Source organism: Lepus europaeus, chromosome 10, assembly GCF_033115175.1.
Source record: "Lepus europaeus isolate LE1 chromosome 10, mLepTim1.pri, whole genome shotgun sequence".
Taxonomy (NCBI): domain Eukaryota; kingdom Metazoa; phylum Chordata; class Mammalia; order Lagomorpha; family Leporidae; genus Lepus; species Lepus europaeus.
This window is the reverse complement of record NC_084836.1, coordinates 49,525,822-49,597,910: the sequence shown is the minus strand read 5'-3', so window position 1 is coordinate 49,597,910 and position 72,089 is coordinate 49,525,822. Positions and strand designations below refer to the sequence as shown.

The window sequence follows — 72,089 nt, the reverse complement described above, 5'->3', positions numbered from 1 at the left end:
GTGGTAGAGGTTTTTATTAGGAAAACATAATAAAATTCAAATATTACAAATATTACAAAATTCGAAGTTCTACTGACCACAAATTTGTTGTTCCTTAAAATATTTTCACAATATTTAAGCAATTTAATTATAAATTTTAACTATTTCATGTAAATAGTAAAGTAATAATTTTCCATTTATTTTTATACATAAAGTACTTTAAAGAATATTTTATTGCCTAGATACTTAAAATAAGTACTTCCCATTTATCTTTGGTACACTGATTAGCCAGATTCTAAAAGTAATAGCAAATAATTCCATTGGTCTTCTAAGAATAATATGGCATCACTTTCTCTATTTAAAAAAAAAAAAGCTTCCATTGATTCCAAAAACATCTTTCTTTTGCCTTTTCCAGCTCTCCAAAGCTATGACTACTCAGAAAATGCTAGTTAAAACAGTAAAGTTCAGTACATCATTGTAAGTGAACTTATTCTTTTAGTGAAATCCTTAAAATATTAAGAATTATGAGGACCACACACATCCATCAAAAACCATGGTGGTTTGTGGGTTGTCTTAAGCACTCCTGAAGAAAAAAGAAGAAAACAAAATTCTGCTGCATTTGTGACCTCTAGAGGCCAACATGAACGTGATGTATTTTATTCATTCAACAGCGCCCTCGTACAATCTTCATGAGTTTAAGATTTATAGGCACTAAAAAGCTGAGCAAATTCAAGAGAATAAGGTTCCATTTTAGGTAGATATGTTACCTTGAACTAACAACCACAAACCACAAATTGAAGTTTTAAATAATAGTTTGAAAAGGACTCAGACATTTGGAAAACCATTATGGAGAATGAAAACCTACCTACTTCACTGTGGACTATCCAGACTAATTACTTGTTGTTAATAATCATCATACTGGGGATGAACATAGTGAAAAACACTCACTGGACCCCAGAGTCAAAACTCGATTTCCATATTGGCTAGTTACATGTGTCCTGGAAAAACGATTCACCAGGCTGAACCTCAATGTCTGTATCTTTAAACTGGTAGATTAAGTGAGATAATATATTTTCTAAATGTATCTTCAAAATTTCCAAGTACAAAAAAGTGAAAAATTTCATCATGGCTGTATAACTATTATTCAGATAGTTTGCTTTTATCTCTAAACTACATACTTTTTTATAACCACACCAATAAAAACAAAATATTGATCTAATAAGGTTCCTTCAAGCTAAAATATAAATTTTTTAAGTAGGAACTCTCCCTATAATGTGCCACTGTACAATAGCCCTAGTAACACTGGGCAAAAATAAGCATGGAACAATGGTGAACGCGCTGTCCCATTATATTTATGACTCTTTGTCTTAAAAAAAGCAATTATGGGCCGGCGCTGCGGTTCACTAGGCTAATCCTCTGCCTTGCGGCGCCGGCACACCGGGTTCTAGTCCCGGTCGGGGCACCGATCCTGTCCCGGTTGCCCCTCTTCCAGGCCAGCTCTCTGCTGTGGCCAGGGAGTGCAGTGCAGGATGGTCCAGGTCCTTGGGCCCTGCACCCCATGGGAGACCAGGAGGCACCTGGCTCCTGCCATCGGATCAGCGCGGTGCGCCGGCCACAGCGCGCCTACCGCGGCGGCCATTGGAGGGTGAACCAACGGCAAAGGAAGACTTTTCTCTCTCTCTCTCTCACTGTCCACTCTGTCAAAAAAAAAAAAAAAAAAGCAATTATGATATAAACTTTGAAACATTAGGTCAACTCTTTACTTAACTTGTTCTGAAGTAATACCTATCCATCTTCCCTCACACTCAGTCATTGTGTTCAGGATCTTTCTCAAGAATAAAACCCCGGACCAGCGCTGTGGTGTAATGTAAAAATACCACCTGCAGTGCCTGCACCCCAAATGGGTACCATTTCCAGTACTGGCTGCTGCCCTTCCAATCCAGCTCCCTGCTATGGCCTGGGAAAGCAATAGAAGATGCCCAAGTCCTTGGGCTCCTGCAGCTATGTGGGAGACCTGGAAGAAGCTCCTGGCTCCTGGCTCCTGGCTTCAGCACAGCCTCAGCCATTGTGGCCATCAGGGGGGTAAACCAGAGGATGGAAGACTCTCTGCCTCTGTAACTCTGCCTTTCAAATAAATAAATATTTTTTTAAAAAGAGGATAAAACTTTCCAAATTAGCTTCCTTTACAGGGAAGTTAAAGACTGTAATATTGCAAGTTGGCACATCCATCTAGTCCATATACCATAAGGAAAAAGTCTAATAGAAGATGGCTGAAGTGTTGCCACTAAGTCTCCTTGTCCCTTTATTCCCATAAAGCAAAAGTCTAAACATAGAATGCCTCCACTGTGAACTTCTTGTATCAGATAGAACACCATAAGTTGTCTTCACTTGGCCATTATACCACTCCTAAACCTTTTGTTCTGAGTTCCTTCTGTTGTACCTTCAAGTAGCTTTTGATAAGTCTTCACTATCCATCTCAAATATGCTCTACTAAAATGTATTCTGTTATTCTTAATTAATAACTCTACTTTTATTTTACAGAGAAAATAATTGCCATTTGATGGGAACTCTAAATTTCCTACTATCTACTTACCATTACATGTGTATCCATAAACATTTTCCATTCTTCATTCCTGCTTCAATATAAATTATCTTCTGCCTGAACTGAGTCTAAATTATCACCATTTTGGATGTGTTAACATCTATCCATGCCGTAGTCAAAATTTTGATTGCAAGTAAAAGAACAAAATGATAGTAATGTAAACAAGACAAAAATTTCTTTCTTTGTAAAACTGAGATCCTATATAATTAAATCAGGTCACATATAACAATGCCACAATTATCAGAAACATGGCTCCTTCTGATTTGTGCCTCCACTGTTCTCAATATAGCTTCCACCTACCTCATTGATCAGAACCTAATAACAAGGCATACCCACCTGTATGGGAAGAAAGAAAATAAATCTTTATTGTGGAAAAGCCTAAGCCCAACTAAATAATAGAGGAAGGAATAGAAAGATGGATACTAGGGGAGAAGTAACAGTTTCTTTTCATATTATTCATTTGGTTCACATTTTTTCTCTCACATATTTTCTGACTCTACCTATCAGATCTTTCCCTTAAGGGTTCAATGTGTCTGTAGTGTGTGTAGTGTCTGTAGGTGGTGCTCTATTCGTTCTTATTTACTACTGAGGCTTTTGAAGATTTTACCTCCTTGTCTTCACCTCCTTGTTGCATTCATTTCTCAGCCTATTTCAATCTGATTATGCCCTGTTGACTGCTGAATTGTGTTCCCATAGAAACATTTACTGAAATCTTAACTCCCTGTATCTGTGAATGTGACCTAATTCAAAAATAGTGTCTTTGGTCGGCGCCGTAGCTTAACAGGCTAATCCTCCGCCTTGCGGCACTGGCACACAGGGTTCTAGTCCCAGTCGGGGCGCCAGATTCTGTCCCGGTTGCCCCTCTTCCAGGCCAGCTCTCTGCTATGGCCCGGGAAGGCAGTGGAGGATGGCCCAAGTGCTTGGGCCCTGCACCCACATGGGAGACCAGGAGAAGCACCTGGCTCCTGGCTTCAGATCAGCGAGATGCGCCGGCCGCAGCGGCCATTGAAGGGTGAACCAGCGGCAAAAAGGAAGACCTTTCTCTCTGTCTCTCTCTCTCTCTCACACACTGTCCACTCTGCCTGTCAAAAAAAAAAAATAGTGTCTTTGTAGATGTAATAAAGTGAAGATACAATCATACTGCATAAGAGTGGGCTTTAGGGTCCAGTGTTGTGGCATAGTTATGTGGGCACCAATTTGAGTCCTGGCTGCTCCACTTCCCATCCAGCTCCATGCTGGTAGTCTGGGAGAGCAGTAGAGGATGGGTGTTCCACCTAGGTGATTAGAGCCCCAGAGCCTGTGATATTAAGTGGTTAGGGGCACCTCACAGTCCTGTGTGGGTACCCAGCCACCTGCCAAACCTCCCAGCCAGATTTTTTCCCTCTGCTAGAATCTCTGGATCACACACTTGCAGGAGAGCCACCGGCCAAATGTTGCCTTCTCTCTGCTGGTTGCTGGGTGCACACCCCCGAGCTGCTGCCTGCAGTACTGCTGACAAGAGGATGTCTTATCCCAGCTAGGTGCTGGACAGCACACAACAGCTTCTGCAGCTGCTGTTTAAGCCCAAAATGGTGCCCACCCTCTCTCAGTCAGTTGCCAGGTACTGTTTTGGGGCAGATTGGGGGATAGAAAGGGTTTCCTTTTTTTTTTTTCTGCTGTGTCAGCAGGTATCCTATTCCCCCCTCAGGGCTCCAGGCCAGACTCAACGCCAAGCTCTCCCTCTGGCCATACCACCAGTGGCATGGGCTGGTGCAGTCTGATCTCACCCCACTCCCAAAAGCTGGCATTTCCTCTTGGCTACTGGGGTCGTGTGTTGTATCCATGTTCATGCTGCGCATCCACACCTCCCACACTGATCCATAGTATTCCTCTTCCTTCCACAGAATTTCTACTGTAGTTTTTTCTCTAACTCTCCCCTGAGCGTGTACTTCCTACATTTTTTTTCTACTATTTACCCCTAGCCTAGAGCTGTTTGCCCTTCCTTATTCCACCATCTTGGAATCTCTCTGATAAATTACATTGGATATGGCTTAAATGCAGCACAATTCTAAACCATTTTTATTAACAGTGTGGTACTTCATACTGAATAGCTCATATTACGCCAATAAACTACTCTGGTTTGATAGTGATGCAGGAAGGCTTCAGTACTCATCAGCATCCTAACTGATCATGTCCTTGAATTTAAGAACCACTGCCAACATGCATGTCACAGAATACCAATGCAACTGGGTGCTCTAAAACAAGCTGATATTCTGTAATTTCAGGAAACTCTATAATAAATAATCCTGAAAGAGTTTTTCCCATCTATATCTCCTTGTTCCTCTGTGCAAGACTTCCTCAGGGAAACATGCCCAGCTATAGAACTGCTGGATATGTAAGTTTGCAACATGCAATTTCTCTCAATACTCCCAAAAAATGGCCTCCAGGATGTCTGTACCAGCTTGTACCCCATCTACCAATAATGCAGGATGTCTGATTCCATAGCATTAGTAGTGCTTGATACTATCCAACCTTTTAAATATTGCTATTCTCATGTGTAAAGTTTTAATTTGCAATTATCCTAGTTATTCTTCATTTTCTACGTTTTTCAGTCATTGCAGTTTTCCCCTTCTTTGAATTGTCTCTTTATTGTCTTTCCTCATGTGATGACCATCTGGAACAGTGGTTAAGACACCTTCATCCCATATGAGAGCACTTGGCTTCAGTTCTGGCTTTATTTTGAATTCTAGCTCTGCCAAGATGCAAATGGTTCAAGTAGTTAGTTCCCCTGTCACTCACATGTAAGAGAGATGGAGTTACCAGCTCACGGCTTCAACTTGGTCCAGCCCTGCCTACTGCAGGTATTAGGGAGTGAACCAGTAAATGGAGGATTTCTGTCTCTGTCTTTGTGTATGTGTGTGTGTGTGAGTGTGCATACACATGTCCCTTTGCCCTTCAAGTAAAAATAAAATTTTAAAAATATATATTCCTTGATCCTTCTTCTATTAAAGCACCTGGTTTTTAAATTTGTGGTTTGTGGGGTTTGCTTATATTTTAATCCTTTATTAGCTATTTATATTCCAACTATATTCTCCTACTTTGTGGACAGTATCTTACACAAAGCAGAAATCCATAATTTTGATGTTCTCACTTTCACTATTTTTTTATTTATGGTCTGTGCTTTTTTTTCTACCTTCCTTATAAATCTTTTCTCATACCGTTGTTTATGAAAAGACATTCTCCTGGGTGGTGAATAGCCTAGAGGCTAAAAAACCTACATTCGACATCAGAATAGCAGAGTTCAATACCCATCTCTAGCACATGATTCTAGTTTCCTGCTAATACAGACCCTAGGATAATTCGATAATTTCTAATTTTTTTTTTTACAGGCAGAGTGGATAGTGAGAGAGACAGAGAGAAAGGTCTTCCTTTTGGCCGTTGGTTCACCCTCCAATGGCCACCGCTGACAGCACATCGCACTGATCTGAAGCCAGGAGCCAGGTGCTTCTCCTGGTCTCCCATGTGGGTGCAGGGCCCAAGGACTTGAGCCATCCTCCACTGCCTTCCCGGGCCATAGCAGAGAGCTGGCCTGGAAGAGGGGCAACCGGGATAGAATCCGGCGCCCCGACCGGGACTAGAACCCGATGTGCCGGCGCCACAAGGTGGAGGACTAGCCTGTTGAGCCATGGCGCCAGCTGATAATTTCTAATTTTATACACACACACACAAACACACACACACACATAGCAGTGATGACAGTTCAAGTAATGGGGTTCCTGCTACCCACATGGAAGACCTAGATTGCACTCAGCTCCCTCCCTGCTCCCAACTCTGGCCTAAACCAGTTCTGATCACTGTGGGTCTTTGAGGGGTAAGTCAGCAGAAGGCCACTCTGCATCTATAGCTTCCTCTTGCCACTCCACATCTCAATCTCTCTATACTTCTGCCTATCAAAGAAATATTATTTAAATTTTTAAGGTAAAAAAGGTACTCTTTCATATTTTTATAATACCTTTAGCTTTACTTTTTGTTTTTAGATCTTTATTCCTATGGTGGGTTATTTTTGTATGTGGTGCGCTTGTCTTTTTTCCTCCAAATATTTTGCCAATTTTCACAGTAATGTTAGTTAAAATAATCTACCATTCCCTCAATGACCTACAGTTCACCAAGTTCCTATATACACATGGAGTTGCTTTAGATTTTATCCCAACATCTATGTGGCAATTTTAGTATCAATATCACAATGAATTACTATCAGAAACATATCTTAGTATCTGGGAAATGTTTTCTTTCTTTACCCTTGATTTCGAGACTTGTAGCTATTTTTTAATTTGTTGTGCCCAATTCACTTCTGTTCATTTATATATTTTAATTACAGCCTCAGGAACGACTTTCACTGCCATTGCAAGAAACCTTGCCTTGTCCTACCTACCAGCCGGCTTCAAGGGCAGTTTGCCGACAGAGGGCATAAGAAAAACTCAGAAAGGTAACTTGACCCCAGCCATCTCACTCTGGGCCCCCAGAGCCCAAACTTGAAGCCGGTCCATCCTGAGGCCCATGCACATGGCGCAGTGAGAAATGCAAAGCCCAGACCCAGTACCTCCCATTGTCCATCTCCCATCGGGATCCCAGTCCTAGGAAGAGACCGACACTGGCTCAGGGGCCAACCCCTGCGAACTACATTTCCAGTGCTCCTCAGTCCCTGGCTGCATTCAGATACGGCCGCCGGCGGGAGAGCGCACAGCGGAGGAGGCAGAGATGGTGTATCTCCCCATCTCCCTCTCTACTTCTGTCATTATAAACAGCACCAACAAGATGCAGGACCCACCTAGAGTGCCTGAGCGAAGAGTTGATGGAGGAACCTGGGCTCTGGGGGCTTGGCGGAGAGGTTGGGACACTACCCTGAGGGATGTCCGTTTTCCAAAACCATCCATCGCCAGTCGCCAGCGCATGGTGTTTTCACATGTCCCCCACCGGGCAGGTGGAACACTCACACCACTTACCAGCAGGACAGGAAGCGGCGGTCACACCAGGCAAACCTGTGACCCCCGTCCAGGCTCAGGCCCGCCCTCACCGCCACCTTCCCGGGCCTCGCCTGTCCGGAAATCACCTTTCGGAGCGGTGGCCCACCCGGCCCCAGCGGAAGTCCACGCCCACCGAGTAGCAGACGTAGAGCCGTGGCCGGAAGCGGGGGCGGAAGGCGAGGCCCAGGAAACCCCGCTCGTCCCGTGCCAGTGGGAGCAGGCGCGGGAAGCAGCAGCCCTGGCAGAGCCCCGGGCAGCGTCCGCAGCGGCATGGACTGGTCCTCGGCGTCGCACGGCCTCAGTCTGCAGAGCTGTACCGTGGGGCCGGAGCCCGCGTGGTCTCAACCACGGCCCAACCCTTGGCCTCCGGTCTTCTCGCTTCTTCCTTGCCCCGGCCTTCATGCTTCTGCGGCAGTAACTAGCCACAGCTCACGGTGGCAGCGGCGGCGGCCACGATGCCAGAAGGGGAGGAGGCCCTGGTTGCAGCCTCTGCCCTCCGTCTGCACGTTTCCTCCCTCACTTTACCCTCGGGCCTGCTCGCCGGTCCCCTCAGAACTTCCGCAACTCCCAAACCACAACACTCAAGGTTACCCGCTACGAAAATAAAACGCATTAATTTAAAATAAATTTACCTTGAATGTATGTTTGAAGTTAGAAAGAATGTTTATCTTTCTAGTGTTAAATCTTCCATCAATAAGACCCTAATCAGGTCTTTTTTGTTGTTGTTGCCCTTCAATAACATACTCAAATCATCTGTACAGTAAGTTTGGCATTTTTGCATCAATTCATAGATGCTTTGTGGATTTGCTTTTGCTACGATAAATACTTTGAATTGGATATTGATGTAAAAAATTATATTGATTTTTGTTCACTGATTTGTGCTCACCAAGCATTGTAAACTTGCTTTTTAACTTGCATGGTTTGTTGATTCTCTTACATTTACTATGTAGGCAATTAAATCATCTGTACACACAGACAGCTTTGCCTCTTCCTTTTAGTCTTAGCCCTTATTTCTTTCAGTTCTCGTATTTCACTTGTCAGGACATTCAGTCCTTTGTCAAACAGAGAAGGTCAAAACAGGCCTCCCTGTTTGTTGATGACATTAAAGGGAAGGCTTCTAACCTTTCTGAACTTTTACCAGATCTGTCACTTAGGCAATACAGTGTCAAATCATGTGCTTATTAATAAAGAAATTGTAAACTTTACTTTGAGAAGGCATAATTTCTTGCCAATATAACACTAAGATCCAAACTAAACTAAAAGTCTGAACACATTTTCCAAATTAAAGTGGTTTTAATTGTGTTTTTACCTCCTAGGTTTTCTCATTTCAATCTGCCAAATTTTAACCAGGGGAACAGACAATAATGGTATTTGTAGCCATGTGAGAAATAGATTAAAATAATTTATGATTTGAGCTGTAGATACTCAAGTTCTGTACCAATGCATATGTTATATAACTAATGGTACTAGTTTTACTAATATTATATTACTATTATGTATTATATGTATTTTACATACAATATGTAAATACCATATGTTAGTTTTCAAATCCTGTCTCTACCCAGGAACTAATTAGTATGTGATTTTTGGCAAATTATTTAACTCATTAAATTTATTTTATCATTTATCATAAAATGTGCATTGTACACATACACTCTGATGCATATGTATGTGTATTTGTATATTGGCTCATAAGGTTGATGTAATGAGAATAAAAATAATGCTTACCTTGTGAGGCTTTTGTGAGAATTATATGAACTAGTGATTATAATACTTAAAATAATCCTAGCATAAGCTGTTCTGTTATTATTTTATGAACTTTTAATTTGAGTTTCATGAAAACTCTGAGGCAGCCAAAACCTGGATGAGCATGTATTTTTTTATCACTGTATAGAAGAAGAAAGTGAAATTAAATCTGAGGCAAAGCAAATATTCAGTTGATGTACATTGCACATCCTTATGAGATCTTCATATGTTGAAATAACTTCTGGTCAGGGCAATAAATAGTCACTTCCCAAGCACCTCTGGAGTCCATGGACCTTGCCAGGATCCAGCAACTACACAGTGAATACTAAATAGCAAAAGGGCTTCAAGACAGGTTGATGATCATAAGTTCCAGGTTATTAAGTATTTTAAATATCATAATTTTAAGATACAAGATTCAAACTCAAGTCTTTATAACACGAAGTCTTTTTTTTTCATTTTAACATTTACTTTCTTTTTTTTATTAAACTTTTATTTAATGAATATAAATTTCCAAAGTACAGCTTATGGGTTACAATGGCTTCCCCCTCCCAAAACTTCCCTCCCACCCACAACCCTCCCCTTTCCCGCTCCCTCTCCCCTTCCAATCACATCATGATTCATTTTCAATTCTGTTTATATACAAAAGATCAGTTTAGTATATATTAGGTAACGATTTCAACAGTTTGCCCCCATATAGCAACACAAAGTGAAAAAAATACTGTTGGGGTACTAGTTATAGCATTAAATAAGAGTGTACAGCACATTAAAGGCAGAGATCCTACATAATATTTTTTTAAAAATTTATTAATTTTCTATGCCAATTCCAATTTAACACCAGGTTTTTTTTTTTTCATTTCCAATTATCTTTATATACAGAAGATCGATTCAGTATATAATTAGTAAAGATCTCATCAGTTTGTACCCACGCAGAAACACAAAGTGTAAAAATACTGTTTCAGTACTAGTTATAGCATCACTGCACATTAGACAACACATTAAGGACAGATCCCACATGGGATGTAAGTACACAGTGACTCCTGTTGCTGACTTAACAATTTGACACTCCTGCAATTTATACATTCAATGCAATACCAATCAAGATACCGAAGACATTCTTCTCAGATCTGGAAAAAATAATGCTGAAATTCATATGGAGACACAGAAGACCTCGAATAGCCAAAGCAATCTTGTACAACAAAAACAAAGCAGGAGGCATCACAATACCAGATTTCAGGGCATACTACAGGGCAGTTGTTATCAAAACAGCATGGTACTGGTACAGAAACAGATGGATAGACCAATGGAACAGAATAGAAACACCAGAAATCAATCCAAACATCTACAGCCAACTTAGATTTGATCAAAGATCCAAAACTAATCCCTGGAATAAGGACAGCCTATTCAATAAATGGTGCTGGGAAAATTGGATTTCCATGTGCGGAAGCTTGAAGCAAGACCCCTACCTTTCACCTTACACAAAAATTCACTCAACGTGGATTAAAGACTTAAATCTACGACCCGAAACCATCAAATTATTAGAGAGCATTGGAGAAACCCTGCAAGATATAGGCACAGGCAAAGACTTCTTGGAAAAGACCCCAGGAGCACAGGCAGTCAAAACCAAAATTAACATTTGGGATTGCATCAAATTGAGAAGTTTCTGTACTTCAAAAGAAACAGTCAGGAAAGTGAAGAGGCAACCGACAGAATGGGAAAAAATATTTGCAAACTATACTACACATAAAGGGTTGATAACCAGAATCTACAAAGAAATCAAGAAAATCCACAACAACAGAACAAACAACCCACTGAAGAGATGGACCAAGGACCTCAATAGACATTTTTCAAAAGAGGAAATCCAAATGGCCAACAGACACATGAAAAAATGTTCAAGATCACTAGCAATCAGAGAAATGCAAATCAAAACCACAATGAGGTTTCACCTCACCCCGGTGAGAATGGCTCACATCCAGAAATCTACCAACAATAGATGCTGGAGAGGATGTGGGGAAAAAGGGACACTAACCCACTGTTGGTGGGAATGCAAACTGGTTAAGCCACTATGGAAGTCAGTCTGGAGATTCCTCAGAAACCTGAACATAACCCTACCATACAACCCAGCCATCCCACTCCTTGGAATTTACCCAAAGGAAATTAATTTGGCTAATAAAAAAGCCATCTGCACATTAATGTTTATTGCAGCTCAATTCACAATAGCTAAGACCTGGAACCAACCCAAATGCCCATCAACAACACGAAGTCTTAATGTACATGGACTAAATAAGGAGAAGAGTGTAAGCTTCTCTTCCTATTGATAGAATTCAATGAGCCAAATAAAAATTTTAGAAGTCAAATATAGTACATGCTGAATGGTAATTAAAATATGCATATTCCATAATTGTTATAAAGTTATTTTGTATCTTATAGCAAAATCTAATGTCTTACTATAAAATATGAAGTTGTTATTGCTTTTATGGTTGCTGTTATTTATATAAAATCTTAAAAAAATCTTGCAAAGGTAGTCAGGATCACAGTAACAACTCCCTATTTAGTTCACTAATCATTAAATTTGAAAAGTGTTGCACCTTTGACATGAAATTTACAAGAAATTCTGGAATAAAAACAGATAAAAATATCACCATGTTTTAAACTTAAAATGTTAAGGACAGCCATTTGGCCTTGTGATTAAAACACTAGTTTATTTTTTTTAAGTTTCATTTATTTATTTGAAGGCAGAATTATAGGGAGAGACAGGGAGAGAATCTTCCATCCACTGGTTCATTCCCCAAATGGCCACAGCTGCCAGAGCTGGGCTGATCCAAAGCCAGGAGCCAAAAGCTTCTTCCAGGTCTCCCACATGGGCCATTATCCACTGCTTTTCCAGGCCATTATCAGGGAGCTGGATCGGAGTGAAGCAGCTGGGATTCAAATCACAGCTTTACCAGCTACACCACGGTGCCAGTCCCTAAAACACTAGTTTAAAACACCTGTGTCCCACATCGAGTGCCTTGTTCAATGCCCAACTTTGGATCCTGACTCCTGCTTCCTCCTAATGCAAACCCTGGAAGGCAACAGTGATGACTCCCTGCCATCCACGTGGAAGGCTAAGATGGAGAGTCTGGCTCATGACGTTGACCCCATCCCAAGCTGTTGGAAGCATCTGGGAAGTGAACCAACATATAGGAGGTCTCGGTATCTATCTTTCTGCCTCTCAAATAAAAAAGAAAATTTAGGAACTTCCAATGTTAAAAAGTTTTGTAATAAAAATTACTGGTAGGATAAATTACTTAGATCTAACTCTAAGATCTCAGTTACTACAAAACAACTGGCAGCATTGTCAGACTTTTCATAGATTTCATGCCAGTTTCACTCACTAGAAACTATAGTCTGCATTGTAGAAACAGAATTTTAAGGGGACAAAATTCTCGTTATATTTAAAATTACATCATTTTCAAGGATTTTACAATAGGAAAACAAGCAAAAATAAACCAATATTCACAGGTGGACTTGAGCTTATCCTGTTTTGGATTCTAGGAGTTATAAACTGGTAACTTGGTATTCAGAATTTATTTCCTCATTCCAATAATTTTTCTGCTTAATCTTCTGATTCCTTGCACACACAGCATCTCCACTTGAAATTATAAATCTTTTGAAATCAAGGGATCATATTCTTTATGCTTCCTCAGAGGAACTGGTATACTTTTCTATCAATGGCAGATAGCAGTTGAAAAATAAATTCATAGATAAGTTAATTAATAGACAAATTGGGAAAAAAAGAAATTGATTAATGATAAGACTTCTAGGCCAGCTCAGTTAAAGTCCCCAAATAAATGCAATAAATATTCATACTCTGGACCAGGCAGATAAACCTTATAAAAATACAAGACCTACAACATAATACTAGTTAATCAGAATTTCTAGTGGGTTTTTTCTGATGCATTTTTAGTTCCCAAATATTTGGAGTAGAAAAACATACCTTGTTACTAATTCCTTATTTGATAATTAATATTTGCATTAAAGAAAACACTTTTCCACATCTCCTCAAAAAAAAATTAGTTTTAATCATAAAGTATTCAAAAACAGGGGACATAGCTCTTAGAGGGAATTTAATGCCCTCTTTGATTAGCCCCCAAAATCAGTTTAAGAAACAATCATTGGCCAATCAACTAAACCAGGAATTTTAACTAAGATCTTAACGTCATGTGATCAGCCATCTAAAATCCTGCTGACAAACCCTCCATTAGAACAGTTAACACTGCTGTCATTAATAAGTCATCAATCAGTCTGCTGAGAGACATTTTCTGTATAATTTCCCCTCTGAAGGCATGGAGGTTGCACAGCACCATTGTATTAAACAACCCTGGGAAATCTGAAAAATATTTAAGCTGGAGGATATGGCATGATGTATTATTTCCACTTTGTAAGATATTTCAAGTTTCATACTATCAGAATAGTGCACATGGTATTCTCATCATTAGCATCAAAATTCCATAAAAGTATAAGTAAAACAAGGTTCTATGGCTGTTATTTGCTTACAGTCATATCAGAAAGAAATTTCATGGCAATTCTCTAGTTCCAGAAGTCATTTTTTCTCATTAAAAAACCAAATCCAACAAACAAATACAAGATTTGAGCAAAGCTCACAATCACTGTTTGGGAGTAACTGAGAACTGAGGCATCACTTGCTTGACTATTAGTGAATATTTGGATGGAAATTAGCAACTCTAGCTTATTCAAATACATCTTTTGAGTTTATTCCAGTTATAGTCTTAATTTTTAAGTGATATTTAAAGAGAAACTCTGTACTCTCTCTAAAAGTTGAAAGATGTCTACACATGTGGCCTGATGGTTTGTGTGGAATTATAAGACTTTTCAAAAACCTCTGTTTGATGCTGTATGGATTTGAGATGTTTTTCTTGGGTCTCTAGTTCTATAATCTGTTTCCTGTGACGCTTACTCTAGCCAATTTTCTTATGAGAGAGGCTCAGATTCATGAACTAGCAAAGCCCAAACCAGCAAATTTAAATCCAAAATAAGCAGTCATCATAAAAGAACATTGATTAATAGGTCCTTGGTCATTTTAAAATTATTAGTAATACAATTTGTTGACCACTTTAGTAATAGCTACCAGTTCACTGCCTGTGTTCCTGGAAAATATTATTAATGCAACTGTTCATAAACTTTTTAAGAACCATAGAAATTGTTTTCATGTTAAAATAGAGTAAATGTAAAATAATTGAGTATACTTTAAAACGGTCATTGAAATGCAGATAATCTTTTTTAAAAATCTTATTTATTTTTATTTTATTTAAAAGGCAAAGAAAGAAAAACAGACAGGCAGGGAGAGATCTCCCACACACTGATTTAGTCCTGAAATGCCCACAACATCAGGGCTGGGCCAGGCCAAACCAGGAACTCAGGACTCAGTACAGGTCTCTCACATAGGAGGCAGGGACCCAAGTACTTGAGCCATCACCTGCTGCTTCTCAGGGTGCACCTCATCAGGAAGATGGAATTGAAAACAGGGCTGAGACTCAAACCCAGGGACTCTGGTATGGGATGTGGGCATCCCAAGCGGAGTCTTTTTTTTTTTTTTTAAGATTTATTTATTATTTGAAAGTCAGAGCTACACAGAGAGAGGAGAGGCAGAGAGAGAGAGAGAGAGAGAGAGGTGTCTTTCATCTGCTGGTTCACTCTGCAAATGGCCATGATGGCTGGAGCTGAGCCGATCTGAAGCCAGGAATCAGGAGCTTCTTCTGGGTCTCCCATGTGCGTGCAGGGGCCCAAGGACTTGGGCCATCTTCTACTTCTTTCCCAGGCCATAGCAGAGAGTTGGATCGGAAGTGGAGCAGCCAGGTCTTGAACTGGTGTCTATATGGGATGCTGGCGCTTCAGGCCAGGGCGTTAACCCACTGTGCCAAAGCGCCGGCCCCCCCATGCAGAGTCTTAACCACTGTGCATCCACCCCATGAATTATCTTTTTTTTTTTTTTAATTTTTTGACAGGCAGAGTGGACAGTGAGAGAGAGAGAGAGAGAGAGAGACAGACAGACAGACAGACAGAAAGAAAGGTCTTCCTTCCGTTGGTTCACCCTCCAATGGCCGCCACGGCCGGCACGCTGCGGCTGGTGCACCGCGGCCGGCGCACCGCGCTGATCCAAAGGCAGGAGCCAGGTGCTTCTCCTGGTCTCCCATGGGGTGTAGGGCCCAAGGACTTGGGCCATCCTCCACTGCACTCCCGGGCCATAGCAGAGAGCTGGCCTGGAAAAGGGGCAACCGGGATAGAATCCGGCTCCCCGACGGGGACTAGAACCCGGTGTGCCGGCGCCGCAAGGCGGAGGATTAGCCTACTGAGCCACGGCGCCGGCCGAATTATCTTTTTTTTTTTTTTTTTTTTTTTTGACAGGCAGAGTGGATAGTGAGAGAGAGAGACAGACCGAATTATCTTTTAATTCCAGTTTTTCACAAGTTTTTTGAAGTACCCAAGTATTTAATATTATCATGTTACATAGACTTCTAAATAGCTTTCAGGATAGCATATGCTATTGATTCTCCTCCTACTTCCCCAACTGCTTCTTCTAAGTCTGTTTTGCTGATTCTTCCTCAGCTTCCTTATATCTTTTTTTTTTATTAAACTTTTATTTAATGAATATAAATTTCCAAAGTATAGCTTGTGGGTTACAATGGCTTCCCCCCTCCCATAACTTCCCTCCCACCCGCAACCCTCCCCTTTCCCGCTCCCTCGCCCCTTCCATTCATGTAAAGATTCATTTTCAATTCTCTTTATATACAGAAGATCAGTTTAGTATATATTAGGTAAAGATTTCAACATTTTGCCCACATAGCAGCGTAAAGTGAATAAACTACCATTGGATTACTAATTATAGCATTAAATAGCAATGTACAGCACATTAAAGGCAGAGATCCTACATAATATTTTTTTAAAAATTTATTAATTTTCTATGCCATTTCCATTTTAACACCAGGTTGTTTTTTTTTTTCATTTCCAATTATCTTTATATACAGAAGATCGATTCAGTATATAATTAGTAAAGACCTCATCAGTTTGTAGCCACACAGAAACACAAAGTGTAAAAATACTGTTTCAGTACTAGTTATAGCATCACTGCACATTAGACAACACATTAAGGACAGATCCCACATGGGATGTAAGTACACAGTGACTCCTGTTGCTGATTTAACAATTTGACACTCCTGTTCATGGCGTCAGTAATCTCCCTAGGCTCTAGTCATGAGTTGCCAGGGCTATGGAAGCCTTTAGGGTTCGCTGACTTTGATCTTATTCCGATAGGGTCATAGTCAAAGTGGAGGCTCTCTCCTCCCTTCGGAGAAGGGCACCTCCTTCTTTGATGGCCCCGTTCTTTCCACTGGGATCTCACTCACAGAGATCTTTCATTTAGGTCTTTTTTTTTTTTTTTTCCATGATATCTTGGCTTTCCATGCCTGCTATACTCTCATGGGTTCTTCCGCCAGATCCGAATGCCTTGAGGGCTGATTCTGAGGCCAGAGTGTTGTTTAGGACATCTGCCATTCTATGAGTCTGCTGTGTATCCCACTTCCCATGTTGGATCTTTCTCTCCCTTTTTGATTCTATCAGTTAGTATTAGCAGTTACTTGTCTTGTTTGTGTGATCTCTTTGACTCTTAGACCTATCAGAGCTATCAATTGTGAGCTGATATTGATCACTTGGACTAGTGCGATGGCATTGGTACATGCCACCTGGGTGGGATTGTGTGGGAATCCCCTGGCACCTTTCTGACTACACCATTTGTGGCCAGTCCGATTGAGCATGTTCCAAATTGTTCATCTCCTCCCTCTCTTTTTCCACTCTTAGATTTAACAGGGATCACTTTTCTGTTAAAATTTAAACTCCTAAGGATAATTGTGCGTTAATTACTGAGTTCAACCAATAGTACTAGAACAACAACAACAACAACAAATACTAAAAAGGATAAAGTATTACATTGTACATCTAAAGTCAGGACAGGAGCTGATCAGTTCATTGTTGCTTATAGTGTCCATTTCACTTAACAGGTTTCCCCTTTGGCGCTCAGTTGTCACCGATCAGGGAAAACATATGATATTTGTCTCTTTGGGACTGGCTTAATTCACTCAGCATGATGTCTTCTAGATTGCTCCATCTTGTTGCAAATGACTGGGTTTCGTTGTTTCTTACTGCTGTATAGTATTCTATGGAGTACATGTCCCATAATTTCTTTATCCAGTCTACTGTTGATGGACATTTAGGTTGATTCCAGGTCTTTGCTATTGTGAATTGAGCTGCAATAAACATTAGTGTGCAGATGGCTTTTTTATTTGCCAAATTAATTTCCTTTGGGTAAATTCCAAGGAGTGGGATGGCTGGGTTGTATGGTAGGGTTATGTTCAGGTTTCTGAGGAATCTCCAGATAGACTTCCATAGTGGCTTAACCAGTTTGCATTCCCACCAACAGTGGGTTAGTGTCCCTTTTTCCCCACATCCTCTCCAGCATCTGTTGTTGGTAGATTTCTGAAGAATCAATATCATCAAAATGTCTATTCTCCCAAAAGCAATTTATACATTCAATGCAATACCCATCAAGATCCCGAAGACATTCTTCTCAGATCTGGAAAAAATGATACTGAAATTCATATGGAGACACAGAAGACCTCGAATAGCCAAAGCAATCCTGTACAACAAAAACAAAGCCGGAGGCATCACAATACCTGATTTCAGGACATACTACAGGGCAGTTGTTATCAAAACAGCATGGTACTGGTACAGAAACAGATGGATAGACCAATGGAACAGAATAGAAACACCAGAAATCAATCCAAACATCTACAGCCAACTTATATTTGACCAAAGATCCAAATCTAATCCCTGGAATAAGGACAGCCTATTCAATAAATGGTGCTGGGAAAATTGGATTTCCACATGCAGAAGCTTGAAGCAAGACCCATACCTATCACCTTACACAAAAATTCACTCAACATGGATTAAAGACTTAAATCTACGACCCAAAACCATCAAATTATTAGAGAGCATTGGAGAAACCCTGCAAGATATAGGCACAGGCAAAGACTTCCTGGAAAATACTCCAACAGCACAGGCAGTCAAAACCAAAATTAACATTTGGGATTGCATCAAATTGAGAAGTTTCTGCACTTCAAAAGAAACAGTCAGGAAAGTGAAGAGGCAACCAACAGAATGGGAAAAAATATTCGCAAACTATACTACAGATAAAGGGTTGATAACCAGAATCTACAAAGAAATCAAGAAAATCCACAACAACAAAACAAACAACCCACTTAAGAGATGGGCCAAGGACCTCAATAGACATTTTTCGAAAGAAGAAATCCAAATGGCCAACAGACACATGAAAAAATGTTCAAGATCACTAGCAATCAGAGAAATGCAAATCAAAACCACAATGAGGTTCCATCTCACCCCGGCGAGAATGGCTCACATTCAGAAAGCTTCCTTATATCTTAACACTCACTTGGACAGTTGCTGGGCTCTACCTTCAGGTTCTCTAAATACCTTGATCACTTCAACTTTCATGAATTTAAATATCATCACATTACTAACAATGCCCCAATTTAATTTGAACATTCATAAACACCAAACTCATTTACTCAATCTCTTACTCCATGTTTTTACTTGTATATCTAATACACATCTAAAGAATCACATGTGCACAATTAAGGACCTTATATTCTAACCTCCCTCACTCTCCCACGACCTATTCCTCACACAGATTTCCCCATCTCAATTAATGCCAACTTCTAGTTATTCAGGACAAAAACTTTGGAGTCATCTTTTAATTATTTTCTTCCTCTCACATCTTTCATGCAATCCATTGTAAACTCTTTTCACTCCTTAAAATATAGGCAATGGTGGGGCAAGCACTTGACACATGACATGCCACATCCTATATCAGAGTGCCTACAATAGCATCCCTCCTCCAATTCCAATCCAGCTTCTTCTTTTTTTTTTTTTTTATTTGACAGGTAGAGTTATAGACAGCGTGAGAGAGAGACAGAGAGAAAGGTCTTCCTTCCGTTGGTTAACTCCCCAAATGGCCGCTACAGCCGGTGCTGCGCCAATCCGAAGCCAAGGAGCCAGGTGCTTCTTCCTGTTCTCCCATGTGGGTGCAGGGGCCCAAGCACCTGGGCCATCCCCATCCTCCACTGCCCTCCCAGGCCACAGCAGAGAGCTGGACTGGAAGACGAACAACCGGGACTAGAACCCGGTGCCCATATGGGATGCCATCGCCACATGCGGATGATTAGCCAAGTGAGCCACAGCGCCAACCCCCCAATCCAGCTTCTTGCTAATGCATCTAAGAGACAGCAGATGATGGCCCAAGTAACTCAGTCCCTAACATCCATGTGGGAGACACAGATTGAAGTTGAAGCTCCTAGATTTGGCCTGTCCCAGTTTTGGCTGTTTTTGGCAATTCTGTAGTGAAGGAGTTGGAAGATCTCTCTGCCTCGTCTCTCAGTCTGTATGTATGTGTGTGTATTGTGTGTACCTTTCAATTAAAATGAAAGCTAAATTCTAATATAAAAATACAGGCAATGGAACAGTACACACACACACTCACAGAAGAATGTGCCAAAAATATTATGTAGAGCCTAAGAAGCCAGACACAAAAGTATATGCAGGGTAATTCTATATGTGAAGTTCAAGAATTGGACAATCTAATCTATGGTGATAGAGATCAGGGACTTATCAACTGAGGGTATTGAATGACAATGCACAAAGGAAGGTTGGGGAAATTGAAATATTCTGTAGTTTAATCTGAGTAGTGACTACCAGGGTGCATACACATGTTAAAATCCATAAAACTGTTCACTTAAAATTTATTGTATATAAACAACCTCAAATAATTATTTATATATAGAATACATATTGTTAGTGCCTTGGAAAAATCAAATAATTAGAATATTTAATCACACAAAAGAATATTTGAGGGGTAGATGCTGTGGCACAGCTGGTTAAAGGCCCAACCTACAGCATTGGTATCCTATATGGGTACCTGCTCGAGTTCCAGCTGCTGCACTTCTGATCCAGCTTCCTGCTAATGCACCTGGGAAAGCAGTGGAAGATGGCCAAACTTTTTGGGCTCCTGCACCCACATTTGAGACCCAGAGGAAGCTCCTGGCTTCAATCTGGCCCAGCCCTGGTCATTGCAGCCCTTTGGGGAGTGAACCAGCAGATGGAAGACCTCTCTCTCTGTCTTTACCTCTCTGTGTAACTCTGCCTTTCAAATAAATAAAATAAATCTTTTTAAAAAAAATAATATTTGAAAAGATTAAACTGTGACTCATGTGTCGCCCAGCCATTTAAGCAAAAGCCAAAAATAAGAAATAGATTATTTGTGTTTTCATAAATATGGGAAGTGTATTGTTATTGTTGTCTAACAGAGTAAATCTCAAGACATGTACAAGAGACCCAGATTCTTGAGAATTTTATACCAGCAGAATGGGTTTAAAATGAAAGAGATGGAAAGAGGATGAATAAAAGAAAGGTACAGACTCCTCCTCTACAGGCAGAAAACAGACTGGCAAATCTACTTAGCTGCAAGCACATGGTCACCAACCCTCATAGAAAAGTAAGTATGACCTTGAAGGTGGAGCCACAGAGCAGAGGGTGGAGCCAAAACCACAATGGATTCTTCTCAGTACTGAAAAACACAACGCTGTTTACGCACCTGGATTTCAAAATTGCTTGGAATTGAAGATCCCTTTTTCCTTAAGTTTTCTCTTTTTTATTTGTTTAATTCCAAAGGCAGACAGACAGACATATCCACCCCCCAAATGCCCACAGCAATCACAACTGGGCCAGGCCAAAGCCAGGAGGTGAGAACACAATCTGTCTCCAATGCAGGTGTCAGGAATCCAACCACTTGAGCCCTTGCTACTGCCTCCCAGGGTGTGTAGTAGCAGGAACCTGGAATCAGGCATACAGCCAAGACCAGAAACCAGGCACTACAATTTGGGATGCATGCATCCCAAGCAGTGTCCTAACTGCTATGCCAAATATCCACCTCCATTTTCTCTTTGTTGAATACAGGACCTCTATCCTTAATGAATTGTACTGAGTGAATTAACTATAAAACTTGTTCCCAGTTTTTTATTGTGTGTGTGTGCACGTGCGTGAATTGTTGAAATCTTTACTTAGTATAGACTTAGAACGTAGTTACAGAGACAGAGAAGGAGAGGGAGAGAATCTTCCATCCACTGGTTCACTCCCCAATTGGCCACAATGGGCGGAGCTGTGCCGATCCAAAGCCAGGAGCCAGGAGCTTCCTCTGGGTCTCCCAGGCTGGTTCAGGAGACCAAGGATTCGGGCCATCCTCTACTGCTTTCCCAAGCCATAGTAGGGAGCTGAATCAGAAGTGGAGCAGCTGGTTCTCGAACTGGTGCCCATATGGGATGCCAGTACTGCAGGCGGTGGCTTTACCAACTACATCACAGCACCAGCCGCATATAACTTTTAACTTATACCTCTCCTATGATTGTATTTTGGGAGCAGCTAATTTGTTTCTTGAGTTTCACAGGTTCACACAGATAAACTGTGCCATGTAACGGATTATACACAGTGTCTCACTCCTAGCTCATAGATTGAGATTTGGAGATTTAGCATTGAGAAGGTGTCAATAAGATTATTTGAATTTATAGTTCCTGCTGACTTAGATTCAAACTTCTGGGGATGTTAAAATCAGGTGAATGTATTTCATATTTAGGACAAATGTGAATCCTTGGGTGTCAGTGAGTAGACCACATTAAGTCAAAATAATGCCTACCAAAGGTGTTCACTTCCTAATTCTTGACACCTATGAATATGGTAAATGACATAGTAAAAGGGACTTTGCAGATGTAATTAAGGAACTTGTATTGTAATTGTTTATAACAATAACAGGAAAATAACAAGGGCATCCACAGTTTATTTTCTTTTTATTTGCCCAAAGAAATCTTTTATTTAATCAGTACAAATTTCATAAGTACAACTTTAGTGATATAGTGATTCTTCCCATCATACCCACCCTCCCACCCCACCTCCTCATCCCTCTCCCATTCCCAGTCCCATTCTCTATTAAGATTTCTTTTCAATTAACTTTATATACAGAAGACCAAGTCTATACTAAGTGAAGATTTCAACAATTCATGCATGCACACACACACACACACGCGCACTAAAAAACTGGGAACAAGTTTTATAATTAATTCTCTCAGTACAATTCTTAAGGATAGAGATCCTGCATGGGAAGTAAGTGCACAGTGACTCCTATTGTTAATTTAACAAATAACACTCATATATGATGTCAGTGATCACTGGAGGCTCTTGACATGAACTTCCAAGGTTATGGAAGCCTTTTGAATCCACAAACTCCATCAGTATTTAGACAAGGCCATAAGCAAAGTGAAAGTTCTCTCCTCCGTTCAGAGAAAAGTACATCCTTCTTTGATGGCCCCTTCTTTCCACTGGGGTGTCACTCACAGAGATCCTTCATGTAGGGTATTTTTTTTCCAGAGTGTCTTATCTTTCCATACATGAAATGCTCTCGTGGGCTTTTCAGCCAGACCAGAATGCCTTAAGGGCTGATTCTGAGGTCACAGTGCTATTTAGAGTGATTATCATTCTATGAGTCAGGCCACAGCTTATTTTCAATCAGGTAGCTAGAGTGATGCTATTTAAAACATAACTTGAGGCTGATGCTGTGTAGTAGCGGGTAAAGCTGCCACCTCTGGCACCCCATTTGGGTGCCAATTCAGGTCCCTGATGCTCCACTTCTGCTCCAGCTCCCTACTAATGCACCTGAAAAGCAATGGGAAATGGCCCAAGTACTTGTGCTTTTGCACACACATGGAAGACCTAGAAGAAGCTCTTGGCTTCAGATGAGCCCAGTTCTGGCCACTGCAGCCATTTGGGGAGTAAACCAGGGATGGAAGATCCCCCCCCCCTCTCTAACTCTGCTGTTTGAATAAAGAAATAAATCCTTTAAACATACAGACACAACTCAGCTGTACATTTTAGGTTCCTTCCTTCCTATAGACCCTTGTCCTTCATATTCTATCTGCCAGAATTATTCTTCCCCTAGATATTTCCATGTGTCTCTCAATACCTTCAGGACTTTGCCTGTATGTTACCTTGTAAGATTTCTCCTTGCCTTCTTATTTTGAACTCGCCTTTCCTTACCCCAGCCCCTAGCTTCTCTAGTCTCCTTTCCAGTTTTAGTATTTTATGTCATGTCGTGACACCCATCATCTTCCAACATGATACATTTTTCTTTTTGTGTTCATTGTCCCTCTCCTTCCATGAGAAATAATGCCCTCTCAGAATGAAATCACCATCTGGAGCACAGCAAGTACTCAAAAAAATTATTTTGAGATAAGTAATATTCACAAATTACCTTTTTTGAAAGATTTATTTATTTGAAAGGCAGAGTTAGAGAGAGAAAGAGAAAATCTTCCATCCTCTGGTTCACTACCCAAATGGCCACAACAGTCAGAGCTGGGCTGGTCCAAATCCAGGATCCAGGAGCTTCTTCCAGGTCTCCTGCATGGGTGCAGGGTCCCAAACTCTTGAGCTACCTTCTGCTGCTTCCCCATGCCATTAACAGGGAGCAGATAGAAAGCAGAGTAGCCATTACTTGAACTGGCACCCATGTGGGATACTAGAGCCACAGGCAGCAGGTTTACCCACTATGTTACAGTGCTGAACCCCATAAATTACCTTTAACAACAATGACACAATGTAGGAACATTAACTAAGCTCCTTGAGGGCAGAAATCATATTTTATATTTCTTATGGAAATTTCTCTTCCCCTCAGCTCAGGACTAAACATTGGGCAGGCAATAAATATGTGCTTATAGCATTTTTAATGTTTTTATTATAGTAAAATATACATAAAATTTAATATCTTAACCATTTTTAACCATACAATTTATTGGCATAAAGTATATTCACATTGTTGTGTAACCACCACCAATATCCATCTCCAGAACTTTCTCATTGTTTTTTCCCTTTTTTCTAGTTACAGAGAGAGAAGGAAAGACAGAACAAAAGAGAGAGTGAGGGAGAGAGAGAGATTGATCTTCCATCTGCTGGTTCACTCTCCAGATGGCCACAATGGCTGGGGCTAGCCAGGTCAGCGCCAGGATCCGGGAGCTCTTCTGGATTTCCCACATGGGTATAGAGGCCTAAGTACTTGGGCCATCTTCCACTGCTTTCCCAGGCACATCAGTAGGAAGCTGGATTGGAAGTGGAGCATCCGGGTCTCAAACCAGCACCCACATGGGATGCCAGCATCACAAGTAGCCACTTAACTTACCACGCCACAATGTTGGCCCCTGAACTTTCTCATCTTTATCAAATGAAACCCTATGCTATCAATACTAACTCCATTTCATTCCTTCCCCAACCTTCAGCTCCTGGCAGTCATCATTATACTTATTCTATAAGTATTCTCTAAAAATTTGACTAACCTAGGTACCTCATACAAATCAAATAAAATATTATTTATCTTTTTTCTGACTGGTTTATTTCACTTAACATAATGTCTTTGGGAATCATTGATATTGTATCATGTGTTAGAATTTTTAAGGCTAAATAATATTCTGATGCATATATATAGCACAATGGAGTGAAAAGTCAACCCAAGGAATGAGAGAAAATATTTGCAAATTCTATGTCTAATAAGGGTTTGATGTCCAGAAAATGTGAAGAAGCCCTAAAACTCAGCAACAATAAAAAGCTGATTAAAAATTTAACTCTGCTCCAAAGAAGATACTAAAATGGTCTAAACACATGCTCACTCAGACTTACTCCTAATGGTAGAGTTAGAAACGTGCCAGGGGATTCCAATTCAATCCCATCAAGGTGGCATGTACCAATGCCATCTCACTAGTCAAAGTGATCAGTTTCAGTTCAGAATTGACCATAATGATAGGATTAAGTGTCAAAGGGATCACATAAACAAGACTAATGTCTGCTAATACTAACTGATAGAATTAAAAAGGAGAGAATTATACAACATGGGAAGTGGGATACACAGCAGACTCATAGAATGACAGATGTCCTAAACAGCACTCTGGCCTCAGAATCAGCCCTTAAGGTATTCATATCTGGCTAAAAAGCCCATGAGAGTATTTCAGGCATGGAAAGCCAAGACACTCTGGCAAAAAAAAAAAAAAAGTGACCTAAAGGAAAGATCTCTGTGAGTGTGATCCCAGCGGAAAGAACAGACAATTAAAGAAGGAAGTACCTTTCTCTGAAGGGAGGAGAGAACTTCCACTTTGACTATGGCCTTGTCTAAATAAGATCTGAGTTGGAAAACTCAAAAGGCTTCCATAGACTTCGCAGCTCATGACAAGAGCCTCAGGTGGTTACTGACACCATAAACAAGAGTGTCAATTGTTAAATCAACAACAGGAGTCACTGTGCACTTGCTCCCCATGTAGGATCTCTGTCCTTAATGTGTTGTATTATGTAAATTAATGGTATAACTAGTACTCAAACAGTACTTTATACTTTGTGTGTCTGTGTGGGTGCAAACTGTTGAAATCTTTACTTAGTATATACTAAATCAATCTTCTGTATATAAAGATAATTGAAAATGAATCTTGATGAAGAATGGGATGGGAGAGGGAGTGGGAGGTGGGATGGTTGTGGATGGGAGGGAGGTTATGGGGGGTAAGAGCCACTATAATCCAAAAGTTGTACTTTGGAAATTTATATTTATTAAATAAAAGTTTTAAAAAAATGGCCTAAAAGCACATGAAAGTATGTTAAATATCACTAACCATTAGAGAAATGCAATCCCAAGCCACAATGAGAGGGAAATTCTAGATGGCAGAACAGGGAGGGAGCTTACTGATATAGTCTAGGGGAAGATAGTTTAAAAAAAAAAAGTGGAGAGAGAGCAATCTCAGGGAAGAGGTAGGGAGAAAACTTGGGATGAAATGTTCTGTAACTATCAATTAGATCCATTTGATCCACAGTGTAAATTAGGTCTGTTGTTTCTTAGTTGATATTTTGCCTGACCTGTCCAGTGATGAAAGTGGGATATTAAAATCTCTGATTATTATTTTTTGGAGCATATGTCTCCCTTTGTGTCCATTAACATTTGTCTTAAATAATCATGTGCCCTAGCATTAAGTGCATACACATTTACTGTAATCACATCTTCTTTTGAATTGATCCTTTAATCATTACATAATGACCTTCTTTGTATCTTTTAAAAGTTTTTGTCCTTCTGGGGCTGGCACCATGACTCACTTGGTTAATCCTCCGCCTTCGGCACCAGCATTCCATATGGGCACCAGGTTCTAGTCCCGGTTGCTTTTCTTCCAGTCCAGCTATCTGCTGTGGCCCGGGAAGACAATGGAGGATGGGGATGGCCCAGGTGCTTGGGCCCCTGCACCCACATGGGAGACCGGGAGGAAGTGCCTGGCTCCTGGCTTCAGATCAGCAGAGCGCGCCGGCTGTAGCGGCCATTTGGGGAGTGAACCAACGGAAGGAAGACCTTTCTCTCTGTCTCTCTCTCTCTCACTGGCTAACTCTGCCTGTCAAAGAAAAAAAAGTTTTTGTCCTTCAGTCTATTTTGTCCAATATTAAGATAACAATTCCTGCTCCTTTTTGCTTTCTGTTAGCATGGAATATTTTCCATCTTTTCACTTTCAGTCTGTGTGTATCTCGTAGGTATGTTTCTTTTTTTTTTAAAGCTTTTATCTAATGAATATAAATTTCCAAAGTACATATTATGGATTACAATGGCTGCCCCCCCCCCGATAAGTTCCCTCCCACCCGCAACCCTCTCCTTTCCCGCTCTCTCTCCCCTTCCATTCACATCAAGATTTATTTTCAATTCTCTTTTTATACAGAAAATCAGTTTAGTATATATAAAGTAAAGATTTCAACAGTTTGCCCTCACATAGCAACACAAAGTGAAAAATACTGTTGGAGTACTAGTTATAGCATTAAATCACAATATACAGCACATTAATGACAGAGATCCTACATGATTTTTTTTTAAAAGTTGATTAATTTTCTATGTAATTTCCAATTTAACACCAAAGTGTTTTTTTTTTCATTTTCAATTATCTTTATATACAGGAGATCGATTCAGTATATACTAAGTAAAGATTTCATCAGTTTGCACCCACACAGAAACACAAAGTGTAAAAATACTGTTTCAGTACTAGTTATAGCATTACTTCAAACTGGACAACCCATTAAGGACAGATCCCATATGGGACGTAAGTACACAGTGACTCTTGATGTTGATTTAACAATTTAACACTCTTGTTTATGGTGTCAGTAATCTCCTTAGGCTCTAGTCATGAGTTGCCAAGGCTATGGAAGCCTTTAGGGTTCGCCGACTTCAATCTTATTCCGACAGGGTCATAGTCAAAGTGGAAGTTCTCTCCTCCCTTCAGAGAAAGGTACCTCCTACTTTCTTTTTTTTTTTTTTTTTTTTAATTTTTGACAGGCAGAGTGGACAGTAGAGGGAGACAGAGAGAAAGGTCTTCCTTTTTGCCGTTGGTTCACCCTCCAATGGCCGCCGCGGTAGGTGCGCTGCGGCCGGCGCACCGCGCCATTCCGATGGCAAGAGCCAGGTGCTTATCCTGGTCTCCCATGGGGTGCAGGGCCCAAGAACTTGGGCCATCCTCCACTGCACTCCCTGGCCACAGCAGAGAGCTGGCCTGGAAGAGGGGCAACCGGGACAGGATCAGTGCCCGACCGGGACTAGAACCCGGCGTGCCGGCGCCGCAAGGCAGAGGATTAGCCTGTTAAGCCACGGTGCCGGCGGTACCTCCTACTTTGATGGCCCCATTCTTTCCACTGGGATCTCACTCACTGAGATCTTTCATTTAGGTCTTCTTCTTTTTTTTTTTTTTTCCAGAGTGTCTTGGCTTTCCATGCCTAAAATACTCTCATAGGCTCTTCAGCCAGATCCGAATGCCTTAAGGGCTGATTCTGAGGCCAGAGTGCTATTTAGGACATCTGTCATTCTATGAGTCTGCTGTGTCTCCCCTTTCCCATGTTGGATCCTTCTCTCCCTTTTTGGTTTTATCAGTTAGTATTAGCAGACATTAGTCTTGTTTGTGTGATCCCTTTGACTCTTAGATCTATCAGTGTGATCAATTGTGAACTGAAATTGATCACATGGACTAGCAAGATGGCATTGGTACATGCCACCTTGATGGGATTGTATTGGAATCCCCTGGCACATTTCTAACTCCATCATTTGGGGCAAGTCCGATTAAGCATGTCCCCAATTGTACATCTCCTCCCTCTCTTTTTCTCATTCTTATATTTAACTGGAATCACTTTTCAGTTAAAATTTAAACACCTAAGAATAATTGTGTGTTAATTACAGAGTTCAACCACTAGTACTAGAACAAAAAAATACTAAAGTGGTTAAAGTATTACATTGTACATCTAGAGTCAGGACAAGAGCTGATCAGTTAATTGTTTCATATAGTGTCCATTTCACTTCAACAGGTTTCCCCTTTGGTGCTCAGTTGTCGCTGATCAGGGAAAACAAATGATATTTGTCTCTTTGGGACTGGCTTAATTCACTCAGCATGATGTTTTCCAGATTCCTCCATCTTGTTGCAAATGACCAGATTTCATTGTTTTTGACTGCTGTATAGTATTCTATAGAGTACATGCCCCATAATTTCTTTATCCAGTCTACTGTTGATGGGCATTTGGGTTGGTTCCAGGTCTTAGCTATTGTGAACTGAGCTGCAATAAACATTAATGTGGGTATGTTTCTTGTAGCATATAAATGGGCCTTGTTTTGTAATCCATTCAGCCAGTCTATCTTTCTATTTCCAATGGAAACATTCATTTAGAATATAAATATGCAAACAGAATGCTTTTTATAGAGACACTTGCCTTACATAGGTAGGATCACTGAAGATTTGGATCTATATAAAATTTATTAGATGTGTTGTTCCTTACAACTCACTTACAGTAGCTTTTATCTTATTTCCTTTGTATTTTTATTGATATAAGGAGAATAGATTTCATGTATTTTAGATACAGTTCTTTTTTTAAGATTTATTTATTTATTTATTTGAAAGTCAGAGTTACACAGAGAGAGGAGAGGCAGAGAAAGAGAGAGGTCTTCCATCCAATAGTTCATTTCCCCCTATGGCCGCAATGGCCAGAGCTGCGCCGATCTGAAGCCAGGAGCCAGGAGCTTCTTCCAGGTCTCCCACGTGGGTGCAGGGGCCCAAGTACCTGGGCCATCTTCTACTGCCTTCCCAGGCCATATCAGAGAGCTGGATTGGAAGAGGAGCAGCCAGGACTCGAACCGGTGCCCATATGGGATGCCGGCGCTTCAGGCCAGGGTGTTAACCCGCTGTGCCACAGTGCCAGCCCCAGGTATAGTTCTAAAAAAGATGACCATACTTTCTTCCCTTCCTTTTCCCTCCCTACATACCCCTAAGTCACACATATTAGGTCATATGATAGTATTTCATACATCTCAAACACTATCTTCAGATTTTCTAATTTCTTTATTTTTTTGTCTGAGATATTTCCAAAGATTTGTCACCTAGCTTGGATATTCTTTCTTCTGCCTCACAAAGTCTGTTGTTAAGCTTTCCCACTGTATTTTTATTTGACATACTGAATTCTTCATTTCTAATATTTCAGTTTGATTTCTGTTCAATATCTCTACCTCCATGCTGTGTATATATTTCATTAATTCATGTATTTACTTCTCAGTGTTTTTGAGTAACCTTATGATCAATTTCATCCATCTCTTCATCTTCACAGTCTAATAATGAAGTATTGTTTTGTTCGTTTTAGGGCCATATTGTCTTCCTTGTTCATGTTTCTTGTATTTCTATATTTTTAGGCATTTGTGAAAATACTTATTGGTTTCTTCCTCTAATAGTTTTTATCTTTAAAATAAGCCTCTGTGTCTTAGTGAAGTGTCTGCTCCTTCATTGGGTATCCAGAGGCATGTGCCGGGTGGGAGTTCTACTCAGTGTTGAAGGTTGGGGCAAGAGTCCAGTGTGTCACCCAACTTGGGCAGTCTCCTTTATTGTCAGTAGCAGGTATGGTATGATCATGTTAGCTGGCATGATCACAGCCTCACTTCCTCTCTTCCAAGGTGATCAATGCCCAGGGTGAGCCTATAATGGCTACACGCCCAACCCACGCGGGTGCATGAACCACACAAAGGATCTGTACTCCTCAGTGTGAGCACAGAACTCTGCAATGACCCACCCAAGCTACTCATGGACCTCTGAGCCTCTGAAGCCGGACAGAGTAATTGCCCAGAGACCCAGTTACACTCCACACAGTATCATGCAATCATAGAACTCCCACAGTCATAGTGCACAGGGCTTCCACAGTCACAGAGAACATGGAATCCACTTTAAGCCTCACAAATCTGCCCCATCCTCAGAGAGAACTGAGGCATTCCCAGAGCCTGCTGCCTGTTGGTTCTCTGCCCTGGAATTTTGAGTCCAGGTACCCATGACAGAATGAGGGGAGGGGAGTGCCTCACAGGCCTAAGTGGGCACACTACCCCCTGCCTATTCTCCAGGCCAGACTCAAAGTCAATGGGGACTGTAGATTTATCTCTCCGATAAAATCCCCTAGTTGCGTCCATGAGCTGCAGCAGCCTCTACTCGCCCTATTAAGATGGCACTTCCTCCCTGCTAGTCACCAGGCACCTTGTGGGTTGTTGGGAAGAAAGCAATGTACTCTCCATTCACAGGGTTAGGTGGGCACCTTGCCCCCAACTAGTGCTCCAGATTGGACTCAATGTCAATACAGTCCACAAGGTTCTCCCTCAGGCAATACCACCAGTGGTGTGGGCTACCAAAGACTCCTCTCAGCTCATTCCAAGAAGATGGCATCTCTTCCAGCCCCTGGCTGCAGGAGTCACTGGTGGTGTCCCCACTCACTGCTGCATGTTTTTATTGCCCACACTGCCCCATGGTATCTCTCTTCTTTCTGCAGAATTTCCATTGCAAACTTTTCTTCAACTCTCCCTTGGGAATGCAGTTATTCCACTTTTCATCTGTTATCTTCCTGTGGTCAAAATCAGCACATCTTTTCCCTCTTCAGCCAACTCGGATCTTTCCAGTCTGTCTCTTTCTTTGCACACTTTAGCCCATTTACATTCCAGGTTATTATTGATAAGTAATGACTTGGTCCTGCCATTTTCCTGTAAATATTCTTTTTGTTTATTTTGGGTCTTCTTTGTGCTATTACATGATTCTTTCATGATGCTGATTATCTTTCTCTGTTTCTATATGTAGTATGTCCTTAAGTATCATTTTGACAAATGATGACAAATTCTTTCAATTTTAGTTTTTTCTTGGAAGATCTTTATTCCACTTTCATTTATGTGTTTATTTGAAAGCAGAGTTACAGAGAGGTAGAGGCAGAGAGAGAATCTTCCACCTGCTGATTCACTCCCCAAATGGCTGCAACAGCCAGAGCTGGGATGACCCAAAGCCAGGAGCCAGGAGCTTCATCCGGGTCTCCCACACGGGTGCAGGGGCCCAAGCACTTCAGCCATCTTCCACTGTCTTCCCAGGCCATAGCATAGAGCTGGATCACAAGTGGAGCAACTGGGTCTCAAACCTGCACCCAAATGGGATACCAACACTGCAGGCAGTGGCTTTACGTTCTATGCCACAGCACTGGCCGGCACCACCTTCATTTATAAATGAGAGCTTTGCAGCCAACATTATTCTGGATTGACAGTTTTTCTTTTTTCTTTAAGGACTTGGACTACTGGTTTCTGATGACAAATATTCCCTCACTGCACTCAGATAAGTGGTCACCCTTTTCCTACCTACGCTCCAGGCCAGACTCAAAATCAGTGGCAACCACAGAATTCTTCCTCAGGCACCATCCACTAGTGGCTTGTGGGCTGCTGCAGCCTCCTGTGGCATTGCACTGTGGAGGTGATGCTTCACCTGCTGGCTGCCAGGTGACTGGTGAGGGGAAGGGGAGGGAAACAACATGGTCTCCCTCACCCCACCTCCAGCTCTCCGAGCTGGACTCAAAGTCTGTGGAAACTAAGAGGTTCTCCCTCACACCAGGTCTCCAGCAGTGCATGGGCAGCTGCAGCCTCCTCTCCCCTTGCTCTGATAAGATGGAGTCTCCTTTCCAGCCACCAGTCACGGAAGTGACTGGTAGTGTCCTTCCAGCTGCTGCATTTGTATGCTTTCTTTGCTGTTCTACTGAGTCTCTCCTCTTTTCTGTACATTTTCTACTGAAAAATTCTCTCCAGCTATCCCCTGGGAGTGCAGTCCCTCTCTTATTTTTCTGGTGTCTTCCCATGATCTAAATCTGTGTGTCTTTTCCCTATTTAGTCATCCTGTATGCCAAGTATATAATTTATTTTATTTTTTTTATTTGACAGAGTTACAGAGAGAGGTAGAGACAGAGAGAGAGGTCCTCCATCCACTGGTTCACTCCCCAGATGGCCACAGCGGCCAGAGCTGAGCCAATCCGAAGACAGGAGCCAGGAGCTTCTTCCAGGTCTCCCATGTGGGTGCAGGGGCCCAAGCACTTGGGCCATCTTCCTTTGCTTTACCAGGCCATAGTAGAGAGCTGGATCAGAAGAATAGCTCCAGGACTAGAACCGGTGCCCCATATGGGATGCTGGCACTTCAGGCCAGGGCTTTAACTGCCAGCCCCTATAATTTATTTAGGTTATCATTAGCATAAATATCTGAGACTATTCTTCCTCTAGAAGGACTCAGTTGCAAAGCTGAGTGGAGAATGATTGCTCTCTGGCCTGCCCGTGGGGAACTTTCACATCTCTACACCTAAAATGCACCAATAGGGCAAGAATATTGGGGGGGGGGGGTGCCACTGTGGCACAGTGGGCTAAGCTTCCACATATGGTGTCGGCATCCCATATGGGCACTGCTGGTTCGTGTGCCAGCTGTTCTTGTTCCAATCCAGCTCTCTGCTATGGCCTGGGATAGCAGCAGAAGATGACCCAAGTCCTTGGGCCTCTGCACCCATGTGGGAGACCCGGAGGAAGCTCCTGGCTCCTGGCTTCAGATCGGCCAAGGTCCAATAGTTGTGACCATGTGGAGATTGAACCAGCAGATGAAAGACTCTGTCTCTTCCTCTATCTGTAACTACCTCTCAAATAAATAAATAAAATCTTTCTAAAAAAGAACAATTGGGAACCTATAAATGAAATTAAATCTGTTATCTATCTTTGTAATTCTTATTTATAATTTGTCTAGATTAATTTTACCTATGAATATTAATCAACTTTATAAAGTAGCATTTTAACTACCAATATGAGAAGACTTCAAAACATTTATGTAAAACATTACTATTTTGGTAGAAAGAAATTTTGAAATCTATGCATAATTTTTTCATAATACACATTTTTCCATGAAATTTTGAAGGCTCCCCCTCTTACATGTTGGAAACTTTTGAGAAAAAAATCTGTTTTTAGAAATCATACCAGCTGGTATTAGCATGGACAAATGTCAAATTATAGAAAAACAATATCAGTCACTCCTATAATTTTTTCTAATTGCTAAATGATTAGGATAACTCAAGAGCAAGATAACAGGAAGTAATAAAAATAATAATAATTCGATTTAACTGAATTTAGAACTTGGGCTTTTACTTGCAATAGATGAGACAATGAAGAATTGGATACCTTTAGCATAGCTGGAAAGATTACCCTCAGGATAGTTTTCTTGGGTGAATAAGGAAAGGCCCTAAATGGAAGAGGAAGCCCATATCGAGGTTTGGGAGACAATTCCAATGTGGAAGCCATCTTGAGACAGCAACAGAACTCTCAAATGCCCCTAGGAGTAAATGTCTGCAAGCTTCAGCAGTCGTCAGTCAACCTTCTTGTCTCAGACCATAAAACATGGCACCGACTGAAAACTTAAACCTAGAGAAAGCAGTTATGCATCCTAAAAGATGTTGCCTGCAAAGTGTCCTCTAGTGGCCAAAAACTATCACTGCATGTTAGAAATAGAAACATTTTCTCTTCATAAAATGCAAGAATCGTTCTCTAACACAGCCTGACACTTGGTAGTGTCAACTATTGGTGATTATCATTTTTCAAGTTTCTTCATAGCTTTCCACTTGTCTTTATAACAAGATATAATTAAAGCATCCTTAGAGCCTGGCAGTTACAGACGTGGGCTGGAGTCAGACACCCATGGGGAAGAAGCATTGCTGTCTCACTCAGTGACTTGTGATGTGGGCAAATGAACTCATCTTTCTTCTTCTCAGATGACACATGTGTAAACTGCAGGTAATGACCTTATTACCTCACAGGATAAACGTCATAATAATCAAATAGTATTAACCATAACTGGAGCTACCTTAACTTGGAATTTTTTTTTCTTTTGTTACAGTAAGCATTTTCCTCATTTTAAAGTCATTTTCGGCAGGTGCCGCGGATCACTAGGCTAATCCTCCACCTGCGGCTCCGGCACCCCAGGTTCTAGTCCCAGTTGGGGCGCTGGATTCTGTCCTGGTTGCTCCTCTTTCAGTCCAGCTCTCTGCTGTGGCCTGGGAGGGCAGTGGAGGATGGCCCAGGTCCTTGGGCCCTGCACCCACATGGGAGACCAGGAGGAAGCACCTGGCTCCTGGCTTCAGATCGGCACAGCGCGCCGGCCGTAGCAACCATTTGGGGGGTGAACCAATGGAAAAAAGAAGACCTTTCTCTCTGTCTCTCTCTCTCTCACACTAACTCTGCCTGTCAAAAATAAATAAATAAAATAAATAAATAAATCATTCTCTATATTAACATAAAACTATAAAAATCATTTAAAAAGTCATTTTCAGTGTGTGTTTTCTACTATTATCTGCAACTATTACCATCTAACTGGCTAATATAAATGAGTATTCTAAATTAGTGTGTCCACAAGCTGGATTTGAGTGTTCTAAAGATTATTCTCCTATACACATTACCCGAGTTACTAATTGCACAAATGAGAAAACCAAAGCCCTCATAAATCAAATGAATCCTGGATACACAGCTGCTGAGCTGAGACTGCCTAAAACTCAATATGCTGACTTTTATCACATAGTTCATGTCATTCCTCTTCTCGTCCATAAAAGTCACCACAAACCATACTCCAACAACAAGGGAGCAGAAAAACCAGCTGCTTCCTTGACATGTTTTCCCAGTCATGACAACAATTAACCACTTTTTGAAGGCAGATCATGGGTTAATCTGACTGCTAAGATTATAATGAAAAGAGATTATAATTTTGAAATTAAAATTTTGCAAGTTTAATACATGGTTGAATCACCATTAACCAGACCTGGAATTATGAAAAATACAGAGAAATGAAAGACCCATTTGAATATGCCTAATCCCTAACCAGCCAATGAGGCTACTTCTGCCTACTTCTCTGCCCTCAGTCCAGTGCTATGGTTATGCTTGCTAAACAAGTTCTTTAGCTATTATTCTGCCTTCCCTCTAGCATAGCTTCTGCTGTCTTTCCTTCCTGAATCTGGAGAATATAACTTAACAAAACTACAGTTTACCCTACTGCTTACAGCCAAAACTTGAGTCTCTTCACCTTTTTTTCATACTCCACACCCAAACCATTAACAAATTCTAGTGGATTCACTTTGAAAATATATTCCAAATCTGATCACTTTTTATCAACCATTAACTACTACTTTGATCCAATCCTTCATAAACCTTGCTAACTACAGCTGCCTCATAACCAATACTCTATTTCCACTCGTCTATTCTAGCCAGAACCATGTTAAATCATGTCACTTCTGTGGTTACATTCTCCAATGGCTTTTATGGCATTCAAAATAAAATCTAGGGACAGGTGTTGTTGTGCAATGGGTTAAGCCATGGCTTGGGACACCCACATACCATATCAAGAGTTCCTGGGTTCATGAGAGCATTTTAGGCATGGAAAGCCAAGACACTCTGGCAAAAAAAAAAAAAAAAAAGATGCCCTACTTGAAGGATCTCTGTGAGTGACACCCAGTGGAAAGAAGGAGCCATCAAAGAAGGATGTACTTTTCTCTGAAGGGAGGAGAGAACTTCCACTTTGTTTATGGCTTTGCCTAAATACTGACTGAGACTGTGGCCTCAAAAGGCCATGTCAAGAGTCTCCAGTGATCACTGATGTCATACATAAGAGTGTTAATTGTTAAATTAACAACAAGAGTCACTGTGTTCTTACTACCCATGCAGGACCTCTTGCCTCAATGAGTTGTACTGTGAGAATTAACTGTAAAACTTGTTTTCAGGGTTTTTTTTTTAATATTGTGTGTGTGTGCAAATTGTAGAAATCTTTACTTAGTATAGAGCTGGTCTTCTGTGTTTAAAGTTAATTGAAAAGTAATCTTAATGGAGAATGGGACTGGGAATGGGAAAGGGATGAGGAGGTGGGGTGGGAGCTGGGGTGGGAGGGCAGATTATACTTAGGAAATTTGTACTCATTAAATAAAAGATTTCTTAAAAGAAAAAAAAAAGAGTTCCTGGGTTCAAGTCCAAACTCCATTTCCAATCCAGTTTCTTGACAATACAAACCCTAGGAGGCAGCAGGTGATGGCTCAAGTACTTAGGTCCCTGCTACCCACAAAGCAGACCCAGATGACTCCTGGCTTTGGCATGGCCCAGCCCTGCTTATTACATGTATTGGGAAGCAAACCAGCATGTAGAAGATTCATTCTCTCTCTCTCTCTCTCTCTCTCTCTCTCTCTCTCTCTCTCTCTCTCTCTCTTTCTCTCTCTGCCTTTTAAATAAATAAACTTTAATAAAATAAACCCAAACTTCTCAATTTGTTTTATAAGTTCATCTTAATACTATCTTTGGTTTTCTTTCCAATTCCATCTCCTTGCTCATTCCATTCTATGCTATCCTCCCTACTGCTACTTGAAAATTTCATCTTTGCTCCCAGTTGGAGGTTTTTGCCTCTGCAGTTTCTTTCCCTAAACAGCTTTTTTCTCCAGGTATTCTAAGATGGCTCCTACACTTCACTCTGGCCTCTGCTCAAATGTCACGTGTCAGAGAAGCAGTCTCTATTTCATCTAAATTAGAACACCTATCATTCTAGCCCCTTATCCTGCTTTTTTTCCAGAAGTGTTTATCATTACATCACATTACATATTTGTTACCTTTCTGTGCATCAGCTGCACTAGTATAAAAGCTTTATGGTGACACAAACTTGTTTGGCTTATTGAGATTTCTCTAAACAATAGAATAGGGCTGAACACTTATTAAGTACTAAATAAATGTTAAAGAAATTAATTAATACCTCCATATTTCACCACTAAAGTCTGTTCAATGACCAGTGTTTTCCAGTTTGGAAACATAATCCATGCACTGATTAACTATTCTTATATACCTCATCACAATTTGGGTTTCCACCTCTTTCACTTTAAATACTGAAGGATACAGCTCACTTGTTAGAAGTTATATTGTTCTAATGGTGGAAACTGCCTCTCAACCATCTCTAATAACACTAAAACTACTGAAATACTGTAGCAATCCTTTATAAAATCATTTCAGTTTTCACAGCTTGCCATTACCACATTTGAAATAACCTTATGGATTAGAGCAGTGGCTAAGATGCTGAAGGTGGGTGAATCTCTAGGATGTTCTAACAGGATCTACCATGTTCTCATGATCAGCTTTTCTTGCTAGTCACTGTTACATATGGCACATAGGAGATACTGAAGAAATTATTTTATTGTAGGTCTAACATTCAGAGTTATCTAACAGAGTGGTATGAGTGTCGCACCATAACGTAAAATAAAGGCCTCTGGGCATCACAATACAATCCAACAATCACTAGCATATGTTCAGATGGGGATAACATTGCAGGTGTACAGAAAACAATTTAGTTCTCTACCATTGAACTCTATCATGTAAACTCTCACATGTCACACTCATGGCTCCACTTATATTTTCTTCCAGGAGTCATTGCTTTGACAGCTGCCAGCACATCTAACGCAAGGCCATAAAATAATGAATCCTGTATAAAACATAATGAGATGATAATTTTTAAATACACTACATTTTGAAGTCTGGAGTCATGATAAAGTACCATTTTATTTCCACCTCACCTGTTTTGAAACTGTTTATTTAGAGTTGTTATTTAATAGAGGAAATTGGCAATGGTTGAGCCATCATTGTGTGCCAGACATCTTATACAAGTTATTTCATTCAGTTGAACAGGACATGGCTCGCCAACCTCACACAGACACTTAATCCCCAAAGTCTTATGTTAATGGTTAATGGACAAATGGCTGATGGATTAAGGGTGGAGGCTTGATCCAATGATGGTGTCTGTGAGGTAAGCCTAGCAGGAGGTTGTTAGGTCATTCGGGTCTTGTCTTGCAAAGGAAGTTCTCACAAAATGTTTGGTTATATAAGCCAAGCAAGCTCCCTGTCTCTATGCTTCCTGATTGTCCTTGAAAGACTTGTTCTCCCTACAGTCTTTTCCATCGCCAGTCTCCATCAGATGCCAGACAAATGGGGCTGCCTAATTTTGTGCTGTGAACCTCCATAGCATGAACCAGAATAAACCTTTATCCCTCCTAAGTGGCTCCTCTCAGGTTATTTTGGTTAAAGTAACATGAAGCTGACTAATGCAGTTAATTCTTAAAACAATCCTATAGGCTATCTATTATCACTGCCATCTTACCACTGGAAAATAGAGCTTGAGGCCTTCTTTCCAAAATTCTGTATCTTCCAGTCTTTCCCAACTCAGCCAATGTCACCACCACTCTAGCAGTTGCTCAATCTAAAAATCTGTGTGTCATCCTTGACATTTATACTTGTCTTCAGCTCTACCAGACCCACCAGTCCAAACAATCATCACTATTCTTGGATTACTGCAAGACCTCCTAATTCATCTCTGTTTCCATACTTGCCCACTTCATTCTCTAACCCAGAAGCCAGAGTAATCTTTGTAAAATGTAAATCATAAAACAAAGTAGCTCAGACATTCCGATGATTCCCACATCATATTTAAAACATCCAAATTATTTACCCTGCACACAGAACCCTGGGTGATCTGCCAAGAACTCTCACTTCATGCTCTTCTCTTCATGTTCTCTTTCCATCGTCAGAACCTATTTCTGCTGCTGGAACATTCCAAGTTTGTTCCAACTTTGGGCTTCTTGCTCTTGGAATTGTCTTCACATGGATCTTCATAGAGAAAGCTCACTGCCATTCAGTCCTCACTGAAATCACCTCCTTGGAAGGGTCTTTAATCCTGACAAACTTAGTGGCTCACCTTAATCAATCCCTTCACATCATTTAGTTTTATTCTGTTATACTACTGATTACTCTGTTTTTTTTCACTAATTTTTTATTTACTTATTTCTATCTCCTCCCACTAAAATGCACGCTATTAGATATCCTGCCTGTCACATACAGTATTACAACTACAGTCCATGATAAGTACTCAATAAATGTTAGTTGAGGGTTGGCTAATGTTACTAGTTCCAGAGTCAAACTAAAATTCAAGTATTCACATATAACTTTGTTTTTACTATATTCTGACTTCTTATGACTTTATCTTAGAATATTATAAATGATAAAATTTACTGTTCACAGTACAAATAATGAGCTCTATCTATCACCTCCTTTGAAGTAAAATTATACTTATCATGGCAGGTGTTTGGCCTAGCAGTTAAGATGCCCACCCCCATACCAGAGTACCTGGGTTTGATACTCTTCTCCAGTTCCTGACTCCAGCTTCCTGTTAAAGCAGGCCCTGGGAGACAGTGATGATGGCTCAAGTAATTGGTTTCCTGCTACCCACATGGGAGACTTGGATTGAGTTCTCAATTCCCAGCTTCAGTCTTGCTCAACCACTACCCATTGTGGGCACCTTGCAAATGAACCACTGGATGGGAGCTTGCTCTCTCTCTCTCTCCCCCTCTTCCCCAGATAAATAAATAATTTTTAATACTATGCTTTTCCTTCGAGGCTGGTAATTCTTTTTTTCATACCCCACTCAAACTTTATCACTTCTTTCTTAACATTATTATAACATATTTATATTTCATTTTGAAATGTACATTACCTTGATGTTTTATCTCACTCCCAACCTATACTACAAGTTTCCCAAAGGTAGATATCACATCTATTTTTGTGTGTGTGTCACACAATATATATCAGATTTCCTTGAACATAAAGATAATTCAATAAATTCTTACTGAATTACTTTGTTTTGTTCTTTATACAAAGATCTTGCTGATTTCCAGAAATACACAGCTGTCATAGTACAATGAAAAAAAATCACTCAGAGGCAAAACAATCTGTTTATTGACAATAATGATATTTCCAGGGAATTTATTGGAACAACTAAGATTCCCAGCAATATTCCACATGTTCTAGAATAAATTCCATGGATAATAAATTGCATCTCACTGACTCAGAACCTATAAATATTTTTCAAGTAATATCGACCAGGATGTTGAATTCCAAACAACTTTTGAAAACCACTAATCATTCACATTCCTCCCCAAATGTCACACAGTGTAAAACTGATGGATCTTTTGTGACCTGATGACATTTGTCTCCATTCCTGAAGATATTATAATGGAAATGTGGTCTTCTATCCTCCTGCTACAGTTGGTAGAAATCCACTAGATACTTTTTAAAAATATTTTGGGAACACACAGTCATGCAAACCAATGTCTGCCTGTCCCAGCAGGGGATAGTAAAAGACTTTACAAACACCAGATGGGATTTAACAGTGTTAGTAAAACATAAAATGCTCCAAGAGTGCTAAGTCACTTTGCGAACAACTCAAAGCAAATATATTTGATTTCCATTATACATATTTTTCTTTCTTAAGAAATTCTAAAATTTTCCAATAAAAGTTGTGTCACCATTCTCTGACATTTAATTTCCTTTAGTATTAAACCATAGGAACCCTACAGCCAGTGCGATGCTGATGCCCAAGAAGAGTCGATTGCCATTTATGAACTCCTCTTTAAGAAGGAGGTGATGGCAGCCAAAAAGGATGTCCACATGCCTAAGCACCCAGAGCTGGCAGACAAGAATGTGCCCAACCTCCATGTCATGAAGGCTGTGCAGTCGCTCCAGCCTTGAGGCTACATGAAGGAACAGTTCACCTGGAGACACTTTTACCGGTACCTTACCAACGAGGGCATCCAGTATCTCTGGGACTACCTCCACTTGCCCCCCAGAGATCGTGCCTGCCACCCTGCGCCATAGCCGACCTAAGATTCGCAGGCCTTAGCCCAAGGTCTGGAGGGGGAGTGGCCAACAGAGATACTTATAGACTGTGCTGTACCCCTGGTGCCGACAAGAAAGCCGAGGCTGGAGCTGGGTCAGCAATTGGATTCCAGTTTAGAGGCAGATTTGGTCATGAATGTGGTCAGTCACCCCAGTAAAGTTGAAAGGGATTATTTAGTGTTAAGTAAGCTTGTAGACAGAAAAACGTAGATTATTATTTGTAACTATCTGATCAACTTCCTAATTTTACCACAAGTCTAGGACATATCAAATTCTAAATAAGCATTCATGTGAATTTCAAGCTGCTTTACCAGAAATTGAAAGCAGAAATATTTCTATCAATATGACTTTATTTTTATCACAATTAACTTTAATCTTGCAACTATGCAGGTGTTAACATTTTGATAAACATTTTATACAACAGTAATTGATAATCAATAAAATGTGAACTTGAAATACATTAATATTCAATTTTAAAAGTTGATTTTCTTGGCTGTCGCCATGGCTCACTTGGCTAATCCTCCGCCTGCGATGCCGGCACCTCAGGTTCTAGTCCTGGCTGCTCCTTTTCCAGTCCTGCTCTCTGCTGGGGCCCAGGAAGGCAGTGGAGGATGGCCCAAGTGCTTGGGCCCTGCACCCGCATGGAAGACCAGGAGGAAGCACCTGGCTCCTGGCTTCAGATCGGCGCAGCGCACTGGCCGTAGTAACCATTTAGGGGGTGAACCAATGGAAAAGGAAGACCTTTCTCTCTGTCTCTCTCTCACACACTGTCTAACTCTGCCTGTCAAAAAAAAAAAAAAAAGTTGATTTTCTTGTGATCTTTTGGGAATGTAAGATTGTGATCAAAAAACAAATTCAATTTTCTATTCAAGTTGAGAAGAAACACAGATACACCTTCCCTCAAAAATATGTCATGCAGCTAGATTTCATTGTATGTTTCATTCAAGTAACAAACTCTCAGGTTTGGGGGAAAAAAGGGAAAAGGTATCTACAATTTTTTTTATTATTGTTTACTTAGATTAACATTGGAAAATACTTTGCTTTGCCAGAATACATGCCAAATCTCAGTCAATGATTGCAATACAGAAGACAGCCTTTGAATGTCAACTGAGATGAAATTTTAGTGGCATTTAATGTATTAAGGACATAATCCTCGAACAGTAAGACAAATGAACAAAAAATGTATTTGTGTGTTTCATTCATGTCCATGAGCAGAGATGTGCCTATTCCATTCTTTGAACCAAATCATTCATCTCAGACAAGGGTACAATTTAGAGCAAGAGGCTATAACAGAAATTCAAGCAGCAGGGAGCAAATATCGGTTAGCTTACATGATGACAGGCCCAAAACCAGAGAAGTCAAGGTCATGGGTTTGCTCAAATGTAGAATCAAGAAATAGTGTCCTTCATAGTATCTTTAATATCAAAGAGAGTGCACGTTACAAGAATCAATTCTAATTATGTCACTCTCCCACTTAAACTCTTCCATGGTTCCCCTCTGACCTCAGGAGAAAGTCCAAACTCCCTGGAAAGTCATGCAAAATCCTTCAAAAGCTTAACTTGCTGCATTCTCTATCTCATCCCCCTCTCTCTTCACAGCTATTCAGCAGTAGGCAATTCCCCAGGAACATACTACTCCTTCAACTTGGAACACTATTCCATCACTTCCTCCTGACTTACTCTCACCTGTAACCCAAGCTTCCAATAATAGGTAGGTCCTCCAGGAAATCCTGCATTCCCAAAGTTCTGAGAGAACAGAAGGTATTCATGTGACCTGATCCCAGTACCCAACAGCACATCTCATTGTGGTTACTATATTCAGCATAGTTTGCCTCTGCTACCAGCCTTTTATTTAATTTTCTCAAAACCCAATGAAGTAGGCCTCATACTATTTTACAGATTAAGGAACCAAGACGCAGAAAAAAGATTTACATGAGGCCATACAGTAAATTAGTGGTAGAAGAAGAAATAAACCCTTTTACCTTTCTGTATATTTCACACTATGCAGCCATCTAGACTGGAGGAATTAATCCTAACCGTTATGAACTGATATTATATCAAATGAGATTACACACATACACACCCTTATCACAGGACCTATGCCAATTACCATATGCTCAATAAATATTAACCATCAACATCATCATTATTAGCATTAGCACTAACATCCTTACAGCTTGGTCAGACTTCATCTCTTTCAAGACCAAACTCCAGGAAGCATGCCAAACACAAAACCTTTCTGAACAAGGAAATCAATGACAGGTGATAGTTTTAGCAAACTATTTCCCCTCCTCTTTTCCCGGAAATATTTAATACCAACTTTTATTAAGTTTCCAAAACAGACAAGATGAGATTACTCCCAAATTCCTCTTCACTTCCATCCTTGATTATTGAGGGCTCCACTAGAAAATCTTCAAACAGTGTACATGCTTTGCATCTTTGACATCATTATTCTATCACTGTTTTACCATGATATCCACCTAATCCTTTTTGGCTTAATGTAGGTCCATTTTATGTGAGGTCGAGGTAGAGTGGATTTTTTACAGAACTCTTTATTTCTTTAGGGATGTGTAACTGAATATTATCTGGATGGCAACAGCTCTATTTAAAGACAATCTGCTTTGGTAGGAACTTAAATGTAAAACAATAAAAACCAGAACTGCCCACTATTAAATGTTTTCTGAAACCCAAGCTTAGTAAATTGAGTCTCTGGATTTGTTGTTGTTCAGCCTCGGGGAGCCCTGCTTAAATCAACAGGATGCTGTGCATGCAGATCAATACCCGGATTTTAAGTTTTGCAGATAAAAAAAATTCCCTAGAGAAAGAATCAACTAGTGCATGGCAAGTACAGATTCTTAATTGCAAATACACTTAGAGCTCTGAAGAACTGTGTTCGCCCATTGAGTCTGTTTAAAAACTTTAAAAACTGTGTGCACAATTCAACATACTTGGCATTTTCTTCTCACAGGCCTTCTAAACTTTGAAATGCCTCCTACATTACAGATCCAAATAGCCTCCACGAAATAATAAAATAAAATCCTTGGTTATCATCTTATTCATAGTAGCAGATTGGAGTTGCAGTTTATAACTTTCAATTCCTCCAAGAGAAAATTTTAATATTTTTAACCATAAAATATTCCAATTTATAAATGTTCATACAACTTTTTTAATTATCTCCCATATTGGACATTCAACTTCTTGATTCAGAATTTAGAATTCTATTTTAAACTCTTGGGAGAAGCAGCAAAGAGATAAAACTTGGCCACATCTGTAGAGTATAACACTGGACACAAAATCGAACTTGAGTTTCTAGGTATATGAAGAGTAGGAGTCAATATCATAAATACAGGACTGGAAATGTGGAGACAACTTATAAAAGTTCTACCCACAATATTTTGACTCTATGATAGTGACAAAGTGATATGCATTCAGTAACAATCATACTTCAAATTTCGATCTTTTCCCACGCTAGTGATAAGCAGTATGCTGCTGCCTGCTGATAATGAACAGCAGCAGTTAGCATTAGCCTCCAGTCAGTCACGAAATCATGTGGATGAACAACTGACATTCTGTGGAGTGCTGAGTTGCTAAGCTATGATGTTCAGTAGGTTAGGTGTATTAAATGCATCTTCTATTGTGAATATATTCAGGACTTAACCCCATCCTAAGTCAAACAGCATTTGCACGAGAAGTAGAGAATTCTCCACCAATAAGGAATGAACATCAAAGCAGTAGCATTTTCTACCTGCTCTATCCCTAGTCTCAGAGCTACAAGATCTGGAAGGAAATTCTGGACTAGTCACAGAAAGCACAAATGGACCCACAGAGCTCTCCTCCGTATTATCGTCCTCATCCATTCCAGTCCAGCTGGAGGAAGGCTATCACATTCTCTCACCCTCCTAGTTCAGAAAGACCAAGTCTTTCCTAGACATGCCCAGTGGGCTCACAGCTCATCTCAAGAATCTTTACATAGGTGGGAGCCTACTGTTCCCTAAGTATATTGTTCTTTAAATAGTATATTTTGTCTCTGTTGTTCAGATCTTAAAATTCACACACCCTTCCCTAAATTCTATGATATAATCTTTAAAGAAAAAAAAAAAAACATGGAGTGGGGGACGAATTGATGATTTTAATGATGCCACCATTGTGATTGCTACACATTTTCCCACATTTCCTAGGAAGAATGGAAGCAAAACATTTTTTAAGTAAAACCAAGGAATTTCAAAATTCTTAAAGGTGAAGCTACCCAAAGAACATTTTGTGTCTAATTCAGTGTTGGATTTTTCTTTTCATTCTTTTTATAGGCATGGAGACAGGGAGAAAATAAAAGGATTTTCCATTTACTGGTTCTCTCCCCAAATACCCACAATAGGTAAGAGTAGGCCAGGCTTAAGCCAGGTGCCAAGAACTCAACCTGAGTTTCCCATGTGGGTGGCAGGGACCCAGGTACTTGAACCATCTTCCACTGTTTCCCAGGTCATGAATTAACAGGAAGCTGAAACTGGGAGCAGAGCCAAGACGGAAACCAGGTACTCTAATTGGGGATATAGGAATCCCAAGCCATGACAACTGCCACACCAAATGCTCCCCCATGGTACACTACTATTTGTCACTGGATCCATGGACTCCAAATGCCACAAAATTTTGGCAGAATTAAGCACCTTGCTCCTGAAGATAGAGATGTAGATGCAACCTTCTGTTTATGTAGACAGGGATGTGACAGCAATCAATTTGAATGTCTATTTTTTAATGTCTATTCTTTTACCCTTCTTACCCTCAGTTGATAAAGTACCTATCTCTCTGCCAGGAACTGCCTCTGTACCTACTGACTTAACCAGAAATCTGAGATGAAATAATGTGGATTCACAACAATAGCCAGTAGTTACTGAGAATTCCCTATATATACAGCTGGCATTGTGGGAAGCACTCTATTTTATTTCCACAATAATTTATTAGATTAACAACTACTATTATTTCTATTTTACATATGATATTTAAAAAATTAAGCCTTTTCCAGAGTGATGCCAACAAATCCTCTCCAAAAAGCATCAATCTGAATAATTAGCCCATACAAAAATACCTTCACAAGAGCTAGGGATTCCAGCTGAGAGATTACAGCACCTGGTTGAAGCACAGAAACAAGAAAAGAGTGTAGGAAGGACATTTACACATTACATTCATTACCCTTTCCCCAGCTCACACAGTCAAACTTTACTTTCATACTAGAGCTAAAGTGATCTGCAAACCCCTGATATAATATAAAAGCATCCTGAATTTGACTACTCTAGTATAATGGGGGCTTGCAAATCACTGTTAACTATAGTATAAAGGTTAAAAGATAAAACTATTGAAATTACTCTAGTCACAGTAACTTGTAAGTGGATATATAATAAATGAAATTCAGTTACATGAATTATGACATCAGTAATGCAAAATGGGGAGAGAAGTCCAAGTGCAGAATTTTTGTACGTAGTCAAGTTGTTATCAACTTAAAATAGAGTAGTATAAGACATTTTATATTAGCCTAATGTGAACAAGGAAAAACCTGTAGTAGATACTAAAAGAGAATGCAATCAAAGCATCCACCTTAAAAATAATCAAATCACAAAGGAAGACAAAGAAGGGGGAAAAAGGAACTACAAAATACACAAAAACCAACAAACAATAGGAAAATAATAAATCATTACCTAATAATAATTAGTTCACACAAATGAATTAAACTCTCCAAAAACAGAGTAATGGAATATAATTTTTTAAAAAGATTCAACAATATGTCGCCTGAAACAGGTTCACGTTAGATTTAAGGACACATGGGCTATCAATGAAGGGATGAAAAAATGATATTCTATGCAAATAGAAAGCAAAAGAAACCAAAGGTGGCTATATTTGCACCAGGCTTGACTTGAAGTCAAAAAGTGGAGCCAGAAACAAACAAAAAAGATCGCTACATAATGATAAAGGGGTCAGTTCTCTAAGGCAATATAATAATTGCATATACAGATACCTAACCTCAAAACACCTAAATAAAGCAAATATTAACAGAGCTAAATGAATAATAAAAAGGAATACAACAGGAGTGAGCATTTGATAGAGTGGTTAAAGCTTCTGTGTGGGATGCCCACATCTCATACCCAGAATGCCTGGCCTCATGAACTAGCTCCACTCCTGTTTCCAGCTTCTTCCTGTTAATGCACATCCTGAATGAAAGCAAGTGACGGCAGATGTAGCTGAGTCTCTAGCATCCACGTAGAAGATTCAGATTGAGTTCCCACTTCCCACCTTTGGTTTTGCACAACTCTGGCTATTGCAGGTATTTAGGGAGTAAACCAGAGTAAGGGAGGTCTCTCTCCTCTCTCACAGTCTTTGTTTTTCAAATTAAAAAGTAATACAATGGCCGGCACCGCGGCTCACTAGGCTAAACCTCCACCTGTGGCACCGGCACCCCAGATTCTAGTTCCAGTTGGGGCGCCGGATTCTGTCCCAGTTGCTCCTCTTCCAGTCCAGCTCTCTGCTGTGGCCCGGGAAGGCAGTGGAGGATGGCCCAAGTGCTTGGGCCCTGCACCCGCATGGGAGACCAAGAGAAGCACCTGGCTCCTGTCTTCAGATCGGCGCAGCGCACCAGCAGCAGCATACCAGCCATGGTGGCCATTTGGGGGGGGTGAACCAATGGAAAAGGAAGACCTTTCTCTCTGTCTCTCTCTAGCTATCTAATTCTAACTTTGCCTGTCAAAAACAAAAAGCAAAAAAAAAGTAATACAGCCAGCACCGCAGCTCAATAGGCTAATCCTCCGCCTTGCGGTGCCGGCACACCGGGTTCTAGTCCTTGTTGGACCGCCAGATTCTGTCCCGGTTGCTCCTCTTCCAGGCCAGCTCTCTGCTGTGGCCAGGGAGTGCAGTGGAGGATGGCCCAAGTGCTTGGGCCCTGCACCCCATGGGAGACCAGGAGAAGCACCTGGCTCCTGCCTTCAGATCAGCACGGTGCACCGGCCGCGGTGGCCATTGGAGGGTGAACCAATGGCAAAAAGGAAGACCTTTCTCTCTGTCTCTCTCTCTCACTGTCCACTCTGCCTGTCCAAAAAAAAACAAAAATAAGTCAAAATAATACAATAACAGCAGGGAATGTCAATACCCAAATTTCAGCAATGAATAAACCATCAAGATAAAAAATCTGGGGGGCGGAGCCAAGATGGCAGATAGTGAGGACGTGCGCCGTAGTTTGGGAAAATAAAGTTTCATAAAAGTGGAATTACTGTAGCCTCAGGAAAAGACTCAAGAAAAAAACTGCAGAGGAAACGCTTCCGGATCCAGTGGATGTGACACAGAGGATTTATCCCTGGTATGCAAGGATGGCTCAACGTCCGCAAAACAATCAACGTAATACACTACATTAACAGGCTGCAGAAGAAAAACCATATGATTCTCTCAATAGACCCAGAGAAAGCATTTGATAAAATACAACACCCTTTCATGATGAAAACTCTAAACAAATTGGGTATGGAAGGAACATTCCTCAATACAATCAAAGCAATTTATGAAAAACCCACGGCCAACATCCTATTGAATGAGGAAAAGTTGGAAGCATTTCCGCTGAGATCTGGTACCAGACAGGGATGCCCACTCTCACCACTGCTATTCAATATAGTTCTGGAAGTTTTAGCCAGAGCTTTTAGGCAAGAAAAAGAAAATAAAGGGATACAAATTGGGAAGGAAGAACTCAAACTATCCCTCTTTGCAGATGATATGATTCTTTATTTAGGGGACCCAAAGAACTCTAAGAGACTACTGGAACTCATCGAAGAGTTTGGCAAAGTACCATGATATAAAATCAATGCACAAAAATCAATAGCCTTTGTATACACAGGCAATGCCACGGCTGAGGAAGAACTTCTAAGATCAATCCCATTCACAATAGCTACAAAAACAATCAAATACCTTGGAATAAACTTAACCAAGGACGTTAAAGATCTCTACGATGAAAACTACAAAACCTTAAAGAAAGAAATAGAAGAGGATACCAAAAAATGGAGAAATCTTCCATGCTCATGGACTGGAAGAATCAATATCATCAAAATGTCTATTCTCCCAAAAGCAATTTATACATTCAACGCAATACCAATCAAGATACCGAAGACATTCTTCTCAAATCTGGAAAAAATAATGCTGAAATTCATATGGAGACACAGAAGACCTCGAATAGCCAAAGCAATCTTGTACAACAAAAACAAAGCAGGAGGCATCACAATACCAGATTTCAGGGCATACTACAGGGCAGTTGTTATCAAAACGGCATGGTACTGGTACAGAAACAGATGGATAGACCAATGGAACAGAATAGAAACACCAGAAATCAATCCAAACATCTACAGCCAATTTATATTTGATCAAAGATCCAAAACTAATCCCTGGAATAAGGACAGCCTATTCAATAAATGGTGCTGGGAAAATTGGATTTCCACATGCAGAAGCTTGAAGCAAGACCCATACCTTTCACCTTACACAAAAATTCACTCAACGTGGATTAAAGACTTAAATCTACGACCCGAAACCATCAAATTATTAGAGAGCATTGGAGAAACCCTGCAAGATATAGGTACAGGCAAAGACTTCTTGGAAAAGACCCCAGGAGTACAGGCAGTCAAAACCAAAATTAACATTTGGGATTGCATCAAATTGAGAAGTTTCTGTACTTCAAAAGAAACAGTCAGGAAAGTGAAGAGGCAACTGACAGAATGGGAAAAAATATTTGCAAACTATACTACAGATAAAGGGTTGATAACCAGAATCTACAAAGAAATCAAGAAAATCCACAACAAAACTAACAACCCACTTAAGAGATGGGCCAAGGACCTCAATAGACATTTTTCAAAAGAGGAAATCCAAATGGCCAACAGACACATGAAAAAATGTTCAAGATCACTAGCAATCAGAGAAATGCAAATCAAAACCACAATGAGGTTCCATCTCACCCCGATGAGAATGGCTCACATCCAGAAATCTACCAACAATAGATGCTGGAGAGGATGTGGGGAAAAAGGGACACTAACCCACTGTTGGTGGGAATGCAAACTGGTTAAGCCACTATGGAAGTCAGTCTGGAGATTCCTCAGAAACCTGAACATAACCCTACCATACAACCCAGCCATCCCACTCCTTGGAATTTACCCAAAGGAAATTAATTTGGCTAATAAAAAAGCCATCTGCACATTAATGTTTATTGCAGCTCAATTCACAATAGCTAAGACCTGGAACCAACCCAAATGCCCATCAACAGTAGACTGGATAAAGAAATTATGGGACATGTACTCCATAGAATACTATACAGCAGTAAGGAACAATGAAACCCAGTCATTTGCAACAAGATGGAGAGATCTGGAAAACATCATGCTGAGTGAATTAAGCCAGTCCCAAAGAGACAAATATCATTTGTTTTCCCTGATCGGCGACAACTGAGCACCAAAGGGGAAACCTGTTGAAGTGAAATGGACACTATAAGAAACAATGACCTGATCAGCTTTTGTCCTGACTCTAGATGTACAATGTAATACTTTATCCTTTTTAGTATTTGTTGTTGTTGTTGTTGTTCTAGTACTAGTGGTTGAACTCTGTAAATAACACACAATTATTCTTAGGTGTTTAAATTTTAACTGAAAAGTGATCCCTGTTAAATTTCAGAGTGGAAAAAGAGAGGGAGGAGATGCACAATTTGGGACATGCACAATCAGTCTTGCCCCAAATGATGGAGTTAGAAATGTGCCAGGGGATTCCAATACAATCCCATCAAGGTGGCATGTACCAATGCCATCTCACTAGTCCAAGTGATCAATTTCAGTTCACATTCGATGGCTTGGATAGGTCTAAGAATCAAAGGGATCACACAAACAAGACAAGTGTCTGCTAATACTAACTGATAGAATCAAAAAGGGAGAGAAAGATCCAACATGGGAAGTGGGATACACAGCAGACTCATAGAATGGCAGATGTCCTAAACAACACTCTGGCCTCAGAATCAGCCCTTAAGGCATTCGGATCTGGCTGAAGAGCCCATGAGAGTATTGTAGGCATGGAAAGCCAAGATACCATGGAAAAGAAAAAAAGAAGAAGACCTAAATGAAAGATCTCTGTTAGTGAGATCCCAGTGCAAAGAACGGGGCCATCAAAGAAGGAGGTACCTTTCTCTGAAGGGAGGAGAGAACTTCCACTTTGACTGTGACCCTATCGGAATAAGATCAAAGTCAGCGAACTCTAAAGGCTTCCATAGCCCTGGCAACTCATGACTAGAGCCTAGGGAGATTACTGACGCCATGAACAGGAGTGTCAAATTGTTAAGTCAGCAACAGAAGTCACTGTGTACTTACATCCCATGTGGGATCTGTCCTTAATGCGTTGTCTAATGTGTAGTGATGCTATAACTAGTACTGAAACAGTATTTTTACACTTTGTGTTTCTGCGTGGGTACAAACTGATGAGATCTTTACTAATTATATACTGAATCAATCTTCTGTATATAAAGATAATTGGAAATGAAAAAAAAAAAAAAACCCTGGTGTTAAATTGGAGATGGCATAGAAAATTAATTAATTTTTAAAAAAAAATATTATGTAGGATCTCTGTCTTTAATGTGCTGTACACTCTTATTTAATGCTATAACTAGTACTCCAACAGTATTTTTTTTTTCACTTTGTGTTGCTATATGGGGGCAAACTGTTGAAATCGTTACCTAATATATACTAAACTGATCTTTTGTATATAAACAGAATTGAAAATGAATCATGATGTGATAGGAAGGGGAGAGGGAGCGGGAAAGTGGAGGGTTGTGGGTGGGAGGAAAGTTTTGGGAGGGGGAAGCCATTGTAACCCATAAGCTGTACTTCAGAAATTTATATTCATTAAATAAAAGTTTAATTAAAAAAAAGATAAAAAATCTAAAGGAAAACAGCAAACTTTAACATTCCAGGCAAAATGGATCTATATATGGCATATATGTCAGTCTATAGATAGAAAGATAGATACATACATTTATGACATCAGTATTATATATAGTATATAAACTATATTATATAATATATGTTATATACAACATTCCATCCAACAGAATATACATTTTTCTCAAGCACTCATAGAACATCTTCCAGAGAAGTTAGTATGTTAAGACACAAAATAAGCCTTAACAAAATTAAGATAACTGAAATAATATCAATATCAGGGCCAGCATTCTGGCACAGTGGGCTAACGTGCCCCCTGCAATGCTGGTTCCAGTCCCAGCTGTGCCACTTCCCATACAGCTCCCTGAAAATGTACCCAAGAAAGCAGTAAAAGATGGCTCAAGTGTTTGGGCCCCTGCCACCCATGTGGGAGATCATGAAGGAGTTTTGTACTCCTGGCTCAGCCATTTGGGGAATCAACCAAAGGATGGAAGATCTCTCTCTCTCTCTCTCTCTCTCTCTCTCTCTTTCTCTCTGTTACTCTGCCTTTCAAATAAATAAATCTTTAAAAGATCATATCAATCTCATTTCCAAACATAACTCAGAACAGAAGAAAATTGAATTTTTACCAATATATGGAAATTAAACAGCACATTACAGAACAACAAATAGATCAATGAAGAAATCATCAGGAAAACCCAAAAATATTTTGAGGTGAATGAAAATGGAAGCAATGCCCTGAAATTTATGGAGTACAGCAAAAACAATTTAAGAGGGAAATTAATGCTAGTAAATGACTATAATCAGAAAAAAAAGATTTCAAATGAACAGTCTATACCTCAAAGAGCTAAAAGAACAAACTAAGTTCAAAGTTATCCTGAGGAAGGAAATAATAAAAATTAGAACAGAAATAAATAAAATAGAGACTAGAAAACAACAGTAAAGATCAATGAAATTTAGAGTATTTTTAAAAGATAACTAAGATTGACAAACTTTATTATAAAAACTGATAGAGACCAGACTCAAATAATTACATTTTAAGTGAAAGAGGAAACATCACAGCTGATAACTCAGAGATACAAAGGATCATAAAGACTACTATGAAAAACTACACATCAACAAATTGGATACCCAGGAAGAAAAGGATAAATTCCTAAAAACCAATCAAGACAGAAATAGGAAGGAATAGGAAATCTGAATACACTACTAGCAAACAAGGAGACAGAGTCAGTATTCAAAAGCCTCCCAGGAAAGAAATTCACAGGCTCTCATGGCTTCACTGGAGAAATCTATCAAATGTCTTCCAAAAAATTGAAGAGGATGGAATACTTCTAAAGTTATTCTACAAGGCCAACATTATGCTGATACCAAAGCCAAACAAGACCACTAAAAGAAGACAAAACTACAGACTAATATCCCTGACAGATAGAGAAGTAAAAGTCCTCATCAAAATACTAGCAAACTGGATTCAACAGCATATCAAACAGATTATGTACCATGATGAGTGTCGACATATATAAATCAATAAATACTGATCACATTAACAGAATGAAGGATAAAAGTCATACAACAGTCTCATTAGATGCAGAAAAGGCATTTGATGAAGTTGAACATCCTTTCAAGGTAAAATCTCAACAAGCTGCCTATAGAAGGAATATCTCCCAACACAATAAAAACCATATGTGATAAGCCCATAACTAACATCACATTCAACAGTGAAAAGTTGAAAGTTTTTCCTCTAAGATCAGGAATGAGTTAAGGATGCCCATTCTCACCACTCACATTCAACACAGTACTGGAAATCCCAGCCACAGTAAGGAGGCAAGAGAAAAAAAAATGGCATCCAAAAAAGAAAATCAGGAAGTTGAATTGTCCTTATTTGTGAATGACATGATCTTATGTATAGAAAACCTTAAAGACTCCACCAGAAAACTATTAGAACTAATAAATAAATTCAGCAGAGTTATAGAAGACAAAATCAACATACAACAATCAGTAATGTGGGGCTGGCACTGTGGTATAGTGGGTTAAGCTGCTGCCTCCATCCCATATGGGCACCAGTTCAAGTCCTGGCTGCTCCACTTCCGATCCAGCTCCCTGCTAATGCACCTGTGAAAGCAGTGGCAGATGGCCCAAGTGTTTGGGCCCCTGCACACATGTGGAAGACCCTGGGTTCGGATCTGCCCAGTTCTCACTGTTGCAGCCATTTGGGGAGTGAACCAGTGGATGGAAGACTTCTCTCTCTTCTGCCTCTGCCTCTCCCTCTCTGTAACTCCACCTTTCAAATAAATAAATAAATCTTTTTAAAAAAAAAAAAGTCATGTTTCTAAAAACAACAAACTATTTGAAAATAATTTTTTCAAATTTTATTTATATCATAACAGAAAAATAAAATACCTAGGAATAAATGTAAGCAGAAGGTGAAAGATCTATATAATGAAAACTGTAAACACTGCTGAAAGAAATTAAGGAAGACACAAATAAATGCAAAGATGCCTCATGTTCATAGGTTGGAAGAATTAATTTTGTGAAAATGTCACTACTACCCAAAGCAATCTAAAGATTCCATACACCATTTCTATCAAAATTTAAGTTGCATTTTTAACATAAAAAGAAAAAAATCCTAAAATTTACATAGGACTACAAAAGACCCCGAATAGTGATACTATATAATACTGAGGGAAAATAAAAGAAACCAGTATAATCCCAACACTTGATTTCAACAAAATCTACACAAAATGTACCTCATCTTTGAAAAAGATGAAAAGATCATTAAATGAGTGAAGAACACTCTCTTCAATAAATGGTATTGGAGAAACTGGATATCCATATGTGGAACAATAAAATTGTATCCTTATCTCCCACCATATATAAAAATCAACTAAAAATGGATTAAGGACTTAAACATAAGACCTGAATCTCATAGAAAAACCTTTTTGACATTGTTGTGAGTAAATATCTTTTTGGACATGACCCCAAAAATATAAACAATATCAAAACTAAATAAATGGCTTTGCTCCAAACTAAAAATCTTCTACACAGCAAAGGAAACAATCAACAGAGTGAACAATCTACAGAATGGAGGAAAATACTTGCAATATCCAAAGTACAAGTAATAAGTGATTCAACAATTTAATAGGAAAAAAATGAATAACCTTATTAATAAATGAGCAAAAGACCTGAATAAATATTTCTCAAAATCAATGAGTGACATGAATGAAAATATTACTAAGGAGATAGAACTCATTAAAAAGAACCAAATAGAAATTATAGAGATGAAATCTTCCATCGGTGAAATAAAAAAATATGATTGAGAGCTTTAACAGCAAAGTGGAAAAAGACTTTCTGTTCTCAAGCACAAGAATTCTGAAATAACCCAATCAGACAAAAATAAAGAGAAAAAATTAAAAAGAATGAAGAAAGTCTATGTGAACTAACAGACACCATTAAACAACCAAATATTCATATTGTAGCTATTCCAGAAGAAGAGAAAAACGAAAAGGTACTGAGAATCTGCTAAATGAAATAACAGTTGAAAATTCCCCAGGTCTTGAAAGACACATGGACATCTAGATAAAAGAAATTCAAAGAACCCCAAGCAGTCTCAACCAAAAACTCTTCTCCAAGACATGTCATCAAACTTCCAAAAGTTAAAGACAAGGAAAGAATCCTAAAGACAGTATAACATCAGATGTCTCTGCAGAAAACCTGTGAACAGAAGAGTCTTAAAATACTCTTAAAAGAAAAAGACCTTAAAAGAAAAAAAAATCCAACCAAGAATATTATAGCCAGTGAAACTATCCTTTAAAAGTGAAGGAGATGGCCGGTGCTGCGGCTCAATAGGCTAATCCTCTACCTTGCGGTGCCGGCACACCGGGTTCTAGTCCTGGTCGGGGCACCCGATTCTGTCCTGGTTGCCCCTCTTCCAGGCCAGCTCTCTGCTGTGGCCTGGGAGTGCAGAGGAGGATGGCCCAAGTGCTTGGGCCCTGCACCCCATGGGAGACCAGGAGAAGCACCTGGCTCCTGCCATCGGATCAGCGCGGTGCGCCAGCCGCGGCGGCCATTGGAGGGTGAACCAACGGCAAAGGAAGACCTTTCTCTCTGTCTCTCTCTCTCACTGTCCACTCTGCCTGTCAAAAAAAAAAAAAAAGTGAAGGAGAAATAAAGTATTTTCCAGATAAGCAAAAACTAAGCAAATTTACCACCACCAGATCAGCCTTACAAGAAATTCTGAAGGCTGTTCTGCATTAGAAGTAAACATGAAACACATGTCACTACCAAATTCACTGACAGAGCAGGTAGAATCATTACCCAATCAACAAAATGACAGGTCTTCATTCTTGTCTATTAATACCAACCTTGAATGTAAATGGATTAAATTTACCAACCGAAAGACATAGGTTGGCTGAATGGATAAAAAATCAGGATCCCACTATATGCTACCTACAAGAAATTCACATCACAAAGATATGCACAGGCTGAAAGTAAAGAGTTGGAAAAAGATATACCAGGCAAATGGAAACCAAAAGCAAGCAGGTGTTGCTATACTGATACCAGATAAGACAGACTTTAAATCAAAAACTGTAAAAAAAGATAAAGAAGGACATTATATTTTGATAAAAGGTTCAATTCAACAGGAAGACATAACAATCACAAATAGATATGCACCCAACAGACCACCCAGATATATACACAAATACTATTACACCTAGAGGGAGATATAGACTTCAATACAATAATAGTGGGTGACTTTAATACTCCACTCCCATCAATGGATAGACCATACATACAGAAAATCAATAAAAAAAAAATTGGAGTTTAAACATACTATTGAGCAAATGGACCTAACAGACATTTATTTAGGACGTTTCACCCAATGGCTACAGAATACACATTCTTCTCATCAGCACATGGAACACTTTCTACGATAGACTACATATTATGTCAAAAGTGAAGTCTCAGCACACTTAAGAAGATTGAAATCATACCATGTATCTTCTCAGACTATAAAGGAATAAAACAAATCAACAAGAACAGTAGAACACTCATAAATACTTGAAAATTAAAATTGTGCCACTTAATGATCAATGGGTCATTGAAGAAATTAAAATGGAAATCAAAAATTCTTGAAATAAATGAAAATGAAAACACAACATATCAAAACCTCTGGGAGGGGCTGGCACTGTGGTGTAGCCAATTAACCGCCACTTGCAGTGCCAGCATCCCATATGGATGCTGGTTCGAGTCCTGGATGCTCCACTTCTGATCCAGCTCTCTGCTATGGCATGGGAAAGCAGTAGAAGATGGCCCAAGTCCTTAGGCCCCTGCACTCACATGGGAGACCCAGAGGAAGCTCCTGATTCCTGGCTTCAGATCGGCTCAGCTCCAGCCATCATGGCCATTTGCAGAGTGAACCAGCAGATGAAAGACACCTCTCTCTCTCTCTCTTTCTCTCTCTGTCTCTCTCTGTGCCTCTGCCTCTCTGTAATTCCAAGACATGGAAACAACTTAAATGCCCACTGATAACCAAATGGATAAAGAAAAGTACATATGCACACACAAGCATATTTGAAAAAGTTTCTGAAAACGAAGTTAAAAGATAAGTTTATTTTAGTACAAAAATTTTTGAAATCCATGCATATAAAAGGTCTTCAAAAACTTCATGATAATAAACATTTTTCATGAATTTTTGAGGACATTCATATTTGTGTGTATGTGTATATACCTACATAAATACATGCATATATGTTTTCTTCACATCCAGTGAAATATTATTCAACCTTTAAGAAAGAAAGAAATTATGTCATTTGCCAGGCCAGTCCACTGCAGTGGCTTGCAATGTGGTAAGCCTGGGCTTCAGCAGAAGTCAGCTTGTGAAGAGCCCTGGCAGCTCTGCCAAGAGTTGGATCACTGGAAATGGACCTGCCCTGGAGTCGAAGGATGCCCAGGTCAGAGCCACAGATCTTATTGGCTCTAAGCTGAAAAGCCCTTCACTCAGCCCAACTTCCAAAGTGACCACTGCAGCTGAGGGCACAGGCAAGCAGGGTCAGCAACATCGCAGGCAGAACTGTAAATTTCTTGTTAGAGATGCCACCTGCCTTTACCTGGCCAGCTCTCCTCCCAGGCCAGCTAAGTAAAGAAAGTCAACAGAGTGCCTTCCCCTAGGAGGTTCACACCTCCCTTAGGATGTATCCCATGCGAAGAGATAGATAGGTCTGGGCCTCTGAACTTACAAGGCCTAAAGCCCACCAGATTATTATCAAGCCCCTTCTATCAGGTTCTATTTGCCTCTCAATCAGAAAACTTAATTGTAGCTTAGACAGCACCTTTCTTAGCTCCTCTAATAATGACTCTGTCCTTTGTTCTAGACCCTGTCTAGCGCACTTGGGCCTCATTCCTTTGTAATCACAACCTCTACTCTACCACCAATGGCTCTACTCCCAACCTGTGTGTACTGATGGTCCTCTTCCCCACTTAATGCTGTATAATTGTTCAGACCTGGTTAATGCCACTCTTAGGATCATTGGTTACTATCCTCACCCTGTCTTTTATGACCTTGTCTAAATATGATCAGAGTCAGCGAACTTGGAAGGCTTCCATAGCCTTGGCAACTTATGATGACAGCCTAGGGTGGTTACTTGGCGCCATAAACTAGAGTGTCAATTTGTTGGGTCAACAACAGGAGTCACTGTGCACTTGCTCCTCATGTGGGATCTCTGTCCTTAATGTGCTGTACATTTTGATTTAATGCTATAACTAGTACTCAAACAGTATGTTTCACTTTGTGTTTCTATGTGGGTGCAAACTGTTGAAATCTTTACTTAATATATACTAAATTGATCTTCTGAATATAAAGAGAGTTGAAAATGAATCTTGATGTGAATGGAAGGGGAGAGTGAGCATTAGAGGGGAGGGTTGTGGGTGGGAGGGAAGTTGTGGGAGGGAGAAGCCATTGTAATCCATAAGCTATACTTTGGAAATTTATATTCATTAAATAAAAGTTTAAAAAAAAAGAAATTATGTCATTTGCAACAAAGATGAACCTGGAAGGCATTATGCTAAGTGAAATAAGCCAGGCACAGAAAGCCAAATACTGCATGATCTCACATATAGAATCTTGAAAAGTTGAACTCACGGCATGCCAGTGGCATAAAAATATAAGGAGCTCAAGAAATTCAACAAAATAAACAATCCAGTTAAGAAATAGGCAAATAACATAAACAGACATTGTTTGAAACAAGGGCTAGAAAAGGCCAGGAAATAGGAGAAAAACTACTTATATCACTAACCATCAGTGAAATACAAATAAAGACCACAATGAGTTATCATCTCACACTAGTTAGAATGGCTATTTTCTTGGTTTTCCTTTTTTTAAGATTTATTTTATTTATTTGAAAGGCACAGTTACAGAGAGAGAGAGAAAGACCCATCTTCCATCAGCTAGTTCACTCCCTCGATGGCCCAAATGGCAGGGGCTGGGCCAGGCCAAAGCCAGGAGCTTTTTCCAGATCTCTAATGAGGGTGCAGGGGCCAAGGATTTGGACCATCTTCTGCTGCTTTCCCAGGCGCATTAGCAGGGAGCTGGATAGGGCATGGAGGAGCTAAGAATTGAATCAGCACCCATATTGATTCCAGCATCAAAGGCAGCAACTTTACTCACCACGCCACAGCACCAGCCCCAGAATGATTATTTTCAAACATCAAAAAACAAATGCTGACAAGGATATGGAGGAAAAGGAACCCTAAAACACTTAGGGCACATAAGGTTCAAGATGCAAAGAGAAATTTTACCTTGTCCTCTGCTTACTAAAGGAGCTTATTATTGCCATAGGATGGAGGGGAATTATTAAATCATTTTACCCTACATGTGATTTTCTATAAATTGTTTTTTCTCTCCTTCTAGGAGATTTCATAGCAATAATATCAGGTCGATACCTGAGAAAGCCTTTGTAGGCAACCTTTCTCTTACTACAGTGTAAATGACAATAGTGGTTTTGTTTTTTTCCAGCCAAAATACAATGTTTCTTATACCTTTAAGTATGATCAATGAATGTTTTATATTTGCCTGAGTTTTGTCTCATCAGTGTAAGGATCTACACAGAGAGGAATATGGAGGTGTTTTGCCGGGTTTTGGCAGATTCTTTTTGTAGGATCTATCATATATGTTGCATTATGCTTGATACCTTCAGATGCCTGTCTCATTTCACAAAAATCTCATGAAGTCTTCTGATTATCTTCATTTTCTAGGGAATACAACTGATTTTTAGAAGGTCAATATCAAGTATATACAGTTATCATAAGCCAAATATACTAGAAATATAAATGTTATATACAAATTGGGGACCTTTCTAATAGTAGACTTCAGCCCAAGTTGGTGGCAGAAATGGAGGCAATACTATTTTTTTAAAGATTTATTTATTTTAGTTGAAAGTCAGAGTTACACAGAAAGAGGAGAGGCAGAGAGAGAGAGAGAGAGAGAGATCTTCCATCCAATGGTTCATTCCCCAATTGTCCGTAACAGCCAGCAGAACTGTGCCGATCCAAAGCCAGAAGCTTCTTCCAGGTTTCCCATGTGGGTTCAGGGGCCCAAGGACCTGGGCCATCCTCTACTGCCTTCACAGGCCATAACAGAGAACTGGATCGGAAGTGGAGCAGCCAGCTCTTGAACAAGCGCCCATATAGGATGCCAGCGCTTCAGGCCAGGGTGTTAACCCTCTGCATCAGCACCTGCCCCCAAGGGCAATACTATTTTATACTTAGTCTCTATATCCATTCATCATTAAGCCCAAGCATTGAGTTCACAGTTATATAGAACATAATCCTAGAAAGGCATAAGTGTTCTAGAAAAGTATATTTGAGAATTTACATGCTATACAGGAATAAAATAGCATTACAACAGCAAAGAATAATTTTATGTTTCAAATATAGCGCTGACTGAGATTAATGATATTTGGAAGCTGAAAATATACACGTATTAGGCTGGCTCACACCTGTTCAAAGCATGTTTGAGGCATAGCAATGACCTAGGGGTCACATGTGTTCTCACTCTCCAATGTGGAGGAGGAGAGTTGAACAGAATTCTGGGGCACTTTTTGGTAGATGTTGAGTCCTGTGGCAACTTGATTGAGGGGCTGCCCAGAACCACTTGGCATTTGTCACAAATGAGCTGGAGTTCCAATGAGCCCTGACAACTGTAAAAACAAACAAAACAAAACAACACAAAACAAAACAAAACCATTCAATGTTTCATAAATGCTCTGGGAATATTTTGCCTCACTAAAGGTTTTTTTTTTTACTTTAAACATTTCATAAATCATGAATTTTATTTTATTTTTTTAAACTTTTAAATAAATATAAATTTCCAAAGTACAGCTTTTGGATTACAGTGGCTTTTTCCCCCCATAGCTTTCCTCCCACATGCAACCATCCCATCTCTCACACCCTCTCCCATACCATTCACATCAAGATTCATTTTCAATTTTCTTTATATACAGAAGATTGATTTAGTATATATTAAGTAAAGATTTCAACAGTTTGTACTCACACAGAAACACAAAGTGTAAATTACTGTTTGAGTACTGGTTATACTGTTAATTCACAGAGTACAACACATTAAGGACAGAAATCCTACATGGGGAGTAAGTGCACAGTGCTCCTGTTGTTGATTTAACCATTGACACTCTTGTTTATGGCGTCAGTAATCACCCGAGGCTCTTGTCATGAGCTGCCAAGTCTATGGAAGCCTTTTGAGTTCACCCACTCTGATCTTATTTAGACAAGGCCATAGTCAAAGTGGAAGTTCTCTCCTCCCTTTAGAGAAAGGTACTTCCTTCTTTAATGACCCGTTCTTTCCGCTAGGATCTCACTCACAGAGTTCTTTCATTTAGTTTTATTTTTCCAAAGTGTCTTGGCTTTCCATGCCTGAAATACTCTCATGGGCTTTTTAGCCAGATCTGAATGCCTTAAGGGCTGATTCTGAGGCCAGAGTGCTGTTTCTCACTAAATGTTTTAAAATATATTCACCAGGGGCCAGTGCTGTGGCATAGTGGGTAAAGCCGCCACCTGCACCCTATATGGGTGCCAGTTCGAGTCCTGACTACTCCACTTCCCATCCAGCTCTGTGCTGCAGCCTGGGAAAGTAGTGGAAGATGGCCCAAGTCCTTGGGCCCCTGAATCCATATGGGAGAAGTGGAAGAAGCTCCTGGCTTTGGATTGACGCAGCTCTGGTCATTGCAGCCAGTTGGGGAGTGAACCAGCAGATGGAAGACATCTCTGTCTCTCTCTGCCTCTCCTTCTCTCTGTATAAATCTGATTTTCAAATAAATAAATAAATCTTTAAAAAATAGTATGTAAAGTGGCTGGTATTGTGGCACAGGGTGTTAAACCACCACTTGAAACTCCAGCATCCCATATGGGTGCTGGTTCAAGTTGTAACTGCTCCACTTCTGATCCAGATCCCTACTAATATGCCTGGGAAAGCAACAGAGGATGACCCAAGTACTTGGGCCCCTGTACCTACATGGACATCCTGAAGAAGCTGTTGGCTACTGGTTTTGTCCTGGCCCAACCCAGACCTGTGTGTGTACGCGCATGTGTGTGTGTCTTCCTAACTCCACCTTTCAAAAAATAAATAAATATTTAAGAAATAAATGTATATATAATATTTATACTTGAGGTAAATATAGGAAAATGTTAAAAATTGCTAAGTCACTGTGTGCTTATTAACCCCTATGCTTTTCTGTGTTGTTTGAAATATTTTAAAAGAAAAAGACAAAAAATTAAAAATCATATAGTTGTATATTTTTAAAGCAGAAGTAGAATGGTGACTGGCAGTGCTGCGGAATGGAGAAACAGAAAGATGTTAGATTAAAAAGTACAAAGTTTCAGTTAGACCGGATGAATAAGCTGTGGAAATAAACATAAAGCCTGGTAACCATAGCTAAGAGTACTATGTTGTACATTTGAAATTTGTTAGGGGAATAGATTTCGTGTTCTTACCACAAAAAAAAGTCACCCCTCACACAAAAATGATAACTTGATGAATCAGTGAACTAGCTTTATTCTAATAATCATTTAGCAACATATACATATATAAAACATTACATTTTATACCATAAATATAAATAATTTTTGTCAATCACACCTCAATAAAATGAGAAAAATTAAATCCTTTTTATGCCCAATTTATGCAATCAAATGGAGGAAAAGGAACCAAATTTATGTCAATTTATGCAATCAAATGGAGGAAAAGGAATCAAAAAATGAAGGTTGAGGATTTTATTTTTTTACAGAGTTGTGAGAGATAGACAGGAGAAAGGTCTTCCTTCCGTTGGTTCACCCCCCAAATGACCACTACGGCCGTACGGCCGGTACTGCACCGATTCGAAGCCAGGAGCCAGGTGCTTCCTCCTGGTCTCCCATGTGGGTGGGTGAAGGGCCCAAGCACTTGGGCCATCCTCTACTGCCTTCCCGGGCCACAGCAGAAAGCTGGACTGGGAGAGGAGCAACCGGGACTAGAACCCTGCGCCCATATGGGATGCCGGCGCCGCAGGCAGAGGATTAACCAAGTGAGCCATGGCGCCAGCCCCAGGTCAAGGATTTTGTGATTGTTAATTTCAGATGTCAATTATACTGGATTAAGGAATACCTAAAAATAGGAAAAGCATTGTTTTGGTTATATCTGTGAGAGTGTATATGGGAGCCTCAGTAGACTAGGTGAAGGGATTGCCCTCAGTGTGGATGGGCACCATCAACTGACTGGGAACCTGTAATGAATAAATAAAATGAATTATTCTCTCTGACAGCTGGGGCATGCTCTTCCCCTGCCTTGGACCTCAAAACTCCAGGCTTGCTGGCCTTTGGACTCCAGAACTTGAAGCAATAGTCCCCTTGCTGAGCACTCTGGTTTTCAACCTAGAACAGTGAGTTCTACCATGAGCTTCCCTAGTGGGGACTTTGGACTTGTACTGAACTATGCTACCAGCATCCCGGGGTCTCTAGCCTGGAGACAGCCTGTCATGAGATCTCTCAGCTGTCATAATTGCATGAGTCAATTCCATAATCAATCCCCTTTCCTATACCTATATAAATATCCTGTTGATTCTGTCCCTCTAGAGAACTCTAATATGGATTTACTCCAGATAGTCTAACTACAGCCAAAGCACTAAGACACCATGATATAAATCTCCAGAAAGAGTTTTACAGCCATGTCACTAAAGAATCTAGCATCCAGCACTATATTTTGGCTTTTTATTTGAACCTAATAGTTTTCATCTCAGTGGGAGCTTGGTCATCAACTCACCATCCATCTTTATAGGAGAGAAAAAAAGATTTCACAAAGGAAATGGAGAAGAAAAGATTGTGAAACAATTTAAAAAGGCAAATGAAACAATATGAAAGTAATCAAAGAAAATAACGTGACATTTATTAAATTTAATTCTTTCTCTTATGCATGATTTAAAATATGTATTTATTTATGTATTTGAAAGGCAGAGTTAGAGAGGGAGAGTCAGAGAGAGAAAGAGAGAGAGTTGGGGCCAGCGCTGTGGCATAGCGAGTCCCGGCTGCTCCACTTCCGATCTAGCTCTCTGATATGGCCTGGGAAAGCAGTAGAAGATGGCCTAAGTCCTTGGGCCCCTGCACCCGTATGGGAGACCTGGAGGAAGCTCCTGGCTCCTGGCTTCAGATCAGGACAGCTCTGGCCATTGCAGCCACCTGGGAAGTGAACCAGTGGATGGAAGACCTCTCTCTCTCTCTCTCTCTCTCTCTCTCTTTCCCTCCTCTCTCCCCCTCTCTCCCTCTCTCTCCCTCTCTCCCTCTCTCTCTCTAACTCTGCCTTTAAAATAAATAAAATAAATATTGAGAGCAATAGAATTTTCCATCCGCTGGTTCACTCCCCAAATGACTGCAACAGCCAATGCTGGGCCAGGCTGAAGCCAGGAGACATGAGCTTCTTCCTGGTCTCTCACATGGGTGGCAGGGCCCCAACTCATTTTCTGCTGTTTTCCCTGGTGCGTTATCAGGGAGCTATATAGGAACTGGGAGCAGCTGAGACTTGAACTGGCACCCATATGGAATGCTGGAGTCGCATGAGGCACCTTTACCTATTGTGCCACAGCGCCAGCCCCAGGCATGATTTTTAAAAATTTATCCAACAGAGCATGTGTGTTAGCATATAAAATGGTATGCCCATTTGGAAAATAATTTCGCAGTTCCTCAAAGTGCTAAAGTTAGATATAACCCAGAAGTTTCACTCCTAGGTGTCTATTCGAGAGAACTGAAAACGCATGCCCACCTAAGAATATATACACTAAGACTCCTAGCAGCATTACTCATAACAACCAAAAAGCAGAAAAACCCAATTGTCCACCAAAAAATAAACAGATAACATAATAAAAAGTAATGAGGTTCTCATATATTCTACAATATGGATGAAACAGAAAAGCTGTATGCTAGGAAAAATAGGCAGCTACAAAAGATCACATATTATTTGATACAATTCATCCAAAAAGTCACTATAGGCAAACAGAGACAGAAATTAGAGTAGTGGTTGCCAGGAACTACTGGCAGTAGAGGTGGAGTTAAAAAATTAGAAGTGATAGTTAATGCATAGAAGGTTTCTTATGGGGGCGGTGATGAAAATGTTCTAAAATTAGATGTCAATGGCTATGCAACTTTATACATATGCCCAAACTGTCAAAATGTACATTTAAACAAGGGAAGTTTTGGGTATGGGAATTAAATCTCAATACAGCTGTAAAATAATTTTTAAAAGAGCATGTATGTTTCCTTTCTTGACCAAGGTGAATGCAGAAGGAAAGGTGAAGGTGTTTCATCCCTGTCTGTCGACATTTGCACTGTCTTCTGCTAACAGCAGCATTTACCACCAGCAGAGGGAGCTAAAATGATAGCTTTAACCAATCTCTTCCCAATCGTGCATCCTAGGAGGACAGTAAGAGAATATTTTCAAATTTAGGGAGAATAAAGAGTAGTTGAGTTTTATCTTTACTGGTCCCCACCCAAAATATTAGAAAGTTTACATGAACATACATCTTTTTAAAATAAGACCACAATCTCAGCTTCTTGATGTTTTCCTTAAGAGTATCTAGACACAATATCACAAAAATCCTTTGGAGCTCTTTATCACCTGATTTTAAGGCAATCAATGAAACACAGCAGCATAAGAGTTAGCATCCTATTCATAGAATGTCCTAATTGTTCCAGGCTATACACAGGCCCCTTGTATCTTTGTCCCAGCTCCAAGATCAACAGATCAATCACATCATCACAGCACTTAGGGTATTAGAGTAAAAATAAATTTCGTCTTTTTGTTGTAACCCAAACTGAGAAAACAGCTTGTGAAAGAGTATACATTTATTCAAGAAATGTTATTGAATATCTTTCAGATACCAGTCATTGGTGGGGAAAAAAAAAAAAACAGATATAGATACTGCCTTGTGTGGCTCACATTTCTAAGGGCATTGTGGTGGAAATTCCATAAAATCAGTCTACATGTAAAATGTAATTCCAAATTTCAACAAGCACCTTGAATGAAAACACAAAGTAATTAAAGAAAAGATAACAGATGGGCCCAATTTAGGTTAAATGGCCAGGAAGGTCTTTAAGGAAGGTAGCATTCATACCAAGAATAGAGGAAAGACTATTCTAGGCATTGGCAATATTACTACATGAACTTCAGGAAGGGAAAAATCATAAGGAGTTTCAAGTAGGCCTGGGACCTGCAGCATAATGGAAAAAGGCACTGTTTAACATTAGAGAACACAGAGAGGACCAGGTCAGGTACTAATAAGCCCTGCCATCTATATTAAAGATTGCTATTTGATTTGAAATGCAATGTGGAGCCATTAAAGAATTTTAAGCACATGATAGGATTGTCAGAGATGCATTTTTTAAACACTAATTTAATTTATTTGAAAGGCAAAGTGATATAAAGAGGGACAAAGAAAGAGAGAGACACACGGAGTTATCTCCTATCCACTGGTTCGCTCTCCAAGTGGCTGCAATGGCCTGGGCTTTTGGTAACGCCAAACCCAGAAGCCTGGAACTCCATCCATGTCTCTCACAAGGGTGGCAGGGTCCCAAGCACTTGAGACACAGAGATGCATTTAACAGAGCAATTTAGCTATAAAGTAGGAGTTTAATCCAAGAGGCTCACACATAGAAGCAAGAAGGACATTCTAGTATAAAGAAAACAACTATTTTATTGTAAATGGACTAGGAGATCTGGAGGCAATCAAAAGTTGTAAGAGTAGTTCTAGAAGGCCGGCGCTGCGGCTCAACAGGCTAATCCTCCGTCTTGTGGCGCCGGCACCCCGGGTTCTAGTCCCGGTCGGGGCGCCAGATTCTGTCCCGGTTGCCCCTCTTCCAGGCCAGCTCTCTGCTGTGGCCAGGGAGTGCAGTAGAGGATGGCCCAAGTGCTTGGGCCCTGCACCCCATGAGAGACCAGGATAAGCACCTGGCTCCTGGCTTCGGATCAGCGTGGTGCGCCAGCCACAGCGCGCCGGGCGCGGCGGCCATTGGAGGGTGAACCAACGGCAAAAGGAAGACCTTTCTCTCTGTCTCTCTCTCACTGTCCACTCTGCCTGTCAAAAAAGAGTTGTTCTAGAAAAAATATGACACTCCTCAGCCATTTCAAGGCAGGTTTCAAATCTATAAAATGATTTATGTCTACCCCAGTTCTCTACCAATGGCAGTTCTGCTTACATTATCAAAGAGTCAGAAACTATCAAGAGCAAAGCAAAGCTAAGAAAAATGTTGCTTTTCCCTCTCTCAAATTTATTTTTTGCATAGAAATTATTTTTTTTTACTTTACTGTGTTTTTTTCAACTTTTATTTAATAAATATAAATTTCCAAAGTACATCTTTTGGATTATAGTAGCTTCCCTCCCCCCCCCCAATAACTTCTCTCCCAACCGCAACCCTCCCCTCTAATGCTCACTCTCCCATTCCATTCACATCAAGATTCATTTTTAATTTTCTTTATATACAGAAGATAAATTTAGTATATATTAAGTAAAGATTTCAACAGTTTGCACCCACACAGAAACACAAAGTGTAAAGTACTGTTTGAGTACTAGTTATAGCATTAATTCACATTGTACAACACATTAAGGACAGAGATCCTACATGGGGAGTAAGTGCACAGTGCTCCTGTTGTTGATTTAACCATTGACACTCTTGTTTGTGGCGTCAGTAATCACCCAAGGCTCTTGTTATGAGCTGCCAAGGCTATGGAAGCCTCTTGAGTTTGCCAACTCCGATCTTATTCAGACAAGGTCATAGTCAAAGTAGAAGTTCTCTCCTCCCTTCAGAGAAAGGTATCTCCTTCTTTGATGGCCCGTTCTTTCTGCTAGGTTCTCACTCGCAGAGATCTTTCATTTAGGTTTTTGTTTTTTTTTTTTTTTTTTTTTTTTTTTGGCCAAAGTGTCTTGGCTTTCCATGCCTGAAATCTCTCATGCGCTGTTTAGCCAGATCCGAATGCCTTAAGTTCTGATTCTGAGGCCAGAGTGTTGTTTAGGACATCTGCCATTCTGAGTCTGCTGTGTATCCCGCTTCCTATATTGGATCATTCTCTCCCTTTTTTATTCTATCAGTTAGTATTTGCAGACACTAGGCTTGTTTGTGTGATCCCTTTGATTCTTAGATCTATCATTATGATCAATTGTGAACTGAAACTGATCACTTGGACTAAAGAGATGGCATTGGTACATGCCACCTTGATGGAACTGAATTGGAATCCCCTGGCACGTTTCTAACTCTACTATTTGGGGCAAGTCCGATTGAGCATGTCCCAAATTGTACATCTCCTCCCTCTCTTATTCCCACTCTTATATTTAACAGAGATCACTTTTCAGTTAAATTTCAACACCTAAGAATAATTGTGTGTTAATTACAGAGTTCAACCAATAGTATTAAATAGAACAAAAAAAAATACTAAAATGGATAAAGTATTAAGTTGTTCATCAACAGTCAGGACAAAGGCTGATCAAGTCACTGTTTCTCTTACTGTCCCTTGCACTTCAACAGGTTTCCTTTTGGTGCTCAGTTAGTTGTCACCGATCAGGGAGAACATATGATATTTGTCCCTTTGGGACTGGCTTATTTCACTCAGCATGATGTGTTCCAGATTCCTCCATTTTGTTGCAAATGACTGGATTTCATTGTTTTTGACTGCTGTATAGTATTCTATAAAGTACACGTCCCACAATTTCTTTATCAAGTCTGCTATTGATGGGCATTTGGGTTGGTTCCAGGTCTTAGCTATTGTGAATTGAGCAGCAATAAACATTAAGGTGCAGACCAATTTTTTGTTTGCCAAATTAATTTCCTTTGGGTAAATTCCAAGGAGTGGGATGGCTGGGTTGTATGGTAGCGTAATATTCAGGTTTCTGAGGACTCTCCATACTGACTTCCATAGTGGCTTTACCAGTTTGCATTCCCACCAACAGTGGGTTAGTGTCCCTTTTCCCCCACATCTTTGCCAGCATCTGTTGTTGGTAGATTTCTGAATGAGCCATTCTAACCGGGGTGAGGTAAAACCTCATTGTGGTTTTGATTTGCATTTCCCTGATTGCTAGTAATCCTGAACATTTTTTCATGTGTCTGTTTGCCATTTGGATTTCCTCTTTTGAAAAATGTCTATTGAGGTCCTGGGCCTATCTCTTAAGTGGGTTGTTAGTTTTGTTGTTGTGGAGTTCCTTGATCTCTTTGTAGATTGTGGCTACTAATCCTTAATATGTGGCATAGTTTGCAAATATTTTTTCCCATTCTGTTGGTTGCCTCTTCACTTTCCTGACTGTTTCTTTTGCCGTACAGAAACTTCTCAATTTGATGCAATCCCAATTGTTAATTTTTCCTTAGACTGCCTGTGCCTCCGGGGTCTTTTCCAAGAAGTCTTTGCCTGTGCCTATATCTTGCAGGGTTTCTCAAATGTTCTCTAATAATTTGATGGTGTCGAGACCTAGATTTAGATCTCTAATCCATGTTGAGTGGATTTTTGTGGAAGGTGAAAGGTAGGGGTCTTGCTTCATGCTTCTGCATGTGGAAATCCAGTTTTCCCAGCACCATTAGTTGAATAGACTTTTCTTGCTCCAGGAATTGGTTTTAGATCCTTGATCAAATATAAGTTGGCTGTAGATGTTTGGATTAATTTCTGGTGTTTCTATTCTGTTCCATTGGTCTATCCATCTGTTTCTGTACCGGTACCATGGTGTTTTGATTATAAATGCCCTGTAGTTTGTCTTGAAATCTGGTATGGTGATGCCTCTGGCTTTGTTTTTGTTGTACAAGATTGCTTTAGCTATTCGAGGTCTCCTGACCTCCATACGAATTTCAGCATCATTTTTTCCAGATCATAGAAGAATGTGGTTTTTTTGGTATTTGATTGTTATTGCATTGAATCTATAAATTGCTTTTGGGAGAATGGACATTTTGATGATATTGATTATTCCAATCCATGAGCATGGAAGATTTCTCCATTTTTTGGTATCCTCTTCTATTTCTTTCTTTAAAGTTTTGTAATTTTCATCATAGAGATCTTTAACGTCCTTGGTTAAGTTTATTCCAAGGTATTTGGTTGTTTTAGTAGCTATTGTAAATGGAATTGATCTTAGAAGTTCTTCCTCAGCCGTGGCATTGCCTGTGTATACAAAGGCTATTGATTTTTGTGCATTGATTTTATATCCTGCTACTTTGCCAAACTCTTCGATGAGTTCCAATAGTCTCTTAGCAGAGTTCTTTGGATCCTCTAAATAAAGAATCATATCATCTGCAAAGAGGGATAGTTTGAGTTCTTCCTTCCCAATTTGTATCCCTTTCATTTCTTTTTCTTGCCTAATGGCTCTGGCTAAAACTTCCAGGACTATATTGAATAGCAGTGGTGAGAGTGGGCATCCCTGTCTGGTACCAGATCTCAGTGGAAATGCTTCCTACTTTTCCCCATTCAAAAGGATGCTGGCCATGGGTTTTTCATAAATTGCTTTGATTGTATTGAGGAATGTTCCTTCTATACCCAATTTGTTTAGAGTTTTCATCATGAAAGGGTGTCGTATTTTATCAAATGCTTTCTTTGCATCTACTGAGATAATCTTATGGTTTTTCTTCTGCAGTTTGTTAATGTGGTGTATCACATTGATTGATTTGCGAATATTGAACCATCCCTGCATAAAAGGGATCAAACCCACTTTGTCTGGGTGGATGATCTTTCTGATGTGTTGTTGCATTCTATTGGCCAGAATTTTATTGAGTATTTTTGCATCTATGTTCATCAGGGATATTGGTCTGTAATTCTCTTTCAATGCTGCATCTTTTTCCGGCTTAGGAATTAAGGTGAAGCTGGCTTCATAGAAAGAATTTGGGAGGATTCCCTCTTTTTCAATTGTTCTGAATAGTTTGAGAAGAATTGGAGTTAGTTCTTCTTTAAATGTCTGGTAGAATTCAGCAGTGAATCCATCTGGTCCTGGGCTTTTCTTTGTTGGGAGGGCCTTTATTACTGATACAATTTCTGTCTCAGTTATGGGTCTGTTTAGGTTTTCTATATGTCTTCAAGGTTCAATTTAGGTAGGTTGCATGTGTCCA

The 72,089-nt window shown here is 40.0% G+C and overlaps 1 pseudogene; it reads left to right on the top strand.

Annotated features, from left to right (window-relative positions):
- The first annotated feature begins 41,261 nt into the window (after positions 1-41,261).
- On the top strand, positions 41,262-41,730 carry LOC133767634 (small ribosomal subunit protein eS10-like; annotated as a pseudogene).
- Positions 41,731-72,089: the final 30,359 nt, after the last annotated feature.